The sequence below is a fragment of the Triturus cristatus genome, chromosome 10 (assembly GCF_964204655.1).
Source record: "Triturus cristatus chromosome 10, aTriCri1.1, whole genome shotgun sequence".
In the NCBI taxonomy this organism is placed as follows: Eukaryota; Metazoa; Chordata; class Amphibia; order Caudata; family Salamandridae; genus Triturus; species Triturus cristatus.
Genome location: NC_140593.1, coordinates 891,997,768 through 892,069,272, shown reverse-complemented (window position 1 = coordinate 892,069,272; position 71,505 = coordinate 891,997,768).

The window sequence follows — 71,505 nt, the reverse complement described above, 5'->3', positions numbered from 1 at the left end:
TGGCTGAAGACGGCTGAAATGCCAGAAACCGGTCCTAGGAAGCTTGTTTCCGGTCCAGGGAAGGCATGGCTTGGCAGTTCGGGCTGGACTGTTCCCATGAGGCACAGGGTCAGACTGATTTGCATATGGCCATGTCTGAACTGGGGTGGCAGAGTGGGCTAAAGAACGGTGATGGATCAAACCCAGATCTGTTGACTGGGTGTGAGTGTTTGATTGGTTCTGATGCTCCGTCCATCACCACCCCCTTTTGTACCGCTTTGTTCGCCATAAGTTGGTAGGGTATGCTCAGACGTGAGTCCCTTGCTCACTTTGCCACGGGATTCAAGCAAGCCTGGCTGAAGATGGCTGAAATGCCAGAAACCGTTCCTAGGAAGCTTGTTTCCGGTCCAGGGAAGGCATGGCTTGGCAGCTCGGGCTGGACTGTTCCCATGAGGCACAGGGTCAGACTGATTTGCATATGGCCATGTCTGAACTGGGGTGGCAGAGTGGGCTAAAGAACGGTGATGGATCAAACCCAGATCTGTTGACTGGGTGTGAGTGTTTGATTGGTTCTGATGCTCCGTCCATCACCACCCCCTTTTGTACCGCTTTGTTCGCCATAAGTTGGCAGGGTGTGCTCAGACGTGAGTCCCTTGCTCTCTTTGCCACTGGATTCAAGCAAGCCTGGCTGAAGACGGCTGAAATGCCAGAAACCGGTCCTAGGAAGCTTGTTTCCGGTCCAGGGAAGGCATGGCTTGGCAGTTCGGGCTGGACTGTTCCCATGAGGCTCAGGGTCAGACTGATTTGCATATGGCCATGTCTGAACTGGGGTGGCAGAGTGGGCTAAAGAACGGTGATGGATCAAACCCAGATCTGTTGACTGGGTGTGAGTGTTTGATTGGTTCTGATGCTCCGTCCATCACCACCCCCTTTTGTACCGCTTTGTTCGCCATAAGTTGGCAGGGTATGCTCAGACGTGAGTCCCTTGCTCACTTTGCCACTGGATTCAAGCAAGCCTGGCTGAAAACGGCTGAAATGCCAGAAACCGGTCCGAGGAAGCTTGTTTACGGTCCAGGGAAGGCATGGCTTGGCAGTTCGGGCTGGACTGTTCCCATGAAGCACAGGGTCAGACTGATTTGCATATGGCCATGTCTGAACTGGGGTGGCAGAGTGGGCTAAAGAACGGTGATGGATCAAACCCAGATCTGTTGACTGGGTGTGAGTGTTTGATTGGTTCTGATGCTCCGTCCATCACCACCCCCTTTTGTACCACTTTGTTCGCCATAAGTTGGCAGGGTATGCTCAGACGTGAGTCCCTTGCTCACTTTGCCACTGGATTCAAGCAAGCCTGGCTGAAGACGGCTGAAATGCCAGAAACCGGTCCTAGGAAGCTTGTTTCCGGTCCAGGGAAAGCATGGTTTGGCAGTTCGGGCTGGACTGTTCCCATGAGGCACAGGGTCAGACTGATTTGCATATGGCCATGTCTGAACTGGGGTGGCAGAGTGGGCTAAAGAACGGTGATGGATCAAACCCAGATCTGTTGACTGGGTGTGAGTGTTTGATTGGTTCTGATGCTCCGTCCATCACCACCCCCTTTTGTACCGCTTTGTTCGCCATAAGTTGGCAGGGTATGCTCAGACGTGAGTCCCTTGCTCACTTTGCCACTGGATTCAAGCAAGCCTGGCTGAAGACAGCTGAAATGCCAGAAACCGGTCCTAGGAAGCTTGTTTCCGGTCCAGGGAAGGCATGGCTTGGCAGTTCGGGCTGGACTGTTCCCATGAGGCACAGGGTCAGACTGATTTGCATATGGCCATGTCTGAAACTGGGGTGGCAGAGTGGGCTAAAGAACGGTGATGGATCAAACCCAGATCTGTTGACAGGGTGTGAGTGTTTGATTGGTTCTGATGCTCCGTCCATCACCACCCCGTTTTGTACCGCTTTGTTCGCCATAAGTTGGCAGGGTATGCTCAGACGTGAGTCCCTTGCTCACTTTGCCACTGGATTCAAGCAAGCCTGGCTGAAGACGGCTGAAATGCCAGAAACCGGTCCTAGGAAGCTTGTTTCCGGTCCAGGGAAGGCTTAGCTTGGCAGTTCGGGCTGGACTGTTCCCATGAGGCACAGGGTCAGACTGATTTGCATATGGCCATGTCTGAACTGGGGTGGCAGAGTGGGCTAAAGAACGGTGATGGATCAAACCCAGATCTGTTGACTGGGTGTGAGTGTTTGATTGGTTCTGATGCTCCGTCCATCACCACCCCCTTTTGTACCGCTTTGTTCGCCATAAGTTGGCAGGGTATGCTCAGACGTGAGTCCCTTGCTCACTTTGCCACTGGATTCAAGCAAGCCTGGCTGATGATGGCTGAAATGCCAGAAACCAGTCCTAGGAAGCTTGTTTCCGGTCCAGGGAAGGCATGGCTTGGCAGTTCGGGCTGGACTATTCCCATGAGGCACAGGGTCAGACTGATTTGCATATGGCCATGTCTGAACTGGGGTGGCAGAGTGGGCTAAAGAACGGTGATGGATCAAACCCAGATCTGTTGACTGGGTGTGAGTGTTTGATTGGTTCTGATGCTCCGTCCATCACCACCCCCTTTTGTACCGCTTTGTTCGCCATAAGTTGGCAGGGTATGCTCAGACGTGAGTCCCTTGCTCACTTTTCCACGGGATTCAAGCAAGCCTGGCTGAAGATGGCTGAAATGCCAGAAACCGTTTCTAGGAAGCTTGTTTCCGGTCCAGGGAAGGCATGGCTTGGCAGTTCGGGCTGGACTGTTCCCATGAGGCACAGGGTCAGACTGATTTGCATATGGCCATGTCTGAACTGGGGTGGCAGAGTGGGCTAAAGAACGGTGATGGATCAAACCCAGATCTGTTGACTGGGTGTGAGTGTTTGATTGGTTCTGATGCTCCGTCCTTCACCACCCCCTTTCGTACCGCTTTGTTCGCCATAAGTTGGCAGGGTATGCTCAGACGTGAGTCCCTTGCTCTCTTTGCCACTGGATTCAAGCAAGCCTGGCTGAAGACGGCTGAAATGCCAGAAACCGGTCCTAGGAAGCTTGTTTCCGGTCCAGGGAAGGCATGGCTTGGCAGTTTGGGCTGGACTGTTCCCATGAGGCTCAGGGTCAGACTGATTTGCATATGGCCATGTCTGAACTGGGGTGGCAGAGTGGGCTAAAGAACGGTGATGGATCAAACCCAGATCTGTTGACTGGGTGTGAGTGTTTGATTGGTTCTGATGCTCCGTCCATCACCACCCCCTTTCGTACCGCTTTGTTCGCCATGAGTTGGCAGGGTATGCTCAGACGTGAGTCCCTTGCTCACTTTGACACTGGATTCAAGCAAGCCTGGCTGAAGACGGCTGAAATGCCAGAAACCGGTCCTAGGAAGCTTGTTTCCGGTCCAGGGAAGGCATGGCTTGGCAGTTCGGGCTGGACTGTTCCCATGAGGCACAGGGTCAGACTGATTTGCATATGGCCATGTCTGAACTGGGGTGGCAGAGTGGGCTAAAGAACGGTGATGGATCAAACCCAGATCTGTTGACTGGGTGTGAGTGTTTGATTGGTTCTGATGCTCCGTCCATCACCACCCCCTTTTGTACCGCTTTGTTCGCCATAAGTTGGCAGGGTATGCTCAGACGTGAGTCCCTTGCTCACTTTGCCACTGGATTCAAGCAAGCCTGGCTGAAGACGGCTGAAATGCCAGAAACCGGTCCTAGGAAGCTTGTTTCCGGTCCAGGGAAGGCTTGGCTTGGCAATTCGGGCTGGACTGTTCCCATGAGGCACAGGGTCAGACTGATTTGCATATGGCCATGTCTGAACTGGGGTGGCAGAGTGGGCTAAAGAACGGTGATGGATCAAACCCAGATCTGTTGACTGGGTGTGAGTGTTTGATTGGTTCTGATGCTCCGTCCATCACCACCCCCTTTTGTACCGCTTTGTTCGCCATAAGTTGGCAGGGTATGCTCAGACGTGAGTCCCTTGCTCACTTTTCCACGGGATTCAAGCAAGCCTGGCTGAAGATGGCTGAAATGCCAGAAACCGTTTCTAGGAAGCTTGTTTCCGGTCCAGGGAAGGCATGGCTTGGCAGTTCGGGCTGGACTGTTCCCATGAGGCACAGGGTCAGACTGATTTGCATATGGCCATGTCTGAACTGGGGTGGCAGAGTGGGCTAAAGAACGGTGATGGATCAAACCCAGATCTGTTGACTGGGTGTGAGTGTTTGATTGGTTCTGATGCTCCGTCCTTCACCACCCCCTTTCGTACCGCTTTGTTCGCCATAAGTTGGCAGGGTATGCTCAGACGTGAGTCCCTTGCTCTCTTTGCCACTGGATTCAAGCAAGCCTGGCTGAAGACGGCTGAAATGCCAGAAACCGGTCCTAGGAAGCTTGTTTCCGGTCCAGGGAAGGCATGGCTTGGCAGTTCGGGCTGGACTGTTCCCATGAGGCTCAGGGTCAGACTGATTTGCATATGGCCATGTCTGAACTGGGGTGGCAGAGTGGGCTAAAGAACGGTGATGGATCAAACCCAGATCTGTTGACTGGGTGTGAGTGTTTGATTGGTTCTGATGCTTCGTCCATCACCACCCCCTTTTGTACCGCTTTGTTCGCCATGAGTTGGCAGGGTATGCTCAGACGTGAGTCCCTTGCTCACTTTGACACTGGATTCAAGCAAGCCTGGCTGAAGACGGCTGAAATGCCAGAAACCGGTCCTAGGAAGCTTGTTTCCGGTCCAGGGAAGGCATGGCTTGGCAGTTCGGGCTGGACTGTTCCCATGAGGCACAGGGTCAGACTGATTTGCATATGGCCATGTCTGAACTGGGGTGGCAGAGTGGGCTAAAGAACGGTGATGGATCAAACCCAGATCTGTTGACTGGGTGTGAGTGTTTGATTGGTTCTGATGCTCCGTCCATCACCACCCCCTTTTGTACCGCTTTGTTCGCCATAAATTGGCAGGGTATACTCAGACGTGAGTCCCTTGCTCACTTTGCCACTGGATTCAAGCAAGCCTGGCTGAAGACGGCTGAAATGCCAGAAACCGGTCCTAGGAAGCTTGTTTCCGGTCCAGGGAAGGCTTGGCTTGGCAGTTCGGGCTGGACTGTTCCCATGAGGCACAGGGTCAGACTGATTTGCATATGGCCATGTCTGAACTGGGGTGGCAGAGTGGGCTAAAGAACGGTGATGGATCAAACCCAGATCTGTTGACTGGGTGTGAGTGTTTGATTGGTTCTGATGCTCCGTCCATCACCACCCCCTTTTGTACCGCTTTGTTCGCCATAAGTTGGCAGGGTATGCTCAGACGTGAGTCCCTTGCTCACTTTGCCACTGGATTCAAGCAAGCCTGGCTGAAGATGGATGAAATGCCAGAAACCGGTCCTAGGAAGCTTGTTTCCGGTCCAGGGAAGGCATGGCTTGGCAGTTCGGGCTGGACTGTTCCCATGAGGCACAGGGTCAGACTGATTTGCATATGGCCATGTCTGAACTGGGGTGGCAGAGTGGGCTAAAGAACGGTGATGGATCAAACCCAGATCTGTTGACTGGGTGTGAGTGTTTGATTGGTTCTGATGCTCCGTCCATCACCACCCCCTTTTGTACCGCTTTGTTCGCCATAAGTTGGAAGGGTATGCTCAGACGTGAGTCCCTTGCTCTCTTTGCCACTGGATTCAAGCAAGCCTGGCTGAAGACGGCTGAAATGCCAGAAACTGGTCCTAGGAAGCTTGTTTCCGGTCCAGGGAAGGCATGGCTTGGCAGTTCGGGCTGGACTGTTCCCATGAGGCACAGGGTCAGACTGATTTGCATATGGCCATGTCTGAACTGGGGTGGCAGAGTGGGCTAAAGAACGGTGATGGATCAAACCCAGATCTGTTGACTGGGTGTGAGTGTTTGATTGGTTCTGATGCTCCGTCCATCACCACCCCCTTTTGTACCGCTTTGTTCGCCATAAGTTGGCAGGGTATGCTCAGACGTGAGTCCCTTGCTCACTTTGCCACTGAATTCAAGCAAGCCTGGCTGAAGACGGCTGAAATGCCAGAAACCGGTCCTAGGAAGCTTGTTTCCGGTCCAGGGAAGGCATGGCTTGGCAGTTCGGGCTAGACTGTTCCAATGAGGCACAGGGTCAGACTGATTTGCATATGGCCATGTCTGAACTGGGGTGGCAGAGTGGTCTAAAGAACGGTGATGGATCAAACCCAGATCTGTTGACTGGGTGTGAGTGTTTGATTGGTTCTGATGCTCCGTCCATCACCACCCCCTTTTGTACCGCTTTGTTCGCCATAAGTTGGCAGGGTATGCTCAGACGTGAGTCCCTTGCTCACTTTGCCACTGGATTCAAGCAAGCCTGGCTGAAGACGGCTGAAATGCCAGAAACCGGTCCTAGGAAGCTTGTTTCCGGTCCAGGGAAGGCTTGGCTTGGCAGTTCGGGCTGGACTGTTCCCATGAGGCACAGGGTCAGACTGATTTGCATATGGCCATGTCTGAACTGGGGTGGCAGAGTGGGCTAAAGAACGGTGATGGATCAAACCCAGATCTGTTGACTGGGTGTGAGTGTTTGATTGGTTCTGATGCTCCGTCCATCACCACCCCCTTTTGTACCGCTTTGTTCGCCATAAGTTGGCAGGGTATGCTCAGACGTGAGTCCCTTGCTCACTTTGCCACTGGATTCAAGCAAGCCTGGCTGAAGATGGCTGAAATGCCAGAAACCGGTCCTAGGAAGCTTGTTTCCGGTCCAGGGAAGTCTTGGCTTGGCAGTTCGGGCTGGACTGTTCCCATGAGGCACAGGGTCAGACTGATTTGCATATGGCCATGTCTGAACTGGGGTGGCAGAGTGGGCTAAAGAACGGTGATGGATCAAACCCAGATCTGTTGACTGGGTGTGAGTGTTTGATTGGTTCTGATGCTCCGTCCATCACCACCCCCTTTTGTACCACTTTGTTCGCCATAAGTTGGCAGGGTATGCTCAGACGTGAGTCCCTTGCTCACTTTGCCACTGGATTCAAGCAAGCCTGGCTGAAGACGGCTGAAATGCCAGAAACCGGTCCTAGGAAGCTTGTTTCCGGTCCAGGGAAGGCATGGCTTGGCAGTTCGGGCTGGACTGTTCCCATGAGGCACAGGGTCAGACTGATTTGCATATGGCCATGTCTGAACTGGGGTGGCAGAGTGGGCTAAAGAACGGTGATGGATCAAACCCAGATCTGTTGACTGGGTGTGAGTGTTTGATTGGTTCTGATGCTCCGTCCATCACTACCCCCTTTTGTACCGCTTTGTTCGCCATAAGTTGGCAGGGTATGCTTAGACGTGAGTCCCTTGCTCACTTTGCCACTGGATTCAAGCAAGCCTGGCTGAAGACGGCTCAAATGCCAGAAACCGGTCCTAGGAAGCTTGTTTCCGGTCCAGGGAAGGCATGGCTTGGCAGTTCGGGCTGGACTATTCCCATGAGGCACAGGGTCAGACTGATTTGCATATGGCCATGTCTGAACTGGGGTGGCAGAGTGGGCTAAAGAACGGTGATGGATCAAACCCAGATCTGTTGACTGGGTGTGAGTGTTTGATTGATTCTGATGCTCCGTCCATCACCACCCCCTTTTGTACCGCTTTGTTCGCCATAAGTTGGCAGGGTATGCTCAGACGTGAGTCCCTTGCTCACTTTGCCACTGGATTCAAGCAAGCCTGGCTGAAGACGGCTGAAATGCCAGAAACCGGTCCTAGGAAGCTTGTTTCCGGTCCAGGGAAGGCATGGCTTGGCAGTTCGGGCTGGACTGTTCCCATAAGGCACAGGGTCAGACTGATTTGCATATGGCCATGTCTGAACTGGGGTGGCAGAGTGGGCTAAAGAACGGTGATGGATCAAACCCAGATCTGTTGACTGGGTGTGAGTGTTTGATTGGTTCTGATGCTCCGTCCATCACCACCCCGTTTTGTACCGCTTTGTTCGCCATAAGTTGGCAGGGTATGCTCAGACGTGAGTCCCTTGCTCACTTTGCCACTGGATTCAAGCAAGCCTGGCTGAAGACGGCTGAAATGCCAGAAACCGGTCCTAGGAAGCTTGTTTCCGGACCTGGGAAGGCTTAGCTTGGCAGTTCGGGCTGGACTGTTCCCATGAGGCACAGGGTCAGACTGATTTGCATATGGCCATGTCTGAACTGGGGTGGCAGAGTGGGCTAAAGAACGGTGATGGATCAAACCCAGATCTGTTGACTGGGTGTGAGTGTTTGATTGGTTCTGATGCTCCGTCCATCACCACCCCCTTTTGTACCGCTTTGTTCGCCATAAGTTGGTAGGGTATGCTCAGACGTGAGTCCCTTGCTCACTTTGCCACTGGATTCAAGCAAGCCTGGCTGATGATGGCTGAAATGCCAGAAACCGGTCCTAGGAAGCTTGTTTCCGGTCCAGGGAAGGCATGGCTTGGCAGTTCGGGCTGGACTTTTCCCATGAGGCACAGGGTCAGACTGATTTGCATATGGCCATGTCTGAACTGGGGTGGCAGAGTGGGCTAAAGAACGGTGATGGATCAAACCCAGATCTGTTGACTGGGTGTGAGTGTTTGATTGGTTCTGATGCTCCGTCCATCACCACCCCCTTTTGTACCGCTTTGTTCGCCATAAGTTGGCAGGGTATGCTCAGACGTGAGTCCCTTGCTCATTTTTCCACGGGATTCAAGCAAGTCTGGCTGAAGATGGCTGAAATGCCAGAAACCGTTTCTAGGAAGCTTGTTTCCGGTCCAGGGAAGGCATGGCTTGGAAGTTCGGGCTGGACTGTTCCCATGAGGCACAGGGTCAGACTGATTTGCATATGGCCATGTCTGAACTGGGGTGGCAGAGTGGGCTAAAGAACGGTGATGGATCAAACCCAGATCTGTTGATTGGGTGTGAGTGTTTGATTGGTTCTGATGCTCCGTCCATCACCACCCCCTTTCGTACCGCTTTGTTCGCCATAAGTTGGCAGGGTATGCTCAGACGTGAGTCCCTTGCTCTCTTTGCCAATGGATTCAAGCAAGCCTGGCTGAAGACGGCTGAAATGCCAGAAACCGGTCCTAGGAAGCTTGTTTCCGGTCCAGGGAAGGCATGGCTTGGCAGTTCGGGCTGGACTGTTCCCATGAGGCTCAGGGTCAGACTGATTTGCATATGGCCATGTCTGAACTGGGGTGGCAGAGTGGGCTAAAGAACGGTGATGGATCAAACCCAGATCTGTTGACTGGGTGTGAGTGTTTGATTGGTTCTGATGCTCCGTCCATCACCACCCCCTTTTGTACCGCTTTGTTCGCCATAAGTTGGCAGGGTATGCTCAGACGTGAGTCCCTTGCTCACTTTGCCACTGGATTCAAGCAAGCCTGGCTGATGATGGCTGAAATGCCAGAAACCGGTCCTAGGAAGCTTGTTTCCGGTCCAGGGAAGGCATGGCTTGGCAGTTCGGGCTGGACTTTTCCCATGAGGCACAGGGTCAGACTGATTTGCATATGGCCATGTCTGAACTGGGGTGGCAGAGTGGGCTAAAGAACGGTGATGGATCAAACCCAGATCTGTTGACTGGGTGTGAGTGTTTGATTGGTTCTGATGCTCCGTCCATCACCACCCCCTTTTGTACCGCTTTGTTCGCCATAAGTTGGCAGGGTATGCTCAGACGTGAGTCCCTTGCTCACTTTTCCACGGGATTCAAGCAAGTCTGGCTGAAGATGGCTGAAATGCCAGAAACTGTTTCTAGGAAGCTTGTTTCCGGTCCAGGGAAGGCATGGCTTGGCAGTTCGGGCTGGACTGTTCCCATGAGGCACAGGGTCAGACTGATTTGCATATGGCCATGTCTGAACTGGGGTGGCAGAGTGGGCTAAAGAACGGTGATGGATCAAACCCAGATCTGTTGACTGGGTGTGAGTGTTTGATTGGTTCTGATGCTCCGTCCATCACCACCCCCTTTTGTACCGCTTTGTTCGCCATAAGTTGGCAGGGTATGCTCAGACGTGAGTCCCTTGCTCACTTTGCCACTGGATTCAAGCAAGCCTGGCTGAAGACGGCTGAAATGCCAGAAACCGGTCCTAGGAAGCTTGTTTCCGGTCCAGGGAAAGCTTGGCTTGGCAGTTCGGGCTGGACTGTTCCCATGAGGCACAGGGTCAGACTGATTTGCATATGGCCATGTCTGAACTGGGGTGGCAGAGTGGGCTAAAGAACGGTGATGGATCAAACCCAGATCTGTTGACTGGGTGTGAGTGTTTGATTGGTTCTGATGCTCCGTCCATCACCACCCCCTTTTGTACCGCTTTGTTCGCCATAAGTTGGCAGGGTATGCTCAGACGTGAGTCCCTTGCTCTCTTTGCCACTGGATTCAAGCAAGCCTGGCTGAAGACGGCTGAAATGCCAGAAACTGGTCCTAGGAAGCTTGTTTCCGGTCCAGGGAAGGCATGGCTTGGCAGTTCGGGCTGGACTGTTCCCATGAGGCACACGGTCAGACTGATTAGCATATGGCCATGTCTGAACTGGGTGGCAGAGTGGGCTAAAGAACGGTGATGGATCAAACCCAGATCTGTTAACTGGGTGTGAGTGTTTGATTGGTTCTGATGCTCCGTCCATCACCACCCCCTTTTGTACCGCTTTGTGCGCCATAAGTTGGCAGGGTATGCTCAGACGTGAGTCCCTTGCTCACTTTGCCACTGGATTCAAGCAAGCCTGGCTGAAGACGGCTCAAATGCCAGAAACCGGTCCTAGGAAGCTTGTTTCCGGTCCAGGGAAGGCATGGCTTGGCAGTTCGGGCTGGACTATTCCCATGAGGCACAGGGTCAGACTGATTTGCATATGGCCATGTCTGAACTGGGGTGGCAGAGTGGGCTAAAGAACGGTGATGGATCAAACCCAGATCTGTTGACTGGGTGTGAGTGTTTGATTGATTCTGATGCTCCGTCCATCACCACCCCCTTTTGTACCGCTTTGTTCGCCATAAGTTGGCAGGGTATGCTCAGACGTGAGTCCCTTGCTCACTTTGCCACTGGATTCAAGCCAGCCTGGCTGAAGACGGCTGAAATGCCAGAAACCGGTCCTAGGAAGCTTGTTTCCGGTCCAGGGAAGGCATGGCTTGGCAGTTCGGGCTGGACTGTTCCCATGAGGCACAGGGTCAGACTGATTTGCATATGGCCATGTCTGAACTGGGGTGGCAGAGTGGGCTAAAGAACGGTGATGGATCAAACCCAGATCTGTTGACTGGGTGTGAGTGTTTGATTGGTTCTGATGCTCCGTCCATCACCACCCCCTTTTGTACCGCTTTGTTCGCCATAAGTTGGCAGGGTATGCTCAGACGTGAGTCCCTTGCTCTCTTTGCCACTGGATTCAAGCAAGCCTGGCTGAAGACGGCTGAAATGCCAGAAACCGGTCCTAGGAAGCTTGTTTCCGGTCCAGGGAAGGCATGGCTTGGCAGTTCGGGCTGGACTGTTCCCATGAGGCTCAGGGTCAGACTGATTTGCATATGGCCATGTCTGAACTGGGGTGGCAGAGTGGGCTAAAGTACGGTGATGGATCAAACCCAGATCTGTTGACTGGGTGTGAGTGTTTGATTGGTTCTGATGCTCCGTCCATCACCACCCCCTTTTGTACCGCTTTGTTCGCCATAAGTTGGCAGGGTATGCTCAGACGTGAGTCCCTTGCTCACTTTGCCACTGGATTCAAGCAAGCCTGGCTGAAAACGGCTGAAATGCCAGAAACCGGTCCTAGGAAGCTTGTTTACGGTCCAGGGAAGGCATGGCTTGGCAGTTCGGGCTGGACTGTTCCCATGAAGCACAGGGTCAGACTGATTTGCATATGGCCATGTCTGAACTGGGGTGGCAGAGTGGGCTAAAGAACGGTGATGGATCAAACCCAGATCTGTTGACTGGGTGTGAGTGTTTGATTGGTTCTGATGCTCCGTCCATCACCACCCCCTTTTGTACCACTTTGTTCGCCATAAGTTGGCAGGGTATGCTCAGACGTGAGTCCCTTGCTCACTTTGCCACTGGATTCAAGCAAGCCTGGCTGCAGACGGCTGAAATGCCAGAAACCGGTCCTAGGAAGCTTGTTTCCGGTCCAGGGAAGGCTTGGCTTGGCAGTTCGGGCTGGACTGTTCCCATGAGGCACAGGGTCAGACTGATTTGCATATGGCCATGTCTGAACTGGGGTGGCAGAGTGGGCTAAAGAACGGTGATGGATCAAACCCAGATCTGTTGACTGGGTGTGAGTGTTTGATTGGTTCTGATGCTCCGTCCATCACCACCCCCTTTTGTACCGCTTTGTTCGCCATAAGTTGGCAGGGTATGCTCAGACGTGAGTCCCTTGCTCACTTTGCCACTGGATTCAAGCAAGCCTGGCTGAGGATGGCTGAAATGCAAGAAACCGGTCCTAGGAAGCTTGTTTCCGGTCCAGGGAAGGCTTGGCTTGGCAGTTCGGGCTGGACTGTTCCCATGAGGCACAGGGTCAGACTGATTTGCATATGGCCATGTCTGAACTGGGGTGGCAGAGTGGGCTAAAGAACGGTGATGGATCAAACCCAGATCTGTTGACTGGGTGTGAGTGTTTGATTGGTTCTGATGCTCCGTCCCTCACAACCCCGTTTTGTACCGCTTTGTTCGCCATAAGTTGGCAGGGTATGCTCAGACGTGAGTCCCTTGCTCACTTTGCCACGGGATTCAAGCAAGCCTGGCTGAAGATGGCTGAAATGCCAGAAACCGTTCCTAGGAAGCTTGTTTCCGGTCCAGGGAAGGTATGGCTTGGCAGTTCGGGCTGGACTGTTCCCATGAGGCACAGGGTCAGACTGATTTGCATATGGCCATGTCTGAACTGGGGTGGCAGAGTGGGCTAAAGAACGGTGATGGATCAAACCCAGATCTGTTGACTGGGTGTGAGTGTTTGATTGGTTCTGATGCTCCGTCCATCACCACCCCCTTTTGTACCGCTTTGTTCGCCATAAGTTGGCAGGGTATGCTCAGACGTGAGTCCCTTGCTCACTTTGCCACTGGATTCAAGCAAGCCTGGCTGAAGACGGCTGAAATGCCAGAAACCGGTCCTAGGAAGCTTGTTTCCGGTCCAGGGAAGGCATGGCTTGGCAGTTCGGGCTGGACTGTTCCCATGAGGCACAGGGTCAGACTGATTTGCATATGGCCATGTCTGAACTGGGGTGGCAGAGTGGGCTAAAGAACGGTGATGGATCAAACCCAGATCTGTTGACTGGGTGTGAGTGTTTGATTGGTTCTGATGCTCCGTCCATCACCACCCCCTTTTGTACTGCTTTGTTCGCCATAAGTTGGCAGGGTATGCTCAGACGTGAGTCCCTTGCTCACTTTGCCACGGGATTCAAGCAAGCCTGGCTGAAGATGGCTGAAATGCCAGAAACCGTTCCTAGGAAGCTTGTTTCCGGTCCAGGGAAGGCATGGCTTGGCAGTTCGGGCTGGACTGTTCCCATGAGGCACAGGGTCAGACTGATTTGCATATGGCCATGTCTGAACTGGGGTGGCAGAGTGGGCTAAAGAACGGTGATGGATCAAACCCAGATCTGTTGACTGGGTGTGAGTGTTTGATTGGTTCTGATGCTCCGTCCATCACCACCCCCTTTTGTACCGCTTTGTTCGCCATAAGTTGGCAGGGTATGCTCAGACGTGAGTCCCTTGCTCTCTTTGCCACTGGATTCAAGCAAGCCTGGCTGAAGACGGCTGAAATGCCAGAAACCGGTCCTAGGAAGCTTGTTTCCGGTCCAGGGAAGGCATGGCTTGGCAGTTCGGGCTGGACTGTTCCCATGAGGCTCAGGGTCAGACTGATTTGCATATGGCCATGTCTGAACTGGGGTGGCAGAGTAAGCTAAAGAACGGTGATGGATCAAACCCAGATCTGTTGACTGGGTGTGAGTGTTTGATTGGTTCTGATGCTCCGTCCATCACCACCCCCTTTTGTACCGCTTTGTTCGCCATAAGTTGGCAGGGTATGCTCAGACGTGAGTCCCTTGCTCACTTTGCCACTGGATTCAAGCAAGCCTGGCTGAAGACGGCTCAAATGCCAGAAACCGGTCCTAGGAAGCTTGTTTACGGTCCAGGGAAGGCATGGCTTGGCAGTTCGGGCTGGACTGTTCCCATGAGGCACAGGGTCAGACTGATTTGCATATGGCCATGTCTGAACTGGGGTGGCAGAGTGGGCTAAAGAACGGTGATGGATCAAACCCAGATCTGTTGACTGGGTGTGAGTGTTTGATTGGTTCTGATGCTCCGTCCATCATCACCCCGTTTTGTACCGCTTTGATCGCCATAAGTTGGCAGGGTATGCTCAGACGTGAGTCCCTTGCTCACTTTGCCACTGGATTCAAGCAAGCCTGGCTGAAGACGGCTGAAATGCCAGAAACCGGTCCTAGGAAGCTTGTTTCCGGTCCAGGGAAGGCTTAGCTTGGCAGTTCGGGCTGGACTGTTCCCATGAGGCACAGGGTCAGACTGATTTGCATATGGCCATGTCTGAACTGGGGTGGCAGAGTGGGCTAAAGAACGGTGATGGATCAAACCCAGATCTGTTGACTGGGTGTGAGTGTTTGATTGGTTCTGATGCTCCGTCCATCACCACCCCCTTTTGTACCGCTTTGTTCGCCATAAGTTGGCAGGGTATGCTCAGACGTGAGTCCCTTGCTCACTTTGCCACTGGATTCAAGCAAGCCTGGCTGATGATGGCTGAAATGCCAGAAACCGGTCCTAGGAAGCTTGTTTCCGGTCCAGGGAAGGCATGGCTTGGCAGTTCGGGCTGGACTATTCCCATGAGGCACAGGGTCAGACTGATTTGCATATGGCCATGTCTGAACTGGGGTGGCAGAGTGGGCTAAAGAACGGTGATGGATCAAACCCAGATCTGTTGACTGGGTGTGAGTGTTTGATTGGTTCTGATGCTCCGTCCATCACCACCCCCTTTTGTACCGCTTTGTTCGCCATAAGTTGGCAGGGTATGCTCAGACGTGAGTCCCTTGCTCACTTTGCCACTGGATTCAAGCAAGCCTGGCTGATGATGGCTGAAATGCCAGAAACCGGTCCTAGGAAGCTTGTTTCCGGTCCAGGGAAGGCATGGCTTGGCAGTTCGGGCTGGACTATTCCCATGAGGCACAGGGTCAGACTGATTTGCATATGGCCATGTCTGAACTGGGGTGGCAGAGTGGGCTAAAGAACGGTGATGGATCAAACCCAGATCTGTTGACTGGGTGTGAGTGTTTGATTGGTTCTGATGCTCCGTCCATCACCACCCCCTTTTGTACCGCTTTGTTCGCCATAAGTTGGCAGGGTATGCTCAGACGTGAGTCCCTTGCTCACTTTTCCACGGGATTCAAGCAAGCCAGGCTGAAGATGGCTGAAATGCCAGAAACCGTTTCTAGGAAGCTTGTTTCCGGTCCAGGGAAGGCATGGCTTGGCAGTTCGGGCTGGACTGTTCCCATGAGGCACAGGGTCAGACTGATTTGCATATGGCCATGTCTGAACTGGGGTGGCAGAGTGGGCTAAAGAACGGTGATGGATCAAACCCAGATCTGTTGACTGGGTGTGAGTGTTTGATTGGTTCTGATGCTCCGTCCATCACCACCCCCTTTCGTACCGCTTTGTTCGCCATAAGTTGGCAGGGTATGCTCAGACGTGAGTCCCTTGCTCTCTTTGCCACTGGATTCAAGCAAGCCTGGCTGAAGACGGCTGAAATGCCAGAAACCGGTCCTAGGAAGCTTGTTTCCGGTCCAGGGAAGGCATGGCTTGGCAGTTCGGGCTGGACTGTTCCCATGAGGCTCAGGGTGAGACTGATTTGCATATGGCCATGTCTGAACTGGGGTGGCAGAGTGGGCTAAAGAACGGTGATGGATCAAACCCAGATCTGTTGACTGGGTGTGAGTGTTTGATTGGTTCTGATGCTCCGTCCATCACCACCCCCTTTTGTACCGCTTTGTTCGCCATAAGTTGGCAGGGTATGCTCAGACGTGAGTCCCTTGCTCACTTTGACACTGGATTCAAGCAAGCCTGGCTGAAGACGGCTGAAATGCCAGAAACCGGTCCTAGGAAGCTTGTTTCCGGTCCAGGGAAGGCATGGCTTGGCAGTTCGGGCTGGACTGTTCCCATGAGGCACAGGGTCAGACTGATTTGCATATGGCCATGTCTGAACTGGGGTGGCAGAGTGGGCTAAAGAACGGTGATGGATCAAACCCAGATCTGTTGACTGGGTGTGAGTGTTTGATTGGTTCTGATGCTCCGTCCATCACCACCCCCTTTTGTACCGCTTTGTTCGCCATAAGTTGGCAGGGTATGCTCAGACGCGAGTCCCTTGCTCACTTTGCCACTGGATTCAAGCAAGCCTGGCTGAAGACGGCTGAAATGCCAGAAACCGGTCCTAGGAAGCTTGTTTCCGGTCCAGGGAAGGCTTGGCTTGGCAGTTCGGGCTGGACTGTTCCCATGAGGCACAGGGTCAGACTGATTTGCATATGGCCATGTCTGAACTGGGGTGGCAGAGTGGGCTAAAGAACGGTGATGGATCAAACCCAGATCTGTTGACTGGGTGTGAGTGTTTGATTGGTTCTGATGCTCCGTCCATCACCACCCCCTTTTGTACCGCTTTGTTCGCCATAAGTTGGCAGGGTATGCTCAGACGTAAGTCCCTTGCTCACTTTGCCACTGGATTCAAGCAAGCCTGGCTGAAGATGGCTGAAATGCCAGAAACCGGTCCTAGGAAGCTTGTTTCCGGTCCAGGGAAGGCATGGCTTGGCAGTTCGGGCTGGACTGTTCCCATGAGGCACAGGGTCAGACTGATTTGCATATGGCCATGTCTGAACTGGGGTGGCAGAGTGGGCTAAAGAACGGTGATGGATCAAACCCAGATCTGTTGACTGGGTGTGAGTGTTTGATTGGTTCTGATGCTCCGTCCATCACCACCCCCTTTTGTACCGCTTTGTTCGCCATAAGTTGGCAGGGTATGCTCAGACGTGAGTCCCTTGCTCTCTTTGCCACTGGATTCAAGCAAGCCTGGCTGAAGACGGCTGAAATGCCAGAAACTGGTCCTAGGAAGCTTGTTTCCGGTCCAGGGAAGGCATGGCTTGGCAATTCGGGCTGGACTGTTCCCATGAGGCACAGGGTCAGACTGATTTGCATATGGCCATGTCTGAACTGGGGTGGCAGAGTGGGCTAAAGAACGGTGATGGATCAAACCCAGATCTGTTGACTGGGTGTGAGTGTTTGATTGGTTCTGATGCTCCGTCCATCACCACCCCCTTTTGTACCGCTTTGTTCGCCATAAGTTGGCAGGGTATGCTCAGACGTGAGTCCCTTGCTCACTTTGCCACTGAATTCAAGCAAGCCTGGCTGAAGACGGCTGAAATGCCAGAAACCGGTCCTAGGAAGCTTGTTTCCGGTCCAGGGAAGGCATGGCTTGGCAGTTCGGGCTGGACTGTTCCCATGAGGCTCAGGGTCAGACTGATTTGCATATGGCCATGTCTGAACTGGGGTGGCAGAGTGGTCTAAAGAACGGTGATGGATCAAACCCAGATCTGTTGACTGGGTGTGAGTGTTTGATTGGTTCTGATGCTCCGTCCATCACCACCCCCTTTTGTACCGCTTTGTTCGTCATAAGTTGGCAGGGTATGCTCAGACGTGAGTCCCTTGCTCTCTTTGCCACTGGATTCAAGCAAGCCTGGCTGAAGACGGCTGAAATGCCAGAAACCGGTCCTAGGAAGCTTGTTTCCGGTCCAGGGAAGGCATGGCTTGGCAGTTCGGGCTGGACTGTTCCCATGAGGCACAGGGTCAGACTGATTTGCATATGGCCATGTCTGAACTGGGGTGGCAGAGTGGGCTAAAGAACGGTGATGGATCAAACCCAGATCTGTTGACTGGGTGTGAGTGTTTGATTGGTTCTGATGCTCCGTCCATCACCACCCCCTTTTGTACCGCTTTGTTCGCCATAAGTTGGCAGGGTATGCTCAGACGTGAGTCCCTTGCTCACTTTGCCACTGGATTCAAGCAAGCATGGCTGAAGATGGCTGAAATGCCAGAAACCGGTCCTAGGAAGCTTGTTTCCGGTCCAGGGAAGGCATGGCTTGGCAGTTCGGGCTGGAATATTCCCATGAGGCACAGGGTCAGACTGATTTGCATATGGCCATGTCTGAACTGGGGTGGCAGAGTGGGCTAAAGAACGGTGATGGATCAAACCCAGATCTGTTGACTGGGTGTGAGTGTTTGATTGGTTCTGATGCTCCGTCCATCACCACCCCCTTTTGTACCGCTTTGTTCGCCATAAGTTGGCAGGGTATGCTCAGACGTGAGTCCCTTGCTCACTTTGCCACTGGATTCAAGCAAGCCTGGCTGAAGACGGCTGAAATGCCAGAAACCGGTCCTAGGAAGCTTGTTTCCGGTCCAGGGAAGGCATGGCTTGGCAGTTCGGGCTGGAGTGTTCCCATGAGGCACAGGGTCAGACTGATTTGCATATGGCCATGTCTGAACTGGGGTGGTAGAGTGGGCTAAAGAACGGTGATGGATCAAACCCAGATCTGTTGACTGGGTGTGAGTGTTTGATTGGTTCTGATGCTCCGTCCCTCACCACCCCGTTTTGTACCGCTTTGTTCGCCATAAGTTGGCAGGGTATGCTCAGACGTGAGTCCCTTGCTCACTTTGCCACGGGATTCAAGCAAGCCTGGCTGAAGATGGCTGAAATGCCAGAAACCGTTCCTAGGAAGCTTGTTTCCGGTCCAGGGAAGGCATGGCTTGGCAGTTCGGGCTGGACTGTTCCCATGAGGCACAGGGTCAGACTGATTTGCATATGGCCATGTCTGAACTGGGGTGGCAGAGTGGGCTAAAGAACGGTGATGGATCAAACCCAGATCTGTTGACTGGGTGTGAGTGTTTGATTGGTTCTGATGCTCCGTCCATCACCACCCCCTTTTGTACCGCTTTGTTCGCCATAAGTTGGCAGGGTATGCTCAGACGTGAGTCCCTTGCTCTCTTTGCCACTGGATTCAAGCAAGCCTGGCTGAAGACGGCTGAAATGCCAGAAACCGGTCCTAGGAACTTGTTTCCGGTCCAGGGAAGGCATGGCTTGGCAGTTCGGGCTGGACTGTTCCCATGAGGCTCAGGGTCAGACTGATTTGCATATGGCCATGTCTGAACTGGGGTGGCAGAGTGGGCTAAAGAACGGTGATGGATCAAACCCAGATCTGTTGACTGGGTGTGAGTATTTGATTGGTTCTGATGCTCCGTCCATCACCGCCCCCTTTTGTACCGCTTTGTTCGCCATAAGTTGGCAGGGTATGCTCAGACGTGAGTCCCTTGCTCACTTTGCCACTGGATTCAAGCAAGCCTGGCTGAAGACGGCTGGAATGCCAGAAACCGGTCCTAGGAAGCTTGTTTACGGTCCAGGGACGGCATGGCTTGGCAGTTCGGGCTGGACTGTTCCCATGAAGCACAGGGTCAGACTGATTTGCATATGGCCATGTCTGAACTGGGGTGGCAGAGTGGGCTAAAGAACGGTGATGGATCAAACCCAGATCTGTTGACTGGGTGTGAGTGTTTGATTGGTTCTGATGCTCCGTCCATCACCACCCCCTTTTGTACCGCTTTGTTCGCCATAAGTTGGCAGGGTATGCTCAGACATGAGTCCCTTGCTCACTTTGCCACTGGATTCAAGCAAGCCTGGCTGAAGATGGCTGAAATGCCAGAAACCGGTCCTAGGAAGCTTGTTTCCGGTCCAGGGAAGGCATGGCTTGGCAGTTCGGGCTGGAATATTCCCATGAGGCACAGGGTCAGACTGATTTGCATATGGCCATGTCTGAACTGGGGTGGCAGAGTGGACTAAAGAACGGTGATGGATCAAACCCAGATCTGTTGACTGGGTGTGAGTGTTTGATTGGTTCTGATGCTCCGTCCATCACCACCCCCTTTTGTACCGCTTTGTTCGCCATAAGTTGGCAGGGTATGCTCAGACGTGAGTCCCTTGCTCACTTTGCCACTGGATTCAAGCAAGCCTGGCTGAAGACGGCTGAAATGCCAGAAACCGGTCCTAGGAAGCTTGTTTCCGGTCCAGGGAAGGCATGGCTTGGCAGTTCGGGCTGGACTGTTCCCATGAGGCACAGGGTCAGATTGATTTGCATATGGCCATGTCTGAACTGGGGTGGCAGAGTGGGCTAAAGAACGGTGATGGATCAAACCCAGATCTGTTGACTGGGTGTGAGTGTTTGATTGGTTCTGATGCTCCGTCCATCACCACCCCCTTTTGTACCGCTTTGTTCGCCATAAGTTGGCAGGGTATGCTCAGACGTGAGTCCCTTGCTCACTTTGCCACTGAATTCAAGCAAGCCTGGCTGAAGACGGCTGAAATGCCAGAAACCGGTCCTAGGAAGCTTGTTTCCGGTCCAGGGAAGGCATGGCTTGGCAGTTCGGGCTGGACTGTTCCCATGAGGCTCAGGGTCAGACTGATTTGCATATGGCCATGTCTGAACTGGGGTGGCAGAGTGGGCTAAAGAACGGTGATGGATCAAACCCAGATCTGTTGACTGGGTGTGAGTGTTTGATTGGTCTGATGCTCCGTCCATCACCACCCCCTTTTGTACCGCTTTGTTCGCCATAAGTTGGCAGGGTATGCTCAGACGTGAGTCCCTTGCTCACTTTGACACTGGATTCAAGCAAGCCTGGCTGAAGACGGCTGAAATGCCAGAAACCGGTCCTAGGAAGCTTGTTTCCGGTCCAGGGAAGGCATGGCTTGGCAGTTCGGGCTGGACTGTTCCCATGAGGCACAGGGTCAGACTGATTTGCATATGGCCATGTCTGAACTGGGGTGGCAGAGTGGGCTAAAGAACGGTGATGGATCAAACCCAGATCTGTTGACTGGGTGTGAGTGTTTGATTGGTTCTGATGCTCCGTCCATCACCACCCCCTTTTGTACCGCTTTGTTCGCCATAAGTTGGCAGGGTATGCTCAGACGTGAGTCCCTTGCTCACTTTGCCACTGGATTCAAGCAAGCCTGGCTGAAGATGGCTGAAATGCCAGAAACCGGTCCTAGGAAGCTTGTTTCCGGTCCAGGGAAGGCATGGCTTGGCAGTTCGGGCTGGAATATTCCCATGAGGCACAGGGTCAGACTGATTTGCATATGGCCATGTCTGAACTGGGGTGGCAGAGTGGGCTAAAGAACGGTGATGGATCAAACCCAGATCTGTTGACTGGGTGTGAGTGTTTGATTGGTTCTGATGCTCCGTCCATCACCACCCCCTTTTGTACCGCTTTGTTCGCCATAAGTTGGCAGGGTATGCTCAGACGTGAGTCCCTTGCTCACTTTGCCACTGGATTCAAGCAAGCCTGGCTGAAGACGGCTGAAATGCCAGAAACCGGTCCTAGGAAGCTTGTTTCCGGTCCAGGGAAGGCATGGCTTGGCAGTTCGGGCTGGAGTGTTCCCATGAGGCACAGGGTCAGACTGATTTGCATATGGCCATGTCTGAACTGGGGTGGTAGAGTGGGCTAAAGAACGGTGATGGATCAAACCCAGATCTGTTGACTGGGTGTGAGTGTTTGATTGGTTCTGATGCTCCGTCCCTCACCACCCCGTTTTGTACCGCTTTGTTCGCCATAAGTTGGCAGGGTATGCTCAGACGTGAGTCCCTTGCTCACTTTGCCACGGGATTCAAGCAAGCCTGGCTGAAGATGGCTGAAATGCCAGAAACCGTTCCTAGGAAGCTTGTTTCCGGTCCAGGGAAGGTATGGCTTGGCAGTTCGGGCTGGACTGTTCCCATGAGGCACAGGGTCAGACTGATTTGCATATGGCCATGTCTGAACTGGGGTGGCAGAGTGGGCTAAAGAACGGTGATGGATCAAACCCAGATCTGTTGACTGGGTGTGAGTGTTTGATTGGTTCTGATGCTCCGTCCATCACCACCCCCTTTTGTACCGCTTTGTTCGCCATAAGTTGGCAGGGTATGCTCAGACGTGAGTCCCTTGCTCTCTTTGCCACTGGATTCAAGCAAGCCTGGCTGAAGATGGCTGAAATGCCAGAAACCGGTCCTAGGAACTTGTTTCCGGTCCAGGGAAGGCATGGCTTGGCAGTTCGGGCTGGACTGTTCCCATGAGGCTCAGGGTCAGACTGATTTGCATATGGCCATGTCTGAACTGGGGTGGCAGAGTGGGCTAAAGAACGGTGATGAATCAAACCCAGATCTGTTGACTGGGTGTGAGTGTTTGATTGGTTCTGATGCTCCGTCCATCACCACCCCCTTTTGTACCGCTTTGTTCGCCATAAGTTGGCAGGGTATGCTCAGACGTGAGTCCCTTGCTCACTTTGCCACTGGATTCAAGCAAGCCTGGCTGAAGACGGCTGGAATGCCAGAAACCGGTCCTAGGAAGCTTGTTTACGGTCCAGGGACGGCATGGCTTGGCACTTCGGGCTGGACTGTTCCCATGAAGCACAGGGTCAGACTGATTTGCATATGGCCATGTCTGAACTGGGGTGGCAGAGTGGGCTAAAGAACGGTGATGGATCAAACCCAGATCTGTTGACTGGGTGTGAGTGTTTGATTGGTTCTGATGCTCCGTCCATCACCACCCCCTTTTGTACCGCTTTGTTCGCCATAAGTTGGCAGGGTATGCTCAGACGTGAGTCCCTTGCTCACTTTGCCACTGGATTCAAGCAAGCCTGGCTGAAGATGGCTGAAATGCCAGAAACCGGTCCTAGGAAGCTTGTTTCCGGTCCAGGGAAGGCATGGCTTGGCAGTTCGGGCTGGAATATTCCCATGAGGCACAGGGTCAGACTGATTTGCATATGGCCATGTCTGAACTGGGGTGGCAGAGTGGGCTAAAGAACGGTGATGGATCAAACCCAGATCTGTTGACTGGGTGTGAGTGTTCGATTGGTTCTGATGCTCCGTCCATCACCACCCCCTTTTGTACCGCTTTGTTCGCCATAGGTTGGCAGGGTATGCTCAGACGTGAGTCCCTTGCTCACTTTGCCACTGGATTCAAGCAAGCCTGGCTGAAGACGGCTGAAATGCCAGAAACCGGTCCTAGGAAGCTTGTTTCCGGTCCAGGGAAGGCATGGCTTGGCAGTTCGGGCTGGACTGTTCCCATGAGGCACAGGGTCAGACTGATTTGCATATGGCCATGTCTGAACTGGGGTGGCAGAGTGGGCTAAAGAACGATGATGGATCAAACCCAGATCTTTTGACTGGGTGTGAGTGTTTGATTGGTTCTGATGCTCCGTCCCTCACCACCCCGTTTTGTACCGCTTTGTTCGCCATAAGTTGGCAGGGTATGCTCAGACGTGAGTCCCTTGCTCACTTTGCCACGGGATTCAAGCAAGCCTGGCTGAAGATGGCTGAAATGCCAGAAACCGTTCCTAGGAAGCTTGTTTCCGGTCCAGGGAAGGTATGGCTTGGCAGTTCGGGCTGGACTGTTCCCATGAGGCACAGGGTCAGACTGATTTGCATATGGCCATGTCTGAACTGGGGTGGCAGAGTGGGCTAAAAAACGGTGATGGATCAAACCCAGATCTGTTGACTGGGTGTGAGTGTTTGATTGGTTCTGATGCTCCGTCCATCACCACCCCCTTTTGTACCGCTTTGTTCGCCATAAGTTGGCAGGGTATGCTCAGACGTGAGTCCCTTGCTCTCTTTGCCACTGGATTCAAGCAAGCCTGGCTGAAGACGGCTGAAGTGCCAGAAACCGGTCCTAGGAAGCTTGTTTCCGGTCCAGGGAAGGCATGGCTTGGCAGTTCGGGCTGGACTGTTCCCATGAGGCTCAGGGTCAGACTGATTTGCATATGGCCATGTCTGAACTGGGGTGGCAGAGTGGGATAAAGAACGGTGATGGATCAAACCCAGATCTGTTGACTGGGTGTGAGTGTTTGATTGGTTCTGATGCTCCGTCCATCACCACCCCCTTTTGTACCGCTTTGTTCGCCATAAGTTGGCAGGGTATGCTCAGACGTGAGTCCCTTGCTCACTTTGCCACTGGATTCAAGCAAGCCTGGCTGAAGACGGCTGGAATGCCAGAAACCGGTCCTAGGAAGCTTGTTTACGGTCCAGGGAAGGCATGGCTTGGCAGTTCGGGCTGGACTGTTCCCATGAAGCACAGGGTCAGACTGATTTGCATATGGCCATGTCTGAACTGGGGTGGCAGAGTGGGCTAAAGAACGGTGATGGATCAAACCCAGATCTGTTGACTGGGTGTGAGTGTTTGATTGGTTCTGATGCTCCGTCCATCACCACCCCCTTTTGTACCGCTTTGTTCGCCATAAGTTGGCAGGGTATGCTCAGACGTGAGTCCCTTGCTCACTTTGCCACTGGATTCAAGCAAGCCTGGCTGAAGACGGCTTAAATGCCAGAAACCGGTCCTAGGAAGCTTGTTTCCGGTCCAGGGAAGGCTTGGCTTGGCAGTTCGGGCTGGACTGTTCCCATGAGGCACAGGGTCAGACTGATTTGCATATGGCCATGTCTGAACTGGGGTGGCAGAGTGGGCTAAAGAACGGTGATGGATCAAACCCAGATCTGTTGACTGGGTGTGAGTGTTTGATTGGTTCTGATGCTCCGTCCCTCACCACCCCGTTTTGTACCGCTTTGTTCGCCATAAGTTGGCAGGGTCTGCTCAGACGTGAGTCCCTTGCTCACTTTGCCACTGGATTCAAGCAAGCCTGGCTGAAGACGGCTGAAATGCCAGAAACCGGTCCTAGGAAGCTTGTTTCCGGTCCAGGGAAGGCATGGCTTGGCAGTTCGGGCTGGACTGTTCCCATGAGGCACAGGGTCAGACTGATTTGCATATGGCCATGTCTGAACTGGGGTGGCAGAGTGGGCTAAAGAACGGTGATGGATCAAACCCAGATCTGTTGACTGGGTGTGAGTGTTTGATTGGTTCTGATGCTCCGTCCATCACCACCCCCTTTTGTACCGCTTTGTTCGCCATAAGTTGGCAGGGTATGCTTAGACGTGAGTCCCTTGCTCACTTTGCCACTGGATTCAAGCAAGCCTGGCTGAAGACGGCTCAAATGCCAGAAACTGGTCCTAGGAAGCTTGTTTCCGGTCCAGGGAAGGCATGGCTTGGCAGTTCGGGCTGGACTATTCCCATGAGGCACAGGGTCAGACTGATTTGCATATGGCCATGTCTGAACTGGGGTGGCAGAGTGGGCTAAAGAACGGTGATGGATCAAACCCAGATCTGTTGACTGGGTGTGAGTGTTTGATTGGTTCTGATGCTCCGTCCATCACCACCCCCTTTTGTACCGCTTTGTTCGCCATAAGTTGGCAGGGTATGCTCAGACGTGAGTCCCTTGCTCACTTTGCCACTGGATTCAAGCAAGCCTGGCTGAAGACGGCTGAAATGCCAGAAACCGGTCCTAGGAAGCTTGTTTCCGGTCCAGGGAAGGCATGGCTTGGCAGTTCGGGCTGGACTGTTCCCATGAGGCACAGGGTCAGACTGATTTGCATATGGCCATGTCTGAACTGGGGTGGCAGAGTGGGCTAAAGAACGGTGATGGATCAAACCCAGATCTGTTGACTGGGTGTGAGTGTTTGATTGGTTCTGATGCTCCGTCCATCACCACCCCGTTTTGTACCGCTTTGTTCGCCATAAGTTGGCAGGGTATGCTCAGACGTGAGTCCCTTGCTCACTTTGCCACGGGATTCAAGCAAGCCTGGCTGAAGATGGCTGAAATGCCAGAAACCGTTCCTAGGAAGCTTGTTTCCGGTCCAGGGAAGGTATGGCTTGGCAGTTCGGGCTGGACTGTTCCCATGAGGCACAGGGTCAGACTGATTTGCATATGGCCATGTCTGAACTGGGGTGGCAGAGTGGGCTAAAGAACGGTGATGGATCAAACCCAGATCTGTTGACTGGGTGTGAGTGTTTGATTGGTTCTGATGCTCCGTCCATCACCACCCCCTTTTGTACCGCTTTGTTCGCCATAAGTTGGCAGGGTATGCTCAGACGTGAGTCCCTTGCTCTCTTTGCCACTGGATTCAAGCAAGCCTGGCTGAAGACGGCTGAAATGCCAGAAACCGGTCCTAGGAAGCTTGTTTCCGGTCCAGGGAAGGCATGGCTTGGCAGTTCGGGCTGGACTGTTCCCATGAGGCTCAGTGTCAGACTGATTTGCATATGGCCATGTCTGAACGGGGGTGGCAGAGTGGGCTAAAGAACGGTGATGGATCAAACCCAGATCTGTTAACTGGGTGCGAGTGTTTGATTGGTTCTGATGCTCCGTCCATCACCACCCCCTTTTGTACCGCTTTGTTCGCCATAAGTTGGCAGGGTATGCTCAGACGTGAGTCCCTTGCTCACTTTGCCACTGGATTCAAGCAAGCCTGGCTGAAGACGGCTGGAATGCCAGAAACCGGTCCTAGGAAGCTTGTTTACGGTCCAGGGAAGGCATGGCTTGGCAGTTCGGGATGGACTGTTCCCATGAAGCACAGGGTCAGACTGATTTGCATATGGCCATGTCTGAACTGGGGTGGCAGAGTGGGCTAAAGAACGGTGATGGATCAAACCCAGATCTGTTGACTGGGTGTGAGTGTTTGATTGGTTTTGATGCTCCGTCCATCCCCACCCCCTTTTGTACCGCTTTGTTCGTCATAAGTTGGCAGGGTATGCTCAGACGTGAGTCCCTTGCTCTCTTTGCCACTGGATTCAAGCAAGCCTGGCTGAAGACGGCTGAAATGCCAGAAACCGGTCCTAGGAAGCTTGTTTCCGGTCCAGGGAAGGCATGGCTTGGCAGTTCGGGCTGGACTGTTCCCATGAGGCACAGGGTCAGACTGATTTGCATATGGCCATGTCTGAACTGGGGTGGCAGAGTGGGCTAAAGAACGGTGATGGATCAAACCCAGATCTGTTGACTGGGTGTGAGTGTTTGATTGGTTCTGATGCTCCGTCCATCACCACCCCCTTTTGTACCGCTTTGTTCGCCATAAGTTGGCAGGGTATGCTCAGACGTGAGTCCCTTGCTCACTTTGCCACTGGATTCAAGCAAGCATGGCTGAAGATGGCTGAAATGCCAGAAACCGGTCCTAGGAAGCTTGTTTCCGGTCCAGGGAAGGCATGGCTTGGCAGTTCGGGCTGGAATATTCCCATGAGGCACAGGGTCAGACTGATTTGCATATGGCCATGTCTGAACTGGGGTGGCAGAGTGGGCTAAAGAACGGTGATGGATCAAACCCAGATCTGTTGACTGGGTGTGAGTGTTTGATTGGTTCTGATGCTCCGTCCATCACCACCCCCTTTTGTACCGCTTTGTTCGCCATAAGTTGGCAGGGTATGCTCAGACGTGAGTCCCTTGCTCACTTTGCCACTGGATTCAAGCAAGCCTGGCTGAAGACGGCTGAAATGCCAGAAACCGGTCCTAGGAAGCTTGTTTCCGGTCCAGGGAAGGCATGGCTTGGCAGTTCGGGCTGGAGTGTTCCCATGAGGCACAGGGTCAGACTGATTTGCATATGGCCATGTCTGAACTGGGGTGGTAGAGTGGGCTAAAGAACGGTGATGGATCAAACCCAGATCTGTTGACTGGGTGTGAGTGTTTGATTGTTTCTGATGCTCCGTCCCTCACCACCCCGTTTTGTACCGCTTTGTTCGCCATAAGTTGGCAGGGTATGCTCAGACGTGAGTCCCTTGCTCACTTTGCCACGGGATTCAAGCAAGCCTGGCTGAAGATGGCTGAAATGCCAGAAACCGTTCCTAGGAAGCTTGTTTCCGGTCCAGGGAAGGTATGGCTTGGCAGTTCGGGCTGGACTGTTCCCATGAGGCACAGGGTCAGACTGATTTGCATATGGCCATGTCTGAACTGGGGTGGCAGAGTGGGCTAAAGAACGGTGATGGATCAAACCCAGATCTGTTGACTGGGTGTGAGTGTTTGATTGGTTCTGATGCTCCGTCCATCACCACCCCCTTTTGTACCGCTTTGTTCGCCATAAGTTGGCAGGGTATGCTCAGACGTGAGTCCCTTGCTCTCTTTGCCACTGGATTCAAGCAAGCCTGGCTGAAGACGGCTGAAATGCCAGAAACCGGTCCTAGGAACTTGTTTCCGGTCCAGGGAAGGCATGGCTTGGCAGTTCGGGCTGGACTGTTCCCATGAGGCTCAGGGTCAGACTGATTTGCATATGGCCATGTCTGAACTGGGGTGGCAGAGTGGGCTAAAGAACGGTGATGGATCAAACCCAGATCTGTTGACTGGGTGTGAGTATTTGATTGGTTCTGATGCTCCGTCCATCACCACCCCCTTTTGTACCGCTTTGTTCGCCATAAGTTGGCAGGGTATGCTCAGACGTGAGTCCCTTGCTCACTTTGCCACTGGATTCAAGCAAGCCTGGCTGAAGACGGCTGGAATGCCAGAAACCGGTCCTAGGAAGCTTGTTTACGGTCCAGGGACGGCATGGCTTGGCAGTTCGGGCTGGACTGTTCCCATGAAGCACAGGGTCAGACTGATTTGCATATGGCCATGTCTGAACTGGGGTGGCAGAGTGGGCTAAAGAACGGTGATGGATCAAACCCAGATCTGTTGACTGGGTGTGAGTGTTTGATTGGTTCTGATGCTCCGTCCATCACCACCCCCTTTTGTACCGCTTTGTTCGCCATAAGTTGGCAGGGTATGCTCAGACATGAGTCCCTTGCTCACTTTGCCACTGGATTCAAGCAAGCCTGGCTGAAGATGGCTGAAATGCCAGAAACCGGTCCTAGGAAGCTTGTTTCCGGTCCAGGGAAGGCATGGCTTGGCAGTTCGGGCTGGAATATTCCCATGAGGCACAGGGTCAGACTGATTTGCATATGGCCATGTCTGAACTGGGGTGGCAGAGTGGGCTAAAGAACGGTGATGGATCAAACCCAGATCTGTTGACTGGGTGTGAGTGTTTGATTGGTTCTGATGCTCCGTCCATCACCACCCCCTTTTGTACCGCTTTGTTCGCCATAAGTTGGCAGGGTATGCTCAGACGTGAGTCCCTTGCTCACTTTGCCACTGGATTCAAGCAAGCCTGGCTGAAGACGGCTGAAATGCCAGAAACCGGTCCTAGGAAGCTTGTTTCCGGTCCAGGGAAGGCATGGCTTGGCAGTTCGGGCTGGACTGTTCCCATGAGGCACAGGGTCAGACTGATTTGCATATGGCCATGTCTGAACTGGGGTGGCAGAGTGGGCTAAAGAACGGTGATGGATCAAACCCAGATCTGTTGACTGGGTGTGAGTGTTTGATTGGTTCTGATGCTCCGTCCATCACCACCCCCTTTTGTACCGCTTTGTTCGCCATAAGTTGGCAGGGTATGCTCAGACGTGAGTCCCTTGCTCACTTTGCCACTGAATTCAAGCAAGCCTGGCTGAAGACGGCTGAAATGCCAGAAACCGGTCCTAGGAAGCTTGTTTCCGGTCCAGGGAAGGCATGGCTTGGCAGTTCGGGCTGGACTGTTCCCATGAGGCTCAGGGTCAGACTGATTTGCATATGGCCATGTCTGAACTGGGGTGGCAGAGTGGTCTAAAGAACGGTGATGGATCAAACCCAGATCTGTTGACTGGGTGTGAGTGTTTGATTGGTTCTGATGCTCCGTCCATCACCACCCCCTTTTGTACCGCTTTGTTCGTCATAAGTTGGCAGGGTATGCTCAGACGTGAGTCCCTTGCTCTCTTTGCCACTGGATTCAAGCAAGCCTGGCTGAAGACGGCTGAAATGCCAGAAACCGGTCCTAGGAAGCATGTTTCCGGTCCAGGGAAGGCATGGCTTGGCAGTTCGGGCTGGACTGTTCCCATGAGGCACAGGGTCAGACTGATTTGCATATGGCCATGTCTGAACTGGGGTGGCAGAGTGGGCTAAAGAACGGTGATGGATCAAACCCAGATCTGTTGACTGGGTGTGAGTGTTTGATTGGTTCTGATGCTCCGTCCATCACCACCCCCTTTTGTACCGCTTTGTTCGCCATAAGTTGGCAGGGTATGCTCAGACGTGAGTCCCTTGCTCACTTTGCCACTGGATTCAAGCAAGCCTGGCTGAAGACGGCTGAAATGCCAGAAACCGGTCCTAGGAAGCTTGTTTCCGGTCCAGGGAAGGCTTGGCTTGGCAGTTCGGGCTGGACTGTTCCCATGAGGCACAGGGTCAGACTGATTTGCATATGGCCATGACTGAACTGGGGTGGCAGAGTGGGCTAAAGAACGGTGATGGATCAAACCCAGATCTGTTGACTGGGTGTGAGTGTTTGATTGGTTCTGATGCTCCGTCCATCACCACCCCCTTTTGTACCGCTTTGTTCGCCATAAGTTGGCAGGGTATGCTCAGACGTGAGTCCCTTGCTCACTTTGCCACTGGATTCAAGCAAGCCTGGCTGAAGATGGCTGAAATGCCAGAAACCGGTCCTAGGAAGCTTGTTTCCGGTCCAGGGAAGGCATGGCTTGGCAGTTCGGGCTGGAATATTCCCATGAGGCACAGGGTCAGACTGATTTGCATATGGCCATGTCTGAACTGGGGTGGCAGAGTGGGCTAAAGAACGGTGATGGATCAAACCCAGATCTGTTGACTGGGTGTGAGTGTTTGATTGGTTCTGATGCTCCGTCCATCACCACCCCCTTTTGTACCGCTTTGTTCGCCATAAGTTGGCAGGGTATGCTCAGACGTGAGTCCCTTGCTCACTTTGCCACTGGATTCAAGCAAGCCTGGCTGAAGACGGCTGAAATGCCAGAAACCGGTCCTAGGAAGCTTGTTTCCGGTCCAGGGAAGGCATGGCTTGGCAGTTCGGGCTGGAGTGTTCCCATGAGGCACAGGGTCAGACTGATTTGCATATGGCCATGTCTGAACTGGGGTGGTAGAGTGGGCTAAAGAACGGTGATGGATCAAACCCAGATCTGTTGACTGGGTGTGAGTGTTTGATTGGTTCTGATGCTCCGTCCCTCACCACCCCGTTTTGTACCGCTTTGTTCGCCATAAGTTGGCAGGGTATGCTCAGACGTGAGTCCCTTGCTCACTTTGCCACGGGATTCAAGCAAGCCTGGCTGAAGATGGCTGAAATGCCAGAAACCGTTCCTAGGAAGCTTGTTTCCGGTCCAGGGAAGGTATGGCTTGGCAGTTCGGGCTGGACTGTTCCCATGAGGCACAGGGTCAGACTGATTTGCATATGGCCATGTCTGAACTGGGGTGGCAGAGTGGGCTAAAGAACGGTGATGGATCAAACCCAGATCTGTTGACTGGGTGTGAGTGTTTGATTGGTTCTGATGCTCCGTCCATCACCACCCCCTTTTGTACCGCTTTGTTCGCCATAAGTTGGCAGGGTATGCTCAGACGTGAGTCCCTTGCTCACTTTGCCACTGAATTCAAGCAAGCCTGGCTGAAGACGGCTGAAATGCCAGAAACCGGTCCTAGGAAGCTTGTTTCCGGTCCAGGGAAGGCATGGCTTGGCAGTTCGGGCTGGACTGTTCCCATGAGGCTCAGGGTCAGACTGATTTGCATATGGCCATGTCTGAACTGGGGTGGCAGAGTGGTCTAAAGAACGGTGATGGATCAAACCCAGATCTGTTGACTGGGTGTGAGTGTTTGATTGGTTCTGATGCTCCGTCCATCACCACCCCCTTTTGTACCGCTTTGTTCGTCATAAGTTGGCAGGGTATGCTCAGACGTGAGTCCCTTGCTCTCTTTGCCACTGGATTCAAGCAAGCCTGGCTGAAGACGGCTGAAATGCCAGAAACCGGTCCTAGGAAGCATGTTTCCGGTCCAGGGAAGGCATGGCTTGGCAGTTCGGGCTGGACTGTTCCCATGAGGCACAGGGTCAGACTGATTTGCATATGGCCATGTCTGAACTGGGGTGGCAGAGTGGGCTAAAGAACGGTGATGGATCAAACCCAGATCTGTTGACTGGGTGTGAGTGTTTGATTGGTTCTGATGCTCCGTCCATCACCACCCCCTTTTGTACCGCTTTGTTCGCCATAAGTTGGCAGGGTATGCTCAGACGTGAGTCCCTTGCTCACTTTGCCACTGGATTCAAGCAAGCCTGGCTGAAGACGGCTGAAATGCCAGAAACCGGTCCTAGGAAGCTTGTTTCCGGTCCAGGGAAGGCTTGGCTTGGCAGTTCGGGCTGGACTGTTCCCATGAGGCACAGGGTCAGACTGATTTGCATATGGCCATGACTGAACTGGGGTGGCAGAGTGGGCTAAAGAACGGTGATGGATCAAACCCAGATCTGTTGACTGGGTGTGAGTGTTTGATTGGTTCTGATGCTCCGTCCATCACCACCCCCTTTTGTACCGCTTTGTTCGCCATAAGTTGGCAGGGTATGCTCAGACGTGAGTCCCTTGCTCACTTTGCCACTGGATTCAAGCAAGCCTGGCTGAAGATGGCTGAAATGCCAGAAACCGGTCCTAGGAAGCTTGTTTCCGGTCCAGGGAAGGCATGGCTTGGCAGTTCGGGCTGGAATATTCCCATGAGGCACAGGGTCAGACTGATTTGCATATGGCCATGTCTGAACTGGGGTGGCAGAGTGGGCTAAAGAACGGTGATGGATCAAACCCAGATCTGTTGACTGGGTGTGAGTGTTTGATTGGTTCTGATGCTCCGTCCATCACCACCCCCTTTTGTACCGCTTTGTTCGCCATAAGTTGGCAGGGTATGCTCAGACGTGAGTCCCTTGCTCACTTTGCCACTGGATTCAAGCAAGCCTGGCTGAAGACGGCTGAAATGCCAGAAACCGGTCCTAGGAAGCTTGTTTCCGGTCCAGGGAAGGCATGGCTTGGCAGTTCGGGCTGGAGTGTTCCCATGAGGCACAGGGTCAGACTGATTTGCATATGGCCATGTCTGAACTGGGGTGGTAGAGTGGGCTAAAGAACGGTGATGGATCAAACCCAGATCTGTTGACTGGGTGTGAGTGTTTGATTGGTTCTGATGCTCCGTCCCTCACCACCCCGTTTTGTACCGCTTTGTTCGCCATAAGTTGGCAGGGTATGCTCAGACGTGAGTCCCTTGCTCACTTTGCCACGGGATTCAAGCAAGCCTGGCTGAAGATGGCTGAAATGCCAGAAACCGTTCCTAGGAAGCTTGTTTCCGGTCCAGGGAAGGTATGGCTTGGCAGTTCGGGCTGGACTGTTCCCATGAGGCACAGGGTCAGACTGATTTGCATATGGCCATGTCTGAACTGGGGTGGCAGAGTGGGCTAAAGAACGGTGATGGATCAAACCCAGATCTGTTGACTGGGTGTGAGTGTTTGATTGGTTCTGATGCTCCGTCCATCACCACCCCCTTTTGTACCGCTTTGTTCGCCATAAGTTGGCAGGGTATGCTCAGACGTGAGTCCCTTGCTCTCTTTGCCACTGGATTCAAGCAAGCCTGGCTGAAGACGGCTGAAATGCCAGAAACCGGTCCTAGGAACTTGTTTCCGGTCCAGGGAAGGCATGGCTTGGCAGTTCGGGCTGGACTGTTCCCATGAGGCTCAGGGTCAGACTGATTTGCATATGGCCATGTCTGAACTGGGGTGGCAGAGTGGGCTAAAGAACGGTGATGGATCAAACCCAGATCTGTTGACTGGGTGTGAGTGTTTGATTGGTTCTGATGCTCCGTCCATCACCACCCCCTTTTGTACCGCTTTGTTCGCCATAAGTTGGCAGGGTATGCTCAGACGTGAGTCCCTTGCTCACTTTGCCACTGGATTCAAGCAAGCCTGGCTGAAGACGGCTGGAATGCCAGAAACCGGTCCTAGGAAGCTTGTTTACGGTCCAGGGACGGCATGGCTTGGCAGTTCGGGCTGGACTGTTCCCATGAAGCACAGGGTCAGACTGATTTGCATATGGCCATGTCTGAACTGGGGTGGCAGAGTGGGCTAAAGAACGGTGATGGATCAAACCCAGATCTGTTGACTGGGTGTGAGTGTTTGATTGGTTCTGATGCTCCGTCCATCACCACCCCCTTTTGTACCGCTTTGTTCGGCATAAGCTGGCAGGGTATGCTCAGACGTGAGTCCCTTGCTCACTTTGCCACTGGATTCAAGCAAGCCTGGCTGAAGATGGCTGAAATGCCAGAAACCGGTCCTAGGAAGCTTGTTTCCGGTCCAGGGAAGGCATGGCTTGGCAGTTCGGGCTGGAATATTCCCATGAGGCACAGGGTCAGACTGATTTGCATATGGCCATGTCTGAACTGGGGTGGCAGAGTGGGCTAAAGAACGGTGATGGATCAAACCCAGATCTGTTGACTGGGTGTGAGTGTTTGATTGGTTCTGATGCTCCGTCCATCACCACCCCCTTTTGTACCGCTTTGTTCGCCATAGGCTGGCAGGGTATGCTCAGACGTGAGTCCCTTGCTCACTTTGCCACTGAATTCAAGCAAGCCTGGCTGAAGACGGCTGAAATGCCAGACACCGGTCCTAGGAAGCTTGTTTCCGGTCCAGGGAAGGCATGGATTGGCAGTTCGGGCTGGACTGTTCCCATGAGGCACAGGGTCAGACTGATTTGCATATGGCCATGTCTGAACTGGGGTGGCAGAGTGGGCTAAAGAACGGCGATGGATCAAACCCAGATCTGTTGACTGGGTGTGAGTGTTTGATTGGTTCTGATGCTCCGTCCCTCACCACCCCGTTTTGTACCGCTTTGTTCGCCATAAGTTGGCAGGGTATGCTCAGACGTGAGTCCCTTGCTCACTTTGCCACTGGATTCAAGCAAGCCTGGCTGAAGACGGCTGAAATGCCAGAAACCGGTCCTAGGAAGCTTGTTTCCGGTCCAGGGAAGGCATGGCTTGGCAGTTCGGGCTGGAATATTCCCATGAGGCACAGGGTCAGACTGATTTGCATATGGCCATGTCTGAACTGGGGTGGCAGAGTGGGCTAAAGAACGGTGATGGATCAAACCCAGATCTGTTGACTGGGTGTGAGTGTTTGATTGGTTCTGATGCTCCGTCCATCACCACCCCCTTTTGTACCGCTTTGTTCGCCATAGGCTGGCAGGGTATGCTCAGACGTGAGTCCCTTGCTCACTTTGCCACTGGATTCAAGCAAGCCTGGCTGAAGACGGCTGAAATGCCAGAAACCGGTCCTAGGAAGCTTGTTTCCGGTCCAGGGAAGGCATGGCTTGGCAGTTCGGGCTGGACTGTTCCCATGAGGCACAGGGTCAGACTGATTTGCATATGGCCATGTCTGAACTGGGGTGGCAGAGTGGGCTAAAGAACGATGATGGATCAAACCCAGATCTTTTGACTGGGTGTGAGTGTTTGATTGGTTCTGATGCTCCGTCCCTCACCACCCCGTTTTGTACCGCTTTGTTCGCCATAAGTTGGCAGGGTATGCTCAGACGTGAGTCCCTTGCTCACTTTGCCACGGGATTCAAGCAAGCCTGGCTGAAGATGGCTGAAATGCCAGAAACCGTTCCTAGGAAGCTTGTTTCCGGTCCAGGGAAGGTATGGCTTGGCAGTTCGGGCTGGACTGTTCCCATGAGGCATAGGGTCAGACTGATTTGCATATGGCCATGTCTGAACTGGGGTGGCAGAGTCGGCTAAAGAACGGTGATGGATCAAACCCAGATCTGTTGACTGGGTGTGAGTGTTTGATTGGTTCTGATGCTCCGTCCATCACCACCCCCTTTTGTACCGCTTTGTTCGCCATAAGTTGGCAGGGTATGCTCAGACGTGAGTCCCTTGCTCTCTTTGCCACTGGATTCAAGCAAGCCTGGCTGAAGACGGCTGAAGTGCCAGAAACCGGTCCTAGGAAGCTTGTTTCCGGTCCAGGGAAGGCATGGCTTGGCAGTTCGGGCTGGACTGTTCCCATGAGGCTCAGGGTCAGACTGATTTGCATATGGCCATGTCTGAACTGGGGTGGCAGAGTGGGATAAAGAACGGTGATGGATCAAACCCAGATCTGTTGACTGGGTGTGAGTGTTTGATTGGTTCTGATGCTCCGTCCATCACCACCCCCTTTTGTACCGCTTTGTTCGCCATAAGTTGGCAGGGTATGCTCAGACGTGAGTCCCTTGCTCACTTTGCCACTGGATTCAAGCAAGCCTGGCTGAAGACGGCTGGAATGCCAGAAACCGGTCCTAGGAAGCTTGTTTACGGTCCAGGGAAGGCATGGCTTGGCAGTTCGGGCTGGACTGTTCCCATGAAGCACAGGGTCAGACTGATTTGCATATGGCCATGTCTGAACTGGGGTGGCAGAGTGGGCTAAAGAACGGTGATGGATCAAACCCAGATCTGTTGACTGGGTGTGAGTGTTTGATTGGTTCTGATGCTCCGTCCATCACCACCCCCTTTTGTACCGCTTTGTTCGCCATAAGTTGGCAGGGTATGCTCAGACGTGAGTCCCTTGCTCACTTTGCCACTGGATTCAAGCAAGCCTGGCTGAAGACGGCTTAAATGCCAGAAACCGGTCCTAGGAAGCTTGTTTCCGGTCCAGGGAAGGCTTGGCTTGGCAGTTCGGGCTGGACTGTTCCCATGAGGCACAAGGTCAGACTGATTTGCATATGGCCATGTCTGAACTGGGGTGGCAGAGTGGGCTAAAGAACGGTGATGGATCAAACCCAGATCTGTTGACTGGGTGTGAGTGTTTGATTGGTTCTGATGCTCCGTCCCTCACCACCCCGTTTTGTACCGCTTTGTTCGCCATAAGTTGGCAGGGTATGCTCAGACGTGAGTCCCTTGCTCACTTTGCCACTGGATTCAAGCAAGCCTGGCTGAAGACGGCTGAAATGCCAGAAACCGGTCCTAGGAAGCTTGTTTCCGGTCCAGGGAAGGCATGGCTTGGCAGTTCGGGCTGGACTGTTCCCATGAGGCACAGGGTCAGACTGATTTGCATATGGCCATGTCTGAACTGGGGTGGCAGAGTGGGCTAAAGAACGGTGATGGATCAAACCCAGATCTGTTGACTGGGTGTGAGTGTTTGATTGGTTCTGATGCTCCGTCCATCACCACCCCCTTTTGTACCGCTTTGTTCGCCATAAGTTGGCAGGGTATGCTTAGACGTGAGTCCCTTGCTCACTTTGCCACTGGATTCAAGCAAGCCTGGCTGAAGACGGCTCAAATGCCAGAAACCGGTCCTAGGAAGCTTGTTTCCGGTCCAGGGAAGGCATGGCTTGGCAGTTCGGGCTGGACTATTCCCATGAGGCACAGGGTCAGACTGATTTGCATATGGCCATGTCTGAACTGGGGTGGCAGAGTGGGCTAAAGAACGGTGATGGATCAAACCCAGATCTGTTGACTGGGTGTGAGTGTTTGATTGGTTCTGATGCTCCGTCCATCACCACCCCCTTTTGTACCGCTTTGTTCGCCATAAGTTGGCAGGGTATGCTCAGACGTGAGTCCCTTGCTCACTTTGCCACTGGATTCAAGCAAGCCTGGCTGAAGACGGCTGAAATGCCAGAAACCGGTCCTAGGAAGCTTGTTTCCGGTCCAGGGAAGGCATGGCTTGGCAGTTCGGGCTGGACTGTTCCCATGAGGCACAGGGTCAGACTGATTTGCATATGGCCATGTCTGAACTGGGGTGGCAGAGTGGGCTAAAGAACGGTGATGGATCAAACCCAGATCTGTTGACTGGGTGTGAGTGTTTGATTGGTTCTGATGCTCCGTCCATCACCACCCCGTTTTGTACCGCTTTGTTCGCCATAAGTTGGCAGGGTATGCTCAGACGTGAGTCCCTTGCTCACTTTGCCACGGGATTCAAGCAAGCCTGGCTGAAGATGGCTGAAATGCCAGAAACCGTTCCTAGGAAGCTTGTTTCCGGTCCAGGGAAGGTATGGCTTGGCAGTTCGGGCTGGACTGTTCCCATGAGGCACAGGGTCAGACTGATTTGCATATGGCCATGTCTGAACTGGGGTGGCAGAGTGGGCTAAAGAACGGTGATGGATCAAACCCAGATCTGTTGACTGGGTGTGAGTGTTTGATTGGTTCTGATGCTCCGTCCATCACCACCCCCTTTTGTACCGCTTTGTTCGCCATAAGTTGGCAGGGTATGCTCAGACGTGAGTCCCTTGCTCTCTTTGCCACTGGATTCAAGCAAGCCTGGCTGAAGACGGCTGAAATGCCAGAAACCGGTCCTAGGAAGCTTGTTTCCGGTCCAGGGAAGGCATGGCTTGGCAGTTCGGGCTGGACTGTTCCCATGAGGCTCAGTGTCAGACTGATTTGCATATGGCCATGTCTGAACGGGGGTGGCAGAGTGGGCTAAAGAACGGTGATGGATCAAACCCAGATCTGTTAACTGGGTGCGAGTGTTTGATTGGTTCTGATGCTCCGTCCATCACCACCCCCTTTTGTACCGCTTTGTTCGCCATAAGTTGGCAGGGTATGCTCAGACGTGAGTCCCTTGCTCACTTTGCCACTGGATTCAAGCAAGCCTGGCTGAAGACGGCTGGAATGCCAGAAACCGGTCCTAGGAAGCTTGTTTACGGTCCAGGGAAGGCATGGCTTGGCAGTTCGGGATGGACTGTTCCCATGAAGCACAGGGTCAGACTGATTTGCATATGGCCATGTCTGAACTGGGGTGGCAGAGTGGGCTAAAGAACGGTGATGGATCAAACCCAGATCTGTTGACTGGGTGTGAGTGTTTGATTGGTTTTGATGCTCCGTCCATCCCCACCCCCTTTTTTACCACTTTGTTCGCCATAAGTTGGCAGGGTATGCTCAGACGTGAGTCCCTTGCTCACTTTGCCACTGGATTCAAGCAAGCCTGGCTGAAGACGGCTGAAATGCCAGAAACCGGTCCTAGGAAGCTTGTTTCCGGTCCAGGGAAGGCATGGTTTGGCAGTTCGGGCTGGACTGTTCCCATGAGGCACAGGGTCAGACTGATTTGCATATGGCCATGTCTGAACTGGGGTGGCAGAGTGGGCTAAAGAACGGTGATGGATCAAACCCAGATCTGTTGACTGGGTGTGAGTGTTTGATTGGTTCTGATGCTCCGTCCATCACCACCCCCTTTTGTACCGCTTTGTTCGCCATAAGTTGGCAGGGTATGCTCAGACGTGAGTCCCTTGCTCACTTTGCCACTGGATTCAAGCAAGCCTGGCTGAAGACGGCTCAAATGCCAGAAACCGGTCCTAGGAAGATTGTTTCCGGTCCAGGGAAGGCATGGCTTGGCAGTTCGGAATGGACTGTTCCCATGAGGCACAGGGTCAGACTGATTTGCATATGGCCATGTCTGAACTGGGGTGGCAGAGTGGGCTAAAGAACGGTGATGGATCAAACCCAGATCTGTTGACTGGGTGTGAGTGTTTGATTGGTTCTGATGCTCCGTCCATCACCACCCCCTTTTGTACCGCTTTGTTCGCCATAAGTTGGCAGGGTATGCTCAGACGTGAGTCCCTTGCTCACTTTGCCAATGGATTCAAGCAAGCCTGGCTGAAGACGGCTGAAATGCCAGAAACCGGTCCTAGGAAGCTTGTTTCCGGTCCAGGGAAGGCTTGGCTTGGCAGTTCGGGCTGGACTGTTCCCATGAGGCACAGGGTCAGACTGATTTGCATATGGCCATGTCTGAACTGGGGTGGCAGAGTGGGCTAAAGAACGGTGATGGATCAAACCCAGATCTGTTGACTGGGTGTGAGTGTTTGATTGGTTCTGATGCTCCGTCCATCACCACCCCCTTTTGTACCGCTTTGTTCGCCATAAGTTGGCAGGGTATGCTCAGACGTGAGTCCCTTGCTCACTTTGCCACTGGATTCAAGCAAGCCTGGCTGAAGACGGCTGGAATGCCAGAAACCGGTCCTAGGAAGCTTGTTTACGGTCCAGGGAAGGCATGGCTTGGCAGTTCGGGCTGGACTGTTCCCATGAAGCACAGGGTCAGACTGATTTGCATATGGCCATGTCTGAACTGGGGTGGCAGAGTGGGCTAAAGAACGGTGATGGATCAAACCCAGATCTGTTGACTGGGTGTGAGTGTTTGATTGGTTCTGATGCTCCGTCCATCACCACCCCCTTTTGTACCGCTTTGTTCGCCATAAGTTGGCAGGGTATGCTCAGACGTGAGTCCCTTGCTCACTTTGCCACTGGATTCAAGCAAGCCTGGCTGAAGACGGCTTAAATGCCAGAAACCGGTCCTAGGAAGCTTGTTTCCGGTCCAGGGAAGGCTTGGATTGGCAGTTCGGGCTGGACTGTTCCCATGAGGCACAGGGTCAGACTGATTTGCATATGGCCATGTCTGAACTGGGGTGGCAGAGTGGGCTAAAGAACGGCGATGGATCAAACCCAGATCTGTTGACTGGGTGTGAGTGTTTGATTGGTTCTGATGCTCCGTCCCTCACCACCCCGTTTTGTACCGCTTTGTTCGCCATAAGTTGGCAGGGTATGCTCAGACGTGAGTCCCTTGCTCACTTTGCCACTGGATTCAAGCAAGCCTGGCTGAAGACGGCTGAAATGCCAGAAACCGGTCCTAGGAAGCTTGTTTCCGGTCCAGGGAAGGCATGGCTTGGCAGTTCGGGCTGGACTGTTCCCATGAGGCACAGGGTCAGACTGATTTGCATATGGCCATGTCTGAACTGGGGTGGCAGAGTGGGCTAAAGAACGGTGATGGATCAAACCCAGATCTGTTGACTGGGTGTGAGTGTTTGATTGGTTCTGATGCTCCGTCCATCACCACCCCCTTTTGTACCGCTTTGTTCGCCATAAGTTGGCAGGGTATGCTTAGACGTGAGTCCCTTGCTCACTTTGCCACTGGATTCAAGCAAGCCTGGCTGAAGACGGCTGAAATGCCAGAAACCGGTCCTAGGAAGCTTGTTTCCGGTCCAGGGAAGGCATGGCTTGGCAGTTCGGGCTGGACTGTTCCCATGAGGCACAGGGTCAGACTGATTTGCATATGGCCATGTCTGAACTGGGGTGGCAGAGTGGGCTAAAGAACGGTGATGGATCAAACCCAGATCTGTTGACTGGGTGTGAGTGTTTGATTGGTTCTGATGCTCCGTCCATCACCACCCCCTTTTGTACCGCTTTGTTCGCCATAAGTTGGCAGGGTATGCTCAGACGTGAGTCCCTTGCTCACTTTGCCACTGGATTCAAGCAAGCCTGGCTGAAGACGGCTGAAATGCCAGAAACCGGTCCTAGGAAGCTTGTTTCTGGTCAAGGGAAGGCATGGCTTGGCAGTTCGGGCTGGACTGTTCCCATGAGGCACAGGGTCAGACTGATTTGCATATGGCCATGTCTGAACTGGGGTGGCAGAGTGGGCTAAAGAACGGTGATGGATCAAACCCAGATCTGTTGACTGGGTGTGAGTGTTTGATTGGTTCTGATGCTCCGTCCATCACCACCCCGTTTTGTACCGCTTTGTTCGCCATAAGTTGGCAGGGTATGCTCAGACGTGAGTCCCTTGCTCACTTTGCCATGGGATTCAAGCAAGCCTGGCTGAAGATGGCTGAAATGCCAGAAACCGTTCCTAGGAAGCTTGTTTCCGGTCCAGGGAAGGTATGGCTTGGCAGTTCGGGCTGGACTGTTCCCATGAGGCACAGGGTCAGACTGATTTGCATATGGCCATGTCTGAACTGGGGTGGCAGAGTGGGCTAAAGAACGGTGATGGATCAAACCCAGATCTGTTGACTGGGTGTGAGTGTTTGATTGGTTCTGATGCTCCGTCCATCACCACCCCCTTTTGTACCGCTTTGTTCGCCATAAGTTGGCAGGGTATGCTCAGACGTGAGTCCCTTGCTCTCTTTGCCACTGGATTCAAGCAAGCCTGGCTGAAGACGGCTGAAATGCCAGAAACCGGTCCTAGGAAGCTTGTTTCCGGTCCAGGGAAGGCATGGCTTGGCAGTTCGGGCTGGACTGTTCCCATGAGGCTCAGGGTCAGACTGATTTGCATATGGCCATGTCTGAACGGGGGTGGCAGAGTGGGCTAAAGAACGGTGATGGATCAAACCCAGATCTGTTAACTGGGTGCGAGTGTTTGATTGGTTCTGATGCTCCGTCCATCACCACCCCCTTTTGTACCGCTTTGTTCGCCATAAGTTGGCAGGGTATGCTCAGACGTGAGTCCCTTGCTCACTTTGCCACTGGAATCAAGCAAGCCTGGCTGAAGACGGCTGGAATGCCAGAAACCGGTCCTAGGAAGCTTGTTTACGGTCCAGGGAAGGCATGGCTTGGCAGTTCGGGATGGACTGTTCCCATGAAGCACAGGGTCAGACTGATTTGCATATGGCCATGTCTGAACTGGGGTGGCAGAGTGGGCTAAAGAACGGTGATGGATCAAACCCAGATCTGTTGACTGGGTGTGAGTGTTTGATTGGTTTTGATGCTCCGTCCATCCCCACCCCCTTTTTTACCACTTTGTTCGCCATAAGTTGGCAGGGTATGCTCAGACGTGAGTCCCTTGCTCACTTTGCCACTGGATTCAAGCAAGCCTGGCTGAAGACGGCTGAAATTCCAGAAACCGGTCCTAGGAAGCTTGTTTCCGGTCCAGGGAAGGCATGGTTTGGCAGTTCGGGCTGGACTGTTCCCATGAGGCACAGGGTCAGACTGATTTGCATATGGCCATGTCTGAACTGGGGTGGCAGAGTGGGCTAAAGAACGGTGATGGATCAAACCCAGATCTGTTGACTGGGTGTGAGTGTTTGATTGGTTCTGATGCTCCGTCCATCACCACCCCCTTTTGTACCGCTTTGTTCGCCATAAGTTGGCAGGGTATGCTCAGACGTGAGTCCCTTGCTCACTTTGCCACTGGATTCAAGCAAGCCTGGCTGAAGACGGCTCAAATGCCAGAAACCGGTCCTAGGAAGATTGTTTCCGGTCCAGGGAAGGCATGGCTTGGCAGTTCGGAATGGACTGTTCCCATGAGGCACAGGGTCAGACTGATTTGCATATGGCCATGTCTGAACTGGGGTGGCAGAGTGGGCTAAAGAACGGTGATGGATCAAACCCAGATCTGTTGACTGGGTGTGAGTGTTTGATTGGTTCTGATGCTCCGTCCATCACCACCCCCTTTTGTACCGCTTTGTTCGCCATAAGTTGGCAGGGTATGCTCAGACGTGAGTCCCTTGCTCACTTTGCCACTGGATTCAAGCAAGCCTGGCTGAAGACGGCTGAAATGCCAGAAACCGGTCCTAGGAAGCTTGTTTCCGGTCCAGGGAAGGCTTGGCTTGGCAGTTCGGGCTGGACTGTTCCCATGAGGCACAGGGTCAGACTGATTTGCATATGGCCATGTCTGAACTGGGGTGGCAGAGTGGGCTAAAGAACGGTGATGGATCAAACCCAGATCTGTTGACTGGGTGTGAGTGTTTGATTGGTTCTGATGCTCCGTCCATCACCACCCCCTTTTGTACCGCTTTGTTCGCCATAAGTTGGCAGGGTATGCTCAGACGTGAGTCCCTTGCTCACTTTGCCACTGGATTCAAGCAAGCCTGGCTGAAGACGGCTGAAATGCCAGAAACCGGTCCTAGGAAGCTTGTTTCCGGTCCAGGGAAGGCTTGGCTTGGCAGTTCGGGCTGGACTGTTCCCATGAGGCACAGGGTCAGACTGATTTGCATATGGCCATGTCTGAACTGGGGTGGCAGAGTGGGCTAAAGAACGGTGATGGATCAAACCCAGATCTGTTGACTGGGTGTGAGTGTTTGATTGGTTCTGATGCTCCGTCCATCACCACCCCCTTTTGTACCGCTTTGTTCGCCATTAGTTGGCAGGGTATGCTCAGATGTGAGTCCCTTGCTCACTTTGCCACTGGATTCAAGCAAGCCTGGCTGAAGACGGCTGAAATGCCAGAAACCGGTCCTAGGAAGCTTGTTTCCGGTCCAGGGAAGGCATGGCTTGGCAGTTCGGGCTGGACTGTTCCCATGAGGCACAGGGTCAGACTGATTTGCATATGGCCATGTCTGAACTGGGGTGGCAGAGTGGGCTAAAGAACGGTGATGGATCAAACCCAGATCTGTTGACTGGGTGTGAGTGTTTGATTGGTTCTGATGCTCCGTCCATCACCACCCCCTTTTGTACCGCTTTGTTCGCCATAAGTTGGCAGGGTATGCTTAGACGTGAGTCCCTTGCTCACTGTGCCACTGGATTCAAGCAAGCCTGGCTGAAGACGGCTCAAATGCCAGAAACCGGTCCTAGGAAGCTTGTTTCCGGTCCAGGGAAGGCATGGCTTGGCAGTTCGGGCTGGACTATTCCCATGAGGCACAGGGTCAGACTGAGTTGCATATGGCCATGTCTGAACTGGGGTGGCAGAGTGGGCTAAAGAACGGTGATGGATCAAACCCAGATCTGTTGACTGGGTGTGAGTGTTTGATTGGTTCTGACGCTCCGTCCATCACCACCCCCTTTTGTACCGCTTTGTTCGCCATAAGTTGGCAGGGTATGCTCAGACGTGAGTCCCTTGCTCACTTTGCCACTGGATTCAAGCAAGCCTGGCTGAAGACGGCTGAAATGCCAGAAACCGGTCCTAGGAAGCTTGTTTCCGGTCCAGGGAAGGCATGGCTTGGCAGTTCGGGCTGGACTGTTCCCATGAGGCACAGGGTCAGACTGATTTGCATATGGCTTGTCTGAACTGGGGTGGCAGAGTGGGCTAAAGAACGGTGATGGATCAAACCCAGATCTGTTGACTGGGTGTGAGTGTTTGATTGGTTCTGATGCTCCGTCCATCACCACCCCCTTTTGTACCGCTTTGTTCGCCATAAGTTGGCAGGGTATGCTCAGACGTGAGTCCCTTGCTCACTTTGCCACGGGATTCAAGCAAGCCTGGCTGAAGATGGCTGAAATGCCAGAAACCGTTCCTAGGAAGCTTGTTTCCGGTCCAGGGAAGGCATGGCTTGGCAGTTCGGGCTGGACTGTTCCCATGAGGCACAGGGTCAGACTGATTTGCATATGGCCATGTCTGAACTGGGGTGGCAGAGTGGGCTAAAGAACGGTGATGGATCAAACCCAGATCTGTTGACTGGGTGTGAGTGTTTGATTGGTTCTGATGCTCCGTCCATCACCACCCCCTTTTGTACCGCTTTGTTCGCCATAAGTTGGCAGGGTATGCTCAGACGTGAGTCCCTTGCTCTCTTTGCCACTGGATTCAAGCAAGCCTGGCTGAAGACGGCTGAAATGCCAGAAACCGGTCCTAGGAAGCTTGTTTCCGGTCCAGGGAAGGCATGGCTTGGCAGTTCGGGCTGGACTGTTCCCATGAGGCTCAGGGTCAGACTGATTTGCATATGGCCATGTCTGAACTGGGGTGGCAGAGTGGGCTAAAGAACGGTGATGGATCAAACCCAGATCTGTTGACTGGGTGTGAGTGTTTGATTGGTTCTGATGCTCCGTCCATCACCACCCCCTTTTGTACCGCTTTGTTCGCCATAAGTTGGCAGGGTATGCTCAGACGTGAGTCCCTTGCTCACTTTGCCACTGGATTCAAGCAAGCCTGGCTGAAGACGGCTGAAATGCCAGAAACCGGTCCTAGGAAGCTTGTTTCCGGTCCAGGGAAGGCTTGGCTTGGCAGTTCGGGCTGGACTGTTCCCATGAGGCACAGGGTCAGACTGATTTGCATATGGCCATGTCTGAACTGGGGTGGCAGAGTGGGCTAAAGAACGGTGATGGATCAAACCCAGATCTGTTGACTGGGTGTGAGTGTTTGATTGGTTCTGATGCTCCGTCCATCACCACCCCCTTTTGTACCGCTTTGTTCGCCATAAGTTGGCAGGGTTTGCTCAGACGTGAGTCCCTTGCTCACTTTGCCACTGGATTCAAGCAAGCCTGGCTGAAGACGGCTGAAATGCCAGAAACCAGTCCTAGGAAGCTTGTTTCCGGTCCAGGGAAGGCTTGGCTTGGCAGTTCGGGCTGGACTGTTCCCATGAGGCACAGGGTCAGACTGATTTGCATATGGCCATGTCTGAACTGGGGTGGCAGAGTGGGCTAAAGAACGGTGATGGATCAAACCCAGATCTGTTGACTGGGTGTGAGTGTTTGATTGGTTTTGATGCTCCGTCCATCACCACCCCCTTTTGTACCGCTTTGTTCGCCATAAGTTGGCAGGGTATGCTCAGACGTGAGTCCCTTGCTCACTTTGCCACTGGATTCAAGCAAGCCTGGCTGAAGACGGCTGAAATGCCAGAAACCGGTCCTAGGAAGCTTGTTTCCGGTCCAGGGAAGGCATGGCTTGGCAGTTCGGGCTGGACTGTTCCCATGAGGCACAGGGTCAGACTGATTTGCATATGGCCATGTCTGAACTGGGGTGGCAGAGTGGGCTAAAGAACGGTGATGGATCAAACCCAGATCTGTTGACTGGGTGTGAGTGTTTGATTGGTTCTGATGCTCCGTCCATCACCACCCCCTTTTGTACCGCTTTGTTCGCCATAAGTTGGCAGGGTATGCTTAGACGTGAGTCCCTTGCTCACTTTGCCACTGGATTCAAGCAAGCCTGGCTGAAGACGGCTCAAATGCCAGAAACCGGTCCTAGGAAGCTTGTTTCCGGTCCAGGGAAGGCATGGCTTGGCAGTTCGGGCTGGACTATTCCCATGAGGCACAGGGTCAGACTGATTTGCATATGGCCATGTCTGAACTGGGGTGGCAGAGTGGGCTAAAGAACGGTGATGGATCAAACCCAGATCTGTTGACTGGGTGTGAGTGTTTGATTGGTTCTGATGCTCCGTCCATCACCACCCCCTTTTGTACCGCTTTGTTCGCCATAAGTTGGCAGGGTATGCTCAGACGTGAGTCCCTTGCTCACTTTGCCACTGGATTCAAGCAAGCCTGGCTGAAGACGGCTGAAATGCCAGAAACCGGTCCTAGGAAGCTTGTTTCCGGTCCAGGGAAGGCATGGCTTGGCAGTTCGGGCTGGACTGTTCCCATGAGGCACAGGGTCAGACTGATTTGCATATGGCCATGTCTGAACTGGGGTGGCAGAGTGGGCTAAAGAACGGTGATGGATCAAACCCAGATCTGTTGACTGGGTGTGAGTGTTTGATTGGTTCTGATGCTCCGTCCATCACCACCCCCTTTTGTACCGCTTTGTTCGCCATAAGTTGGCAGGGTATGCTCAGACGTGAGTCCCTTGCTCACTTTGCCACGGGATTCAAGCAAGCCTGGCTGAAGATGGCTGAAATGCCAGAAACCGTTCCTAGGAAGCTTGTTTCCGGTCCAGGGAAGGCATGGCTTGGCAGTTCGGGCTGGACTGTTCCCATGAGGCACAGGGTCAGACTGATTTGCATATGGCCATGTCTGAACTGGGGTGGCAGAGTGGGCTAAAGAACGGTGATGGATCAAACCCAGATCTGTTGACTGGGTGTGAGTGTTTGATTGGTTCTGATGCTCCGTCCATCACCACCCCCTTTTGTACCGCTTTGTTCGCCATAAGTTGGCAGGGTATGCTCAGACGTGAGTCCCTTGCTCACTTTGCCACTGGATTCAAGCAAGCCTGGCTGAAAACGGCTGAAATGCGAGAAACCGGTCCTAGGAAACTTGTTTACAGTCCAGGGAAGGCATGGATTGGCAGTTCGGGCTGGACTGTTCCCATGAAGCACAGGGTCAGACTGATTTGCATATGGCCATGTCTGAACTGGGGTGGCAGAGTGGGCTAAAGAACGGTGATGGATCAAACCCAGATCTGTTGACTGGGTGTGAGTGTTTGATTGGTTCTGATGCTCCGTCCATCACCACCCCCTTTTGTACCACTTTGTTCGCCATAAGTTGGCAGGGTATGCTCAGACGTGAGTCCCTTGCTCACTTTGCCACTGGATTCAAGCAAGCCTGGCTGAAGACGGCTGAAATGCCAGAAACCGGTCCTAGGAAGCTTGTTTCCGGTCCAGGGAAAGCATGGTTTGGCAGTTCGGGCTGGACTGTTCCCATGAGGCACAGGGTCAGACTGATTTACATATGGCCATGTCTGAACTGGGGTGGCAGAGTGGGCTAAAGAACGGTGATGGATCAAACCCAGATCTGTTGACTGGGTGTGAGTGTTTGATTGGTTCTGATGCTCCGTCCATCACCACCCCCTTTTGTACCGCTTTGTTCGCCATAAGTTGGCAGGGTATGCTCACACTTGAGTCCCTTGCTCACTTTGCCACTGGATTCAAGCAAGCCTGGCTGAAGACGGCTCAAATGCCAGAAACCGGTCCTAGGAAGCTTGTTTCCGGTCCAGGGAAGGCATGGCTTGGCAGTTCGGGCTGGACTGTTCCCATGAGGCACAGGGTTAGACTGATTTGCATATGGCCATGTCTGAACTGGGGTGGCAGAGTGGGCTAAAGAACGGTGATGGATCAAACCCAGATCTGTTGACTGGGTGTGAGTGTTTGATTGGTTCTGATGCTCCGTCCATCACCACCTCGTTTTGTACCGCTTTGTTCACCATAAGTTGGCAGGGTATGCTCAGACGTGAGTCCCTTGCTCACTTTGCCACTGGATTCAAGCAAGCCTGGCTGAAGACGGCTGAAATGCCAGAAACCGGTCCTAGGAAGCTTGTTTCCAGTCCAGGGAAGGCTTAGCTTGGCAGTTCGGGCTGGACTGTTCCCATGAGGCACAGGGTCAGACTGATTTGCATATGGCCATGTCTGAACTGGGGTCGCAGAGTGGGCTAAAGAACGGTGATGGATCAAACCCAGATCTGTTGACTGGGTGTGAGTGTTTGATTGGTTCTGATGCTCCGTCCATCACCACCCCCTTTTGTACCGCTTTGTTCGCCATAAGTTGGCAGGGTGTGCTCAGACGTGAGTCCCTTGCTCACTTTGCCACTGGATTCAAGCAAGGCTGGCTGAAGATGGTTGAAATGCCAGAAACCGGTCCTAGGAAGCTTGTTTCCGGTCCAGGGAAGGCATGGCTTGGCAGTTCGGGCTGGACTATTCCCATGAGGCACAGGGTCAGACTGATTTGCATATGGCCATGTCTGAACTGGGGTGGCAGAGTGGGCTAAAGAACGGTGATGGATCAAACCCAGATCTGTTGACTGGGTGTGAGTGTTTGATTGGTTCTGATGCTCCGTCCATCACCACCCCCTTTTGTACCGCTTTGTTCGCCATAAGTTGGCAGGGTATGCTCAGACGTGAGTCCCTTGCTCACTTTGCCACGGGATTCAAGCAAGCCTGGCTGAAGATGGCTGAAATGCCAGAAACCGTTTCTAGGAAGCTTGTTTCCGGTCCAGGGAAGGCATGGCTTGGCAGTTCGGGCTGGACTGTTCCCATGAGGCACAGGGTCAGACTGATTTGCATATGGCCATGTCTGAACTGGGGTGGCAGAGTGGGCTAAAGAACGGTGATGGATCAAACCCAGATCTGTTAACTGGGTGTGAGTGTTTGATTGGTTCTGATGCTCCGTCCATCACCACCCCCTTTCGTACCGCTTTGTTCGCCATAAGTTGGCAGGGTATGCTCAGACGTGAGTCCCTTGCTCTCTTTGCCACTGGATTCAAGCAAGCCTGGCTGAAGACGGCTGAAATGCCAGAAACCGGTCCTAGGAAGCTTGTTTCCGGTCCAGGGAAGGCATGGCTTGGCAGTTCGGACTGGACTGTTCCCATGAGGCTCAGGGTCAGACTGATTTGCATATGGCCATGTCTGAACTGGGGTGGCAGAGTGGGCTAAAGAACGGTGATGGATCAAACCCAGATCTGTTGACTGGGTGTGAGTGTTTGATTGGTTCTGATGCTCCGTCCATCACCACCCCCTTTTGTACCGCTTTGTTCGCCATAAGTTGGCAGGGTATGCTCAGACGTGAGTCCCTTGCTCACTTTGACACTGGATTCAAGCAAGCCTGGCTGAAGACGGCTGAAATGCCAGAAACCGGTCCTAGGAAGCTTGTTTCCGGTCCAGGGAAGGCATGGCTTGGCAGTTCGGGCTGGACTGTTCCCATGAGGCACAGGGTCAGACTGATTTGCATATGGCCATGTCTGAACTGGGGTGGCAGAGTGGGCTAAAGAACGGTGATGGATCAAACCCAGATCTGTTGACTGGGTGTGAGTGTTTGATTGGTTCTGATGCTCCGTCCATCACCACCCCCTTTTGTACCGCTTTGTTCGCCATAAGTTGGCAGGGTATGCTCAGACGTGAGTCCCTTGCTCACTTTGCCACTGGATTCAAGCAAGCCTGGCTGAAGACGGCTGAAATGCCAGAAACCGGTCCTAGGAAGCTTGTTTCCGGTCCAGGGAAGGCTTGGCTTGGCAGTTCGGGCTGGACTGTTCCCATGAGGCACAGGGTCAGACTGATTTGCATATGGCCATGTCTGAACTGGGGTGGCAGAGTGGGCTAAAGAACGGTGATGGATCAAACCCAGATCTGTTGACTGGGTGTGAGTGTTTGATTGGTTCTGATGCTCCGTCCATCACCACCCCCTTTTGTACCGCTTTGTTCGCCATAAGTTGGCAGGGTATGCTCAGACGTGAGTCCCTTGCTCACTTTGCCACTGGATTCAAGCAAGCCTGGCTGAAGATGGCTGAAATGCCAGAAACCGGTCCTAGGAAGCTTGTTTCCGGTCCAGGGAAGGCATGGCTTGGCAGTTCGGGCTGGACTGTTCCCATGAGGCACAGGGTCAGACTGATTTGCATATGGCTATGTCTGAACTGGGGTGGCAGAGTGGGCTAAAGGACAGTGATGGATCAAACCCAGATCTGTTGACTGGGTGTGAGTGTTTGATTGGTTCTGATGCTCCGTCCATCACCACCCCCTTTTGTACCGCTTTGTTCGCCATAAGTTGGCAGGGTATGCTCAGACGTGAGTCCCTTGCTCTCTTTGCCACTGGATTCAAGCAAGCCTGGCTGAAGACGGCTGAAATGCCAGAAACTGGTCCTAGGAAGCTTGTTTCCGGTCCAGGGAAGGCATGGCTTGGCAGTTCGGGCTGGACTGTTCCCATGAGGCACAGGGTCAGACTGATTTGCATATGGCCATGTCTGAACTGGGGTGGCAGAGTGGGCTAATGAACGGTGATGGATCAAACCCAGATCTGTTGACTGGGTGTGAGTGTTTGATTGGTTCTGATGCTCCGTCCATCACCACCCCCTTTTGTACCGCTTTGTTCGCCATAAGTTGGCAGGGTATGCTCAGACGTGAGTCCCTTGCTCACTTTGCCACTGAATTCAAGCAAGCCTGGCTGAAGACGGCTGAAATGCCAGAAACCGGTCCTAGGAAGCTTGTTTCCGGTCCAGGGAAGGCATGGCTTGGCAGTTTGGGCTGGACTGTTCCCATGAGGCACAGGGTCAGACTGATTTGCATATGGCATGTCTGAACTGGGGTGGCAGAGTGGGCTAAAGAACGGTGATGGATCAAACCCAGATCTGTTGACTGGGTGTGAGTGTTTGATTGGTTCTGATGCTCCGTCCATCACCACCCCCTTTTGTACCGCTTTGTTCGCCATAAGTTGGCAGGGTATGCTCAGACGTGAGTCCCTTGCTCACTTTGCCACTGGATTCAAGCAAGCCTGGCTGAAGACGGCTGAAATGCCAGAAACCGGTCCTAGGAAGCTTGTTTCCGGTCCAGGGAAGGCTTGGCTTGGCAGTTCGGGCTGGACAGTTCCCATGAGGCACAGGGTCAGACTGATTTGCATATGGCCATGTCTGAACTGGGGTGGCAGAGTGGGCTAAAGAACGGTGATGGATCAAACCCAGATCTGTTGACTGGGTGTGAGTGTTTGATTGGTTCTGATGCTCCGTCCATCACCACCCCCTTTTGTACCGCTTTGTTCGCCATAAGTTGGCAGGGTATGCTCAGACGTGAGTCCCTTGCTCACTTTGCCACGGGATTCAAGCAAGCCTGGCTGAAGATGGCAGAAATGCCAGAAACCGTTCCTAGGAAGCTTGTTTCCGGTCCAGGGAAGGTATGGCTTGGCAGTTCGGGCTGGACTGTTCCCATGAGGCACAGGGTCAGACTGATTTGCATATGGCCATGTCTGAACTGGGGTGGCAGAGTGGGCTAAAGAACGGTGATGGATCAAACCCAGATCTGTTGACTGGGTGTGAGTGTTTGATTGGTTCTGATGCTCCGTCCATCACCACCCCCTTTTGTACCGCTTTGTTCGCCATAAGTTGGCAGGGTATGCTCAGACGTGAGTCCCTTGCTCTCTTTGCCACTGGATTCAAGCAAGCCTGGCTGAAGACGGCTGAAATGCCAGAAACCGGTCCTAGGAAGTTTGTTTCCGGTCCAGGGAAGGCATGGCTTGGCAGTTCGGGCTGGACTGTTCCCATGAGGCACAGGGTCAGACTGATTTGCATATGGCCATGTCTGAACTGGGGTGGCAGAGTGGGCTAAAGAACGGTGATGGATCAAACCCAGATCTGTTGACTGGGTGTGAGTGTTTGATTGGTTCTGATGCTCCGTCCATCACCACCCCCTTTTGTAACGCTTTGTTCGCCATAAGTTGGCAGGGTATGCTCCGACGTGAGTCCCTTGCTCACTTTGCCACTGGATTCAAGCAAGCCTGGCTGAAGACGGCTCAAATGCCAGAAACCGGTCCTAGGAAGATTGTTTCCGGTCCAGGGAAGGCAGGGCTTGGCAGTTCGGGCTGGACTGTTCCCATGAGGCACAGGGTCAGACTGATTTGCATATGGCCATGTCTGAACTGGGGTGGCAGAGTGGGCTAAAGAACGGTGATGGATCAAACCCAGATCTGTTGACTGGGTGTGAGTGTTTGATTGGTTCTGATGCTCCGTCCATCACCACCCCCTTTTGTACCGCTTTGTTCGCCATAAGTTGGCAGGGTATGCTCAGACGTGAGTCCCTTGCTCACTTTGCCACTGAATTCAAGCAAGCCTGGCTGAAGACTGCTGAAATGCCAGAAACCGGTCCTAGGAAGCTTGTTTCCGGTCCAGGGAAGGCATGGCTTGGCAGTTTGGGCTGGACTGTTCCCATGAGGCACAGGGTCAGACTGATTTGCATATGGCCATGTCTGAACTGGGGTGGCAGAGTGGGCTAAAGAACAGTGATGGATCAAACCCAGATCTGTTGACTGGGTGTGAGTGTTTGATTGGTTCTGATGCTCCGTCCATCACCACCCCCTTTTGTACCGCTTTGTTCGCCATAAGTTGGCAGGGTATGCTCAGACGTGAGTCCCTTGCTCACTTTGCCACTGGATTCAAGCAAGCCTGGCTGAAGACGGCTGAAACGCCAGAAACCGGTCCTAGGAAGCTTGTTTCCGGTCCAGGGAAGGCTTGGCTTGGCAGTTCGGGCTGGACTGTTCCCATGAGGCACAGGGTCAGACTGATTTGCATATGGCCATGTCTGAACTTTGGTGGCAGAGTGGGCTAAAGAACGGTGATGGATCAAACCCAGATCTGTTGACTGGGTGTGAGTGTTTGATTGGTTCTGATGCTCCGTCCATCACCACCCCCTTTTGTACCGCTTTGTTCGCCATAAGTTGGCAGGGTATGCTCAGACGTGAGTCCCTTGCTCACTTTGCCACTGGATTCAAGCAAGCCTGGCTGAAGATGGCTGAAATGCCAGAAACCGGTCCTAGGAAGCTTGTTTCCGGTCCAGGGAAGGCATGGCTTGGCAGTTCGGGCTGGAATATTCCCATGAGGCACAGGGTCAGACTGATTTGCATATGGCCATGTCTGAACTGGGGTGGCAGAGTGGGCTAAAGAACGGTGATGGATCAAACCCAGATCTGTTGACCTGGTGTGTTGGATGTTTGATTGGTTCTGATGCTCCGTCCATCACCACCCCCTTTTGTACCGCTTTGTTCGCCATAAGTTGGCAGGGTATGCTCAGACTTGAGTCCCTTGCTCACTTTGCCACTGGATTCAAGCAAGCCTGGCTGAAGACGGCTGAAATGCCAGAAACCAGTCCTAGGAAGCTTGTTTACGGTCCAGGGAAGGCATGGCTTGGCAGTTCGGGCTGGACTGTTCCCATGAGGCACAGGGTCAGACTGATTTGCATATGGCCATGTCTGAACTGGGGTGGCAGAGTGGGCTAAAGAACGGTGATGGATCAAACCCAGATCTGTTGACTGGGTGTGAGTGTTTGATTGGTTCTGATGCTCCGTCCATCACCACCCCGTTTTGTACCGCTTTGTTCGCCATAAGTTGGCAGGGTATGCTCAGACGTGAGTCCCTTGCTCACTTTGCCACGGGATTCAAGCAAGCCTGGCTGAAGATGGCTGAAATGCCAGAAACCGTTCCTAGGAAGCTTGTTTCCGGTCCAGGGAAGGTATGGCTTGGCAGTTCGGGCTGGACTGTTCCCATGAGGCACAGGGTCAGACTGATTTGCATATGGCCATGTCTGAACTGGGGTGGCAGAATGGGCTAAAGAACGGCGATGGATCAAACCCAGATCTGTTGACTGGGTGTGAGTGTTTGATTGGTTCTGATGCTCCGTCCATCACCACCCCCTTTTGTACCGCTTTGTTCGCCATAAGTTGGCAGGGTATGCTCAGACGTGAGTCCCTTGCTCACTTTGCCACTGGATTCAAGCAAGCCTGGCTGAAGACGGCTGAAATGCCAGAAACCGGTCCTAGGAAGCTTGTTTCCGGTCCAGGGAAGGCTTGGCTTGGCAGTTCGGGCTGGACTGTTCCCATGAGGCACAGGGTCAGACTGATTTGCATATGGCCATGTCTGAACTGGGGTGGCAGAGTGGGCTAAAGAACGGTGATGGATCAAACCCAGATCTGTTGACTGGGTGTGAGTGTTTGATTGGTTCTGATGCTCCGTCCATCACCACCCCCTTTTGTACCGCTTTGTTCGTCATAAGTTGGCAGGGTATGCTCAGACGTGAGTCCCTTGCTCACTTTGCCACTGGATTCAAGCAAGCCTGGCTGAAGATGGCTGAAATGCCAGAAACCGGTCCTAGGAAGCTTGTTTCCGGTCCAGGGAAGGCATGGCTTGGCAGTTCGGGCTGGACTGTTCCCATGAGGCACAGGGTCAGACTGATTTGCATATGGCTATGTCTGAACTGGGGTGGCAGAGTGGGCTAAAGAACAGTGATGGATCAAACCCAGATCTGTTGACTGGGTGTGAGTGTTTGATTGGTTCTGATGCTCCGTCCATCACCACCCCCTTTTGTACCGCTTTGTTCGCCATAAGTTGGCAGGGTATGCTCAGACGTGAGTCCCTTGCTCTCTTTGCCACTGGATTCAAGCAAGCCTGGCTGAAGACGGCTGAAATGCCAGAAACTGGTCCTAGGAAGCTTGTTTCCGGTCCAGGGAAGGCATGGCTTGGCAGTTCGGGCTGGACTGTTCCCATGAGGCACAGGGTCAGACTGATTTGCATATGGCCATGTCTGAACTGGGGTGGCAGAGTGGGCTAAAGAACGGTGATGGATCAAACCCAGATCTGTTGACTGGGTGTGAGTGTTTGATTGGTTCTGATGCTCCGTCCATCACCACCCCCTTTTGTACCGCTTTGTTCGCCATAAGTTGGCAGGGTATGCTCAGACGTGAGTCCCTTGCTCACTTTGCCACTGAATTCAAGCAAGCCTGGCTGAAGACGGCTGAAATGCCAGACACCGGTCCTAGGAAGCTTGTTTCCGGTCCAGGGAAGGCATGGCTTGGCAGTTTGGGCTGGACTGTTCCCATGAGGCACAGGGTCAGACTGATTTGCATATGGCATGTCTGAACTGGGGTGGCAGAGTGGGCTAAAGAACGGTGATGGATCAAACCCAGATCTGTTGACTGGGTGTGAGTGTTTGATTGGTTCTGATGCTCCGTCCATCACCACCCCCTTTTGTACCGCTTTGTTCGCCATAAGTTGGCAGGGTATGCTCAGACGTGAGTCCCTTGCTCACTTTGCCACTGGATTCAAGCAAGCCTGGCTGAAGACGGCTGAAATGCCAGAAACCGGTCCTAGGAAGCTTGTTTCCGGTCCAGGGAAGGCTTGGCTTGGCAGTTCGGGCTGGACTGTTCCCATGAGGCACAGGGTCAGACTGATTTGCATATGGCCATGTCTGAACTGGGGTGGCAGAGTGGGCTAAAGAACGGTGATGGATCAAACCCAGATCTGTTGACTGGGTGTGAGTGTTTGATTGGTTCTGATGCTCCGTCCATCACCACCCCCTTTTGTACCGCTTTGTTCGCCATAAGTTGGCAGGGTATGCTCAGACGTGAGTCCCTTGCTCTCTTTGCCACTGGATTCAAGCAAGCCTGGCTGAAGACGGCTAAAATGCCAGAAACCGGTCCTAGGAAGCTTGTTTCCGGTCCAGGGAAGGCATGGCTTGGCAGTTCGGGCTGGACTGTTCCCATGAGGCACAGGGTCAGACTGATTTGCATATGGCCATGTCTGAACTGGGGTGGCAGAGTGGGCTAAAGAACGGTGATGGATCAAACCCAGATCTGTTGACTGGGTGTGAGTGTTTGATTGGTTCTGATGCTCCGTCCATCACCACCCCCTTTTGTACCGCTTTGTTCGCCATAAGTTGGCAGGGTATGCTCAGACGTGAGTCCCTTGCTCACTTTGCCACTGGATTCAAGCAAGCCTGGCTGAAGACGGCTCAAATGCCAGAAACCGGTCCTAGGAAGATTGTTTACGGTCCAGGGAAGGCATGGCTTGGCAGTTCGGGCTGGACTGTTCCCATGAGGCACAGGGTCAGACTGATTTGCATATGGCCATGTCTGAACTGGGGTGGCAGAGTGGGCTAAAGAACGGTGATGGATCAAACCCAGATCTGTTGACTGGGTGTGAGTGTTTGATTGGTTCTGATGCTCCGTCCATCACCACCCCCTTTTGTACCGCTTTGTTCGCCATAAGTTGGCAGGGTATGCTCAGACGTGAGTCCCTTGCTCTCTTTGCCACTGGATTCAAGCAAGCCTGGCTGAAGACGGCTGAAATGCCAGAAACTGGTCCTAGGAAGCTTGTTTCCGGTCCAGGGAAGGCATGGCTTGGCAGTTCGGGCTGGACTGTTCCCATGAGGCACAGGGTCAGACTGATTTGCATATGGCCATGTCTGAACTGGGGTGGCAGAGTGGGCTAAAGAACGGTGATGGATCAAACCCAGATCTGTTGACTGGGTGTGAGTGTTTGATTGGTTCTGATGCTCCGTCCATCACCACCCCCTTTTGTACCGCTTTGTTCGCCATAAGTTGGCAGGGTATGCTCAGACGTGAGTCCCTTGCTCACTTTGCCACTGAATTCAAGCAAGCCTGGCTGAAGACGGCTGAAATGCCAGACACCGGTCCTAGGAAGCTTGTTTCCGGTCCAGGGAAGGCATGGCTTGGCAGTTTGGGCTGGACTGTTCCCATGAGGCACAGGGTCAGACTGATTTGCATATGGCATGTCTGAACTGGGGTGGCAGAGTGGGCTAAAGAACGGTGATGGATCAAACCCAGATCTGTTGACTGGGTGTGAGTGTTTGATTGGTTCTGATGCTCCGTCCATCACCACCCCCTTTTGTACCGCTTTGTTCGCCATAAGTTGGCAGGGTATGCTCAGACGTGAGTCCCTTGCTCACTTTGCCACTGGATTCAAGCAAGCCTGGCTGAAGACGGCTGAAATGCCAGAAACCGGTCCTAGGAAGCTTGTTTCCGGTCCAGGGAAGGCTTGGCTTGGCAGTTCGGGCTGGACTGTTCCCATGAGGCACAGGGTCAGACTGATTTGCATATGGCCATGTCTGAACTGGGGTGGCAGAGTGGGCTAAAGAACGGTGATGGATCAAACCCAGATCTGTTGACTGGGTGTGAGTGTTTGATTGGTTCTGATGCTCCGTCCATCACCACCCCCTTTTGTACCGCTTTGTTCGCCATAAGTTGGCAGGGTATGCTCAGACGTGAGTCCCTTGCTCACTTTGCCACGGGATTCAAGCAAGCCTGGCTGAAGATGGCTGAAATGCCAGAAACTGTTCCTAGGAAGCTTGTTTCCGGTCCAGGGAAGGTATGGCTTGGCAGTTCGGGCTGGACTGTTCCCATGAGGCACAGGGTCAGACTGATTTGCATATGGCCATGTCTGAACTGGGGTGGCAGAGTGGGCTAAAGAACGGTGATGGATCAAACCCAGATCTGTTGACTGGGTGTGAGTGTTTGATTGGTTCTGATGCTCCGTCCATCACCACCCCCTTTTGTACCGCTTTGTTCGCCATAAGTTGGCAGGGTATGCTCAGACGTGAGTCCCTTGCTCTCTTTGCCACTGGATTCAAGCAAGCCTGGCTGAAGACGGCTAAAATGCCAGAAACCGGTCCTAGGAAGCTTGTTTCCGGTCCAGGGAAGGCATGGCTTGGCAGTTCGGGCTGGACTGTTCCCATGAGGCACAGGGTCAGACTGATTTGCATATGGCCATGTCTGAACTGGGGTGGCAGAGTGGGCTAAAGAACGGTGATGGATCAAACCCAGATCTGTTGACTGGGTGTGAGTGTTTGATTGGTTCTGATGCTCCGTCCATCACCACCCCCTTTTGTACCGCTTTGTTCGCCATAAGTTGGCAGGGTATGCTCAGACGTGAGTCCCTTGCTCACTTTGCCACTGGATTCAAGCAAGCCTGGCTGAAGACGGCTCAAATGCCAGAAACCGGTCCTAGGAAGATTGTTTACGGTCCAGGGAAGGCATGGCTTGGCAGTTCGGGCTGGACTGTTCCCATGAGGCACAGGGTCAGACTGATTTGCATATGGCCATGTCTGAACTGGGGTGGCAGAGTGGGCTAAAGAACGGTGATGGATCAAACCCAGATCTGTTGACTGGGTGTGAGTGTTTGATTGGTTCTGATGCTCCGTCCATCACCACCCCCTTTTGTACCGCTTTGTTCGCCATAAGTTGGCAGGGTATGCTCAGACGTGAGTCCCTTGCTCACTTTGCCACTGAATTCAAGCAAGCCTGGCTGAAGACGGCTGAAATGCCAGAAACCGGTCCTAGGAAGCTTGTTTCCGGTCCAGGGAAGGCATGGCTTGGCAGTTCGGGCTGGACTGTTCCCATGAGGCACAGGGTCAGACTGATTTGCATATGGCCATGTCTGAACTGGGGTGGCAGAGTGGGCTAAAGAACGGTGATGGATCAAACCCAGATCTGTTGACTGGGTGTGAGTGTTTGATTGGTTCTGATGCTCCGTCCATCACCACCCCCTTTTGTACCGCTTTGTTCGCCATAAGTTGGCAGGGTATGCTCAGATGTGAGTCCCTTGCTCACTTTGCCACTGGATTCAAGCAAGCCTGGCTGAAGACGGCTGAAACGCCAGAAACCGGTCCTAGGAAGCTTGTTTCCGGTCCAGGGAAGGCTTGGCTTGGCAGTTCGGGCTGGACTGTTCCCATGAGGCACAAGGTCAGACTGATTTGCATATGGCCATGTCTGAACTGGGGTGGCAGAGTGGGCTAAAGAACGGTGATGGATCAAACCCAGATCTGTTGACTGGGTGTGAGTGTTTGGTTGGTTCTGATGCTCCGTCCATCACCACCCCCTTTTGTACCGCTTTGTTCGCCATAAGTTGGCAGGGTATGCTCAGACGTGAGTCCCTTGCTCACTTTGCCACTGGATTCAAGCAAGCCTGGCTGAAGATGGCTGAAATGCCAGAAACCGGTCCTAGGAAGCTTGTTTCCGGTCCAGGGAAGGCATGGCTTGGCAGTTCGGGCTGGAATATTCCCATGAGGCACAGGGTCAGACTGATTTGCATATGGCCATGTCTGAACTGGGGTGGCAGAGTGGGCTAAAGAACGGTGATGGATCAAACCCAGATCTGTTGACTGGGTGTGAGTGTTTGATTGGTTCTGATGCTCCGTCCATCACCACCCCGTTTTGTACCGCTTTGTTCGCCATAAGTTGGCAGGGTATGCTCAGACATGAGTCCCTTGCTCACTTTGCCACGGGATTCAAGCAAGCCTGGCTGAAGATGGCTGAAATGCCAGAAACCGGTCCTAGGAAGCTTGTTTCCGGTCCAGGGAAGGTATGGCTTGGCAGTTCGGGCTGGACTGTTCCCATGAGGCACAGGGTCAGACTGATTTGCATATGGCCATGTCTGAACTGGGGTGGCAGAGTGGGCTAAAGAACGGTGATGGATCAAACCCAGATCTGTTGACTGGGTGTGAGTGTTTGATTGGTTCTGATGCTCCGTCCATCACCACCCCCTTTTGTACCGCTTTGTTCGCCATAAGTTGGCAGGGTATGCTCAGACGTGAGTCCCTTGCTCTCTTTGCCACTGGATTCAAGCAAGCCTGTCTGAAGACGGCTGAAATGCCAGAAACCGGTCCTAGGAAGCTTGTTTCCGGTCCAGGGAAGGCATGGCTTGGCAGTTCGGGCTGGACTGTTCCCATGAGGCTCAGGGTCAGACTGATTTGCATATGGCCATGTCTGAACTGGGGTGGCAGAGTGGGCTAAAGAACGGTGATGGATCAAACCCAGATCTGTTGACTGGGTGTGAGTGTTTGATTGGTTCTGATGCTCCGTCCATCACCACCCCCTTTTGTACCGCTTTGTTCGCCATAAGTTGGCAGGGAATGCTCAGACGTGAGTCCCTTGCTCACTTTGCCACTGGATTCAAGCAAGCCTGGCTGAAGACGGCTGGAATGCCAGAAACCGGTCCTAGGAAGCTTGTTTACGGTCCAGGGAAGGCATGGCTTGGCAGTTCGGGCTGGACTGTTCCCATGAAGCACAGGGTCAGACTGATTGGCATATGGCCATGTCTGAACTGGGGTGGCAGAGTGGGCTAAAGAACGGTGATGGATCAAACCCAGATCTGTTGACTGGGTGTGAGTGTTTGATTGGTTCTGATGCTCCGTCCATCACCACCCCCTTTTGTACCGCTTTGTTTGCCATAAGTTGGCAGGGTATGCTCAGACGTGAGTCCCTTGCTCACTTTGCCACTGGATTCAAGCAAGCCTGGCTGAAGACGGCTGAAATGCCAGAAACCGGTCCTAGGAAGCTTGTTTCCGGTCCAGGGAAGGCTTGGCTTGGCAGTTCGGGCTGGACTGTTCCCATGAGGCACAGGGTCAGACTGATTTGCATATGGCCATGTCTGAACTGGGGTGGCAGAGTGGGCTAAAGAACGGTGATGGATCAAACCCAGATCTGTTGACTGGGTGTGAGTGTTTGATTGGTTCTGATGCTCCATCCATCACCACCCCCTTTTGTACCGCTTTGTTCGCCATAAGTTGGCAGGGTATGCTCAGACGTGAGTCCCTTGCTCACTTTGCCACTGGACTCAAGCAAGCCTGGCTGAAGATGGCTGAAATGCCAGAAACCGGTCCTAGGAAGCTTGTTTCCGGTCCAGGGAAGGCATGGCTTGGCAGTTCGGGCTGGACTGTTCCCATGAGGCACAGGGTCAGACTGATTTGCATATGGCCATGTCTGAACTGGGGTGGCAGAGTGGGCTAAAGAACGGTGATGGATCAAACCCAGATCTGTTGACTGGGTGTGAGTGTTTGATTGGTTCTGATGCTCCGTCCATCACCACCCCCTTTTGTACCGCTGTGTTCGCCATAAGTTGGCAGGGTATGCTCAGACGTGAGTCCCTTGCTCTCTTTGCCACTGGATTCAAGCAAGCCTGGCTGAAGACGGCTGAAATGCCAGAAACTGGTCCTAGGAAGCTTGTTTCCGGTCCAGGGAAGGCATGGCTTGGCAGTTCGGGCTGGACTGTTCCCATGAGGCACAGGGTCAGACTGATTTGCATATGGCCATGTCTGAACTGGGGTGGCAGAGTGGGCTAAAGAACGGTGATGGATCAAACCCAGATCTGTTGTCTGGGTGTGAGTGTTTGATTGGTTCTGATGCTCCGTCCATCACCACCCCCTTTTGTACACAGTAGCGATTGTCAAGGGTTGGGCATGATAATAACGTGAACTGAGGAAGCAATTTCAATCAGTAAGCACTGCAAAACAGGCAGGCAAACAAGCCTGTGGAAGAAAACTGTTTGAATGCTTCAGAACATTGATGCAGATGTTTGTCTGTTTTAATTTATCATTTCTGTAGTGTAAACAATGCTAAATACAAGATTTAAAGTACACGTATTACAGACAAGTGCAAGCAGCACCATAAATAACACTGCATGTAGAATAAAAACAAACCATATCAGCAAGTACCTAATGACAATCTATACAAACTGTAGTTGGTAAAGCAAAAGAAAAAGTGCAAATACTTTCAAAGTGCAAAATAAAGCAATCACCAGTCCAGCAATATACAAAAACCAAGCATGTTTTGTAAACCAATCCAACTTCCTTCTTGCATCAAGGTGAAAATACTTTCAAAGTGCATCGTAAAAACAAGTCCAGCAGCTTCCCTCACAAGGACTGACCTGAACCACCAGACTGGGCCTTACTTCATAATTAACAGAGGCCTCAGACCTCAGTGTGTCAACACTGGCGGTATTTACAATATACTAGGAGTATAGACACGCCTGCTAAATTACAGATTCACCATTGCCTCCAAATGGCTCTATCGTCACATGTGACACCGCCAGCCATGCCTGGATTTTAAGCCAACAGTGCCTTGCGTTCTGGGAGTTGTGCTGTGACCATCTAAGTAAGGGGTTAAACAGTCCAGCATGCAAAGTGTTGTTGGATAAAAGCTACAAATGGACACGACATGGTGCCAATGACACTTGGAAGTTATGTTTTATACAAGCACAAGGGGATGTTTAATTTCCTCAACACAAGCTGCAGAAGTCTGGCGTCAAATAGCAAACACGTTGTGCATAGAACCCAGAAACGTGCTGTGTTTAGCCCCCGTGTATGAACCTGAGGTGTCATTCTCTAGGAGACCCAGTGGTTAAAGCCCACAGTTGTCTCTAATGCGTGTTAGTGCCAGGCAGTGGTCGAAGTGGGGGGAAAAAAGTAGGGGAATTGTGGGAGGAGAATCAGAGGGCGGGAAGAACCAATGGATTGGGTCAGTGGGCAGAGTGAGAGGTGTGGCAGAAAGAGCAAAATATCCCAATTTGTAGTATTAGTTTCCCATTTCACTAACCGGCTACAGCGTATTACATTATTTAATTTAACCAATAGATACACATGTTTATTTATGGTTAAATATGTGTTATTGACATTAAAATACATTCACAAAGTGGGATACGTTTCCAAGCACGGAATGTCCCAAATATCCTTAAGTGGAATCGCAAGCCATTTGTCTCCCAGCCATGGACTTTCTGTCATCAGCACTTCTCCTCCCTTTTTCCACAAGAGCAGTTCAAACATGAATGGCAAAATATCATAGTTTTCAAATGTTTTCCACATAACTATGGCTTTGCCATATTTGTCACATAATATATCAACTGCTGCATAATCTGACGATTTTAACTAATAAATTGTTTATAGCTCAAACACATCAAAAGTTACTTGAACATGTGACTTGTGCTGCTGTGAAATGGAGGGCCCTTTGCAAGGTTGACTGGTCACCTTTCTAATTGCTGCAGTTGTATGTTCCACTAGTTCTAATAAGGAAAAATCTTTGCAGAGTCTGTTAGCATGTGTAAAAATTTCAAAATAATAAAGTATCAGAAAATTTACGGCACCACTAATACCAGTGTAGGGTGTCAGAGCACTTTCCATCACACACATTACACAGAGACAATCATTCATATGTGTGTAAATCACTGTGTAGGAAATGTTACATAAGACAAAGGACCACAAGGTGTAGGAGTCACATGACAACCATACTAGTAGGCAGCATAGTTTAATAGGGATTGGTCTGCAAAAACACAAACTCAGAATTAAAAACATAATACCATGGTTAGGGGTTCTCTTTAATAATCAGAATTGAGTTCTACCTAAATTAACCCTTTTTTGAAACATTAGGTTAATCGAAGACTGGGGAAAAAAACATAACGCTCTAATTTATACCTTGGAGTTTGCATGCAGCTCTTACATGACAGTTAATAGCTCACTGTTCTATGTTAGGATTTTAACTTATTAACTGCAAGTAACAATAGGGTCTCTCTGACAAAAGCAGTAACCGACTGACCTATTCACATTATGTGCACTTTGTGATCTGCATGGCACATATTCTTAGCAGCATGCACATTACACCTCTGCCATTCCTTTTCATGAGTCAAACCTTCCACTAGACAAAACACCATCTCTCTCTACTAAGAACATTAGTCACTGGAGTTATCAAGACATTTTTATTGTTGCCCAAAAATGTTGGAGGCCAGGAAGGAGGTAGCAAGTGCTTTTAAAACCCTATTATACTTACAAACACAACGCCCCCACCTGAAGTTAGTGCCCAGTGCAGTCGCACTGCCCTAGAGCCACCCTGCTCAAGGGTCCTGTGACCTCAGTGACAGAGTCACTGCCACTCGATGGTGTGCTGCTTCATAGGTCTGTCCCCAAGACTGGAGGTGAACTTCATGGATAGTGGTGGACAGGCCTTCAAGGTTAATCCACACTTGCCACCGCTAGGGTCCACCTACTCGTGCCAAGACACCAGGGCTTTTAAGATCTTGCGGCGCCTTCTAAGGTGTAGCACAGAAATGTGCTCCCTCAGGAGAGTGGGCTGGGAGCTTGGTCATTAAGGCTGAACCTGGTTCACCAGCTATGACCATAGCGCCACATCCTCTCCCCCACTGAACACCATACTGCCCCACTTAGAGAAACTTGCACTGCACTGACCCACTATAAACACCTGGATGTGACTCAATTCTAATTACGCATTAGACAAGAGTAATATGCGGCCTAAAAAAAATTAACAACATCCTAGAAAAAGCAAACACTCATAGGGAATGCAAGATTAAGTAAAGCATGTGAAATGTAAGCAGGAACAACATGGTTACCTTTTTCCTTTTGCACTCATTATTCTGAAATTAGTGAGTGCTTTTGCATGAAAAGGTAAGGCCATGACTACAGGGCCCAGAAGGGACACGTTTCAGTGCCCATTGCTTATATCCTTTCAAAACATAGGCAGTAAGGTTTAAAAAGACCACATTTGTAAACACACAGTCGCTGTACACATTTTGTTTTCCAATTCACCCATCAAGCAGGTATTTCAGTACCTCCAGGCAAGATGCATTTTCCCACACAGGGAAAACAATGTTGTTCTAAGAGAGAGGAGAAAACAAAAGTATCACTTCACTGGCAAACACTGTAAAGTGGTGCTAATGTGTTTAGGTGTAAATAAATCAATCTGGACACCTTGCAACCACTCTGTCTTGCTTAAATTAGTTATTTATTTTTCACATTTGGAATGTTTTATTTCTCTTCACCCCGAGGCTGCACTTGTGTCAGAAAAAGACGATGTTTCCAGCAAAAATGTTTTTCTTTTTTGGATCCATTTTATAGGGGAGCAAATAAACGAAAGGAGGAAAGAGAGGGTAATACCCGTTTCTTGAAGTCTCGGTTTTCACTAACTGAGGATCGAGACAGAAAGAGAGGGAAGACTCGGAGGCTTAGAGGCCATCACCATGGCATGCGCTGACAGTTTAATTTATTGGGACTTGGGGAGGCAATGCGCGCAGGAGCACCATTTTATTTGCTAAGACTGCAGAGTCTTGCTTGCAGGCGCAGCCGTCTCCCTCCGCTGAGAGTGAGGGGGTCCATGGAGCGTGGGGGTCCCCCCGCACCGCGGGGGCTGCGGGCCTGTGTTACGCCCCTGATGAGCAGCCTTTTACTACGGCCATTTTCTAATTTCAGCAGGAACCTCTTAAGCATTATGTACTTTACAAAGAACACTCTGACTGCGAGAGGCCAGTTTATTTGCAGTTTTATATAGAGAGAACTCGGCCCTACGGTATTGGAGCGCTTTATATGAGCACCAGGTTACACAAGGTCACATTCATTTTTTAGGCACAGACAGATTAAGTGACTTGCCCAGAATCACTTTGCCCATAACACAAGGGACTGGGGGTGAGTGTCTGAAAAGTTTCAGCGCTCCTTCCATCATCTTCTTGTGTTTGCTTCATAACACAAGGGAAGCCAACGGTCATATAATGGAGACAGTTGTAGACACAACGCTATACACTTTTTAAATTCACACATAGTTGTATACATGGGATAAAGAACCTCCTGCTGTACATTTTAAGGATACTGCAAGGCACTGAGGAGTTCCATAACCAGAGGAACACGAGCTGAAGGTCAACGTTCTTTATATGGGTATGGACCTCCAAGGTGACTTGCAATATGCTTATCATGTAGGTGGGGGGGGTACTTTACAGTGGCGGCTAGTACAGAACGGGGGTGGCAGAGTATGGGGGGAATATAACACTTCCATCTGCACAGTGGCCGTCTCTCCTCTGCTTCTCTTCCTGACATCCCGGAAGCATACAGGCTCCCTTAAGCCAGTCACAACGCTGCTGTCACCAGCATCACAGCACCGTTGTGATTGGTCTGAGCGGCCTGGTTCGGGCTCAGACAGGGAATGGGAGCCTGTGCATGTTCTCTACCTAGGCTGTGCAATACAGCCCAGTGGAGAACATGCTAAGTGCGTATGACTGTTTGGCAGGCACAAGACAGCCGGCCAAATCGTCATGCGCACTTAAGTGCACCTATTTCTTCCTCTCCGTGCTCTGACAGCCCAGCAATGCCCTAACCTGGCTTGCACTGAAAAATAAAATGATAATAACATTGTGTTATTACCATTTTATTTTTCCTTTTTTGCACTGTGGAAAAGCAGTGAGGCGATGCTCCTCCGCCTTAGCAGAGGAGCCGCCGCTGGTACTTTATACCATATAATATATGATCACACCATCACTTTTTCCACAAACCACTTACAAATATGGTGCGTAGCTCTTTCATATGAAAGAGCGAGCACACTTGCGAGCATGAAGAATGCAAATAAAACCTCTAGTGCAAAATTAAACACATTAAAAACCTGTTCGATATTTTTTTTAAAAAAACATATCAGAAACAGTTCAATGCAAGTCAGTTAAAAAAAAATAACTGCAGTAGCTCAGAATGTGTAAATCATGCCGAAAGATTCAAGCTTTTTTCTAACTATTTAAGGTGTGCAAAAAACAAACATTTTCTTTCTACTAGTCATTTTAAGGTAGAAAAATAGAGCAGAAGAAAGAAAAGTAATGTTCAGTTTTTGTTGCTTTAAACAGCTGCTTTGATCATGCTCCGTGACCTAACCTACCTTTCACCTGGGCTTTGGCAGCAGGCATTCTGATGCCAGAACTTGACTGGAGTCATTTATAATAGTCGTGTTCTGACGTCTTTTCTTTATAATTGGCGACTGGGTGTGTCAAAAGTTGCTGATTATAAAGAAATTAGAGACTGCCTTTATACAGGGATTGTAGAATTCCATGCACTATAACACAATTACACATATTTATAATTTGAGTAAGGAAATGTTCCCAGAATCACATTTGGTCAGGTGTCAAAGTTAGGTATCCAAGATCTTCAATATTGTCACGAGACAAAGCTAGAAGGTGTTGGTTTTTGTTTAGATGTAATTGTGATTATTTACAGTGGTTATATCAAAGATCAGTTTGCAGGCAATAGAAGGGAATTTTCATTTTATACATTTTTTTCTGTTAGGTTTTTGATATAGCCCTGTCCTATGCTTTACTTTCTATATTTTAATACAGGAGAAGCATCTCAAACTTGGGTTACTGCACAAAGAAGATCATGCATGTGGGGCCCTGTTAATATGGTATTGAAGAAACAAGGATGTTATGTTACGTTATTCCTCTTTGTATAGAGTACTAATCACCCATGAGGGTATCCAAGTTCTTTGAAGGAGGGTAAGCGGTGGTTTCCCAAGGAGAAGTTATTGGGAAAGCCAGGTCTTAAGCTCTTGCTGATGTCAAGAAGCGATGAGGAGGCTCTAATGTGCTGTGGGAGTTCTCCCATGGTATGGGGGAGATGTACGAGTAGACGCAACCCTCAGCTCTGTTTTTGTGTATGCGGGGTCTGTGTGCTAGTGAGAGTCTGGCCGAGTAGAAGTGTCTGGGTGGTTGGTGGAAATGTATGTGGTTGTTGAGGTGGGTGGGCCTATGTTATGTAGTGGTTTGTATGTGTGTACGAAGTGCTTGAACTGAGTTTATTTGTGTATAGGGAGCTAGTGGAGTTCTTTGAAGTGTGGATTAGTGTGTGTGTGGCAAGGTAGGTTATGAACAAGTCCTCCTGCAGCATTTTGGATTGTTTGGAGCATGTTCAGGAGCTGTTTGGTGATTCTCGCGTAGAGTGCATTTCCGTAATCAAATCTTTGGTAAGCAGGGCCTTTGTGACTGTTTTTCTTCTATTCTCTGGTAGCCACAGATTTTTCGCAGCATTCTCAGAATGTGAAAACAAGTGGAAGGCACTGTGTTTAGCTGCGCTGTCATGTTGAGCTTGTCGTCTAGGGTGATTCCTAAGTTTCTGGCATGGGTGTAGGTGGTCTGCAGGCCACCAGATGAATTCCCAAGCAGAGGTTTTCATCCCAAAGATTACTACTTTGGTCTTGTCTGAATAGAGCTTTCAGCAGTTTGATCTCATCCAGGTGGCTACCTTGGTCATGTTTTTGGTTTGTCCTCCTTTGTCACAGGAGTTTTGTTTGTCAGGGAGAGTATCACTCGGGTGTTGTCTGCATAGGAAAGAATATTGATTTTGTGTTATCTGATGAAGTAGGCCAGTGGTATCATGCAGACGTTAAACAGGGTCAGGCTGAGAGATGATCCTTGGGGGACTCCACAGATGAGGTTCTTGGCTTCCAACGTGTCAGGCGGCATGCTGACTTTTTGTGTTCTCTCTGTGAGGAAGGAGCAGATCCAGTTGCGGGCAGGTCCTTGGATGCCTGTTTCATGTAGTCTTCTTATCATTGTGGAATGGGAGACCATGCCCAAGGCCAATGAGAGGTCAAGCAGGATCAGGGCCCCTGTTTCTTCTCAGCCGAGATTCATCCTGATGTTGTCATTTGCTGCGATGAGGGCAGTCCTGGTGCTAGGATTGGGTCTGAAGCCTGATTGAGTGGGTCTATGAGTTGGTGTATGTTGAGGTAGTGGGAGAATTGCTTGTTCAAGGCTTTCTCTATTAACTCAGCTGGGAAGGGTAGAAGGGAGATTTGGTGGTAGTTATCTAGCTGGGTGGGGTCTGAAGACTGTTTCTTTAGAAGTGCATTGACCACTGCATGTTTCCATGCCTCTGGGAACTTTTCAGTGGTAATGGATGTTTGAGGATGCAGGTGAATACTTTGTTGTTTGGAGAGGTGCTCATACTGTTGATGTGGTGGGGGAAGGGGTCAGTTGGGGCCTCAGAGTAGACAGTTCCCATGATGGTGGTTCGCTTCCGTGGTGATTGTTTACCATGTAGTCTGGGTGTTTCTGAGGTTTTCTGGGGGTGGGTCGGAGGCAAGGCAGCTGAGGTTTGTCTGAGGGTCAAAGTTGTTATAGATGGTTTTGATTATGTTGCAGAAGAATCACGATAGGTTGTTGCATAGGTCTTTCGGGGAGGGTGATGCTGTTTGTGGTGGAAGCCAGTCAAGTCTTTGGCAAACACGAAGCTCTCATTGCAGCTATTGGAACAGTTATCTATGCGCTCAGCTAAGGCCCTCTTCTTGGTTTCTCTAACCTGCTGGTAGTAGTGCTTCAGTGCTGGCCTTGAAGGTGGCCTTGTCTATTTCTTTGTGACTCATTCGCCATCTTCCCTCCAGTTATTTGCAGTGTTGTTTGAAGGGTGTTGGTATTGGCAAATGCAATTGGATTGGTACGAGAAGGTATTGTATTGTATTGTGTTGCAGTTGCATTTGTATACCATTTCATATCCCTGAATAGGCCCTGAAGTCAGGGCCGGACTGGCCGTAGCGGACACTGGGCGTTTCCCCGGTAGGCCGCCAGGGTCGGGCCGATTTTGGGCCCCAGGGGGCCGTTTTTGTTACTGGGCCATTTTTGCAGCATTGCTGCAATATCGGCCTCTGTAACAAAATCGTCCAAAACCGTCCCTGGCAAACTGCTTGGCCACACCCCCAGCCCCCCGGGGGGCTGGCCAAGCACTTTGTCAGGGCAGGTTTTGGTTCCCAGTCCGGCCCTGACTGAAGTGCAGTAGCATATGAGCAGCACACTATAACTTGAGAATTGCCTGGATGCAAGAGTGATGAATTGCAGGGTGGTCTTTGTGGGAAGCATTTGGTGTCATGGGTGAGTGACCAGCGTGGTGCTTTTGTCTTGTCTTAACACTGTAATTGAGTGTGTGATGTTGTGAAGAGAAACGAGAGACGTAGTCCATATACTTTACAGTAATGCGTTGTTGTTGGTTAATTGCAGGTTTCTCTAGTACCCTCATGAGCCAAGGCAGAGCAATACTACAGCTCTCAATCTTTGCAAATTCTTAGGAGTGAGAACTAATAAGCATATCTAATGACTTTAAAGGTAAAAATATCTTGCTAGTCTTCACTTCAGTTCCAACACAGGAAATGACATCACACTGTTTACATGACAAAAAATAAATAAAAAATACTCATATTTTTACTACAAAAATAACATTATATGTCTCGGTAATAGCTGGGCTAAGAGACATTTTTAAAAATGTTAATACTCTGATTTTAAAGTTTTTTAGTGTAAGACAGAGCTAGAGACAAAGGGTGTCATTGTGAGCTCCCACAATACATTTTAAATCATTGGTTCCACAAAAAGTATGGATGGTCACTTTCTTTTAAGGTGCAAATTCAGAATTTAAGTGGTGTGTGTGATCACAAACAGTGACATGCATCAAAATGAGAAATTGCGAGTCCTTATTTGCGATTTTTAAGGAATCGCAAATAAAGACTCGCAAAACACGATGCACCAAAAAAAATGCGAGAAAATTGCGAGTCGCTAAAAATCGCTAATTAAATTGCGATTTCGGCATTTGCGAACTCGCTATTAGCGATTTCGCAATTAGCGAAATCGCAAATACCGAAGTCGCTTTTTGATGCATCCTGATGACATCACAACCAGGAAGTGAGCAGCTCCAGCCTCATTTCCAGTGCACAGTCTCAGGGAGAGGAGGGAGCTGGCTCTGGGAGCTGAACAGGAGTGTGACAGAGACAGTAGAACAACTTTTTCTAACAAATGGAAGCCTCACAAACAGCAGAGGAGAGCCAAACAGGCAGGAAACGCAAAATTAAATTTGCAGAAAAAGAAATTGACACCCTCATTGATGGAGTAGTCCACAGCCATGATAAGCTGTTTGGAAAGGCATCATTAAAAGTGGCAGAGCAGGAGAAAAGGAAAATCTGGCTCCGGATCCAAAACAGGGTCAATGCCATTGGGGTGACACACCGCACCATTGAAGAACTGAAAAAACGATGGTACGACTTGCGCAGTCGGGCTAAGGTGCGCATTACTGACCGGCTCAAGGAGGCAAAGAAGACAGGAGGGGGAACACCAACAGACACTGGGAACACTCCCATGGAGGACTTGGTTGAATCCACCATCCAGCCAGAAGCTGTTGTTGGTGTGACCCAGCTGGACACGTCCAGAGCAGCAAACACATCTGAAGGTAAGATGAATGTATGTTACCTTTTTTTTTAAATGTAAAGGTAGAACATGACCACAGTACAGCCCAAGTGCAGACTTTGAACATCCACTACACAATGTATTCAGTAGGTGAGGGGCATTATGGGAGATGTAGTCAGGTCAAGCAGTTACAATGGCAAATCTCAGAGTAACAACCCAAAAAAGCTTAATAGAGTATAAAATCATTAACAAAGGCAAAAATTTATTACTGTGAAATTTTTATCACAGACATTAAAAATGCAGTTTTACACTGTTTCACCTCACAGATGCTCAACGTGTAGAAGATGTGGATAGCGATTCCCCAGACATGCAGGACACCAGCGCAGGTGAACAGATGGACACACCCGTGGTGCAAATAAATCCCTCACGTCCAACAAAGTCACGCAGGGCTACTGTTCCATCCCTAGTCACCATGGAGTGTGATGATGAGGCTGATGCAACACCAGGTGGCAGCCATGGCCAGACAACTTCCATCCCACAACCACAACCACAGGTCCCCAGAACCAATCACAGAGTCCGGCGTAGGAGAGGAAGAGCACTCAGGACACAGCAGGAGGAGCAACCAAGTGATG